Source organism: Arachis hypogaea, chromosome 6 (assembly GCF_003086295.3).
Source record: "Arachis hypogaea cultivar Tifrunner chromosome 6, arahy.Tifrunner.gnm2.J5K5, whole genome shotgun sequence".
In the NCBI taxonomy this organism is placed as follows: domain Eukaryota; kingdom Viridiplantae; phylum Streptophyta; class Magnoliopsida; order Fabales; family Fabaceae; genus Arachis; species Arachis hypogaea.
In genome coordinates, this window is record NC_092041.1 from 76,046,001 (window position 1) to 76,118,089 (window position 72,089).

At 39.5% G+C, this 72,089-nt stretch overlaps 3 protein-coding genes across 3 annotated transcripts; all 3 read right to left on the bottom strand.

Moving 5' to 3' along the window:
* Positions 1-18,707: 18,707 nt before the first annotated feature.
* Positions 18,708-21,503, bottom strand: LOC112805630 (protein FAR1-RELATED SEQUENCE 5-like). Its single transcript, XM_025847987.1, has 5 exons — positions 21,495-21,503; positions 21,220-21,385; positions 19,756-19,814; positions 18,902-19,647; positions 18,708-18,813 (listed from the first exon to the last, which is right to left on the bottom strand). Exons 1-5 carry the CDS (start codon positions 21,501-21,503, stop codon positions 18,708-18,710), a joined length of 1,086 nt encoding a protein of 361 aa, XP_025703772.1.
* An 11-nt stretch (positions 21,504-21,514) lies between these two features.
* On the bottom strand, positions 21,515-24,311 carry LOC112805631 (protein FAR1-RELATED SEQUENCE 5-like). Its single transcript, XM_025847988.1, has 5 exons — positions 24,303-24,311; positions 24,028-24,193; positions 22,563-22,621; positions 21,709-22,454; positions 21,515-21,620 (listed from the first exon to the last, which is right to left on the bottom strand). Exons 1-5 carry the CDS (start codon positions 24,309-24,311, stop codon positions 21,515-21,517), a joined length of 1,086 nt encoding a protein of 361 aa, XP_025703773.1.
* Positions 24,312-24,322: 11 nt separating this feature from the next.
* On the bottom strand, positions 24,323-25,934 carry LOC112805632 (protein FAR1-RELATED SEQUENCE 5-like). Its single transcript, XM_025847989.1, has 4 exons — positions 25,796-25,934; positions 25,371-25,429; positions 24,517-25,262; positions 24,323-24,428 (listed from the first exon to the last, which is right to left on the bottom strand). Exons 1-4 carry the CDS (start codon positions 25,932-25,934, stop codon positions 24,323-24,325), a joined length of 1,050 nt encoding a protein of 349 aa, XP_025703774.1.
* Positions 25,935-72,089: the final 46,155 nt, after the last annotated feature.

The following is a 72,089-nucleotide window of genomic DNA, read 5'->3' on the forward strand; positions in this document are numbered from 1 at the left end:
TAGGCTGAGCATTGAAGCTTTCACGTGCATAGGCTCTTCTTGGAGTTTAAACGCCATTTTTGGTGCTAGGTTGGGCATTTAACTCCAGTTTTGGTGCCAGTTCTGGCGTTTTACGCCAGAAAAGGGTCTCTCGTGGGCGTTTGGATGCCAATTTGGGCCCTCAAATATCAGGCAAAGTATAAACTATTATACATTGCAGGAAAGCCCAAGATGTCTACTTTCCAATGAAATTGAGAGCGCACCAATTGTGCCTCTGTAGCTCCAGAAAATTCACTTCAAGTGCAAGGAGGTCAGAATCCAACAACATCTTCAGTCCTTTCTCAGCCTCTGAATCAGATTTTTGCTCAGGTCCCTCAATTTCAGCCAAAAAATACCTGAAATCACAAAAAAATACACAAACTCATAGTAAAGTCCAGAAATGTGAATTTTGCATAAAAACTAATAAAAATATACTAAAAAGTAACTAAAACATACTAAAAACTATGTAAAAACAATGCCAAAAAGCGTATAAATTATCCGCTCATCAGCTACCAGGACTTGTCGGGTTGGCTATATAACCAACAGATGATAACATCAGCCACTAAGACAGGCATGCATCATATGCATCTATGTGACATTGTTTGGGTGTGTATATTGTACTTGGTTTTCTTTTGTGACTACTTCTGATTAATTGCTAATTGTTCTACTTGCAATAACTGTTTGTTTGTGCTTGAACCTTCCTATTTGTGATTGCGACTGAGACTCTGTTGGACTGTGGTGATTGGTTGTTGGTTGGATTGTTTGGGCCTAGGGCCGTGGTTAAAATGAGATGGACCGATGGTTGGTTTTGGTTTTGTGTTTTGGGTTTGGAAAAGTATGAAAGGCTAATTGGTTCAGCATAGATAAACATTTTTGAAAGGCTTTTGAGTTTTTAAGGATTGAACAGCTCCTCTTTCAGAAAAGATTTTAGACTTTACTTTTATTGTAAATCGTTGTGTTTGAAAAGAGGCACAAGACAATTATTAATCACTGATACGATTTACCTTCACGTATCCTATTAAAGTAATTTCTAAAAACCCTCTACTAAGAACCCTTTCGAGGATGATGTTCTCACCCCCTACAATTTTTCCCTTTCAGGACATGGACGCAGAAGTCACAAAGAGCTTATTTAATTGTTGATGAGATGCTCTGTATTGCTTTAGTTATTGTTTATTATTCCCTCACCTCTATCTTTGTACATTCTGTAAGAGGGATAGGAATTGTATTGGTTAATGCTTGTAATATTATTTAATATATATGTACATATGTATGTACTCCTTGTGATTTTTTGTAAGTTGTATTGTATGTATGGATGTGCGTTACATAGCAATAGCATTTTGGGAGCGGTATTGCGGTTTAAAGTTTTAAACAGGCTCATATTTTAGTATTAAGTTGTATAAGAGTCATCGTAATGTCCGAGCTATTAGAGTCGTGCAAATGAAAGCGTGAGCTTTGATAGTTAGGGTGTTACATTATGGTATCAGAGCGGTCTTTTCCTGTAGAGCCTGGGGAATGGACCGACTATGCTTCAATTGCATACTCTGAGCATTTGTCATGTATTAGGTCTTGTCAAATGACGAGAATTAGAACTTTATACACATGACGGTCTATTGATTAACGATGTTAGTCTTGTATTGCATAATTCCTGATATTAAGTTTAGTTGGCTTAGTACTAGTGAATTATGTATATACAAGCACTAATGGGTTATCATAGATGATATACGAGTTTTGGATAAAGTGAATCGCGGGTTTTGGGAACGTTGGAAGCTAATTCTCAAGGCTATTCAGTTGTGTGTCCTGAATTATGTTCGAGTCGACCCGTTCATTCATATCCTGACTTGAAAGTTAGGGTGTTACACGGCGCCCTCCAGTAGCTCTGCCTCAAGACACATTGCGGCTGGACTCTTCTGGCCTCCTAGAGACATTAGCATCCTCGCAACTCGTTTGTCATTGCATCGCCCTCCCAGTATCGATCCTTGTCTCGAGTTCAGCCCCCATTGCAGTGTCTCTTCCCTCCGACACCAGCGCAACAACAATAGGTAGGTGGGTCTTCAAGGTTTTCACTAATTGTTGTTTCTTGGGTTCATTTGTGAACATTATATTGGAGTTGAGATTTAGTCAACAATGGTGTTGTGTCTATTGCATGTTCCATTTAGAAGAATAGAAATATATCGATTAATAGGCTTATTATTGATATGGTTCCCTATGTTAATAGGGTTTACGATGTTGTGCCTAACTATATGAAAAAAATTATATTGTCATGATAGTTACGCTGATATGGGTTTTTTTTTTGGACGGATTTTGACAGTGATGTGGAATTTGGAACATATTTGTGGTCCCCTGCTATATAATATTGTTGACGTTCGTAGCCTTTTTGTTCCCCTTCTCCTATGTTTTGGTCTTAATTTTTTTTAATAATTGAGTGATTTTTTTAATTCAGTATATATGTCGATGAACTTGGTCAATAGTTTAATTTGTTGAACTTATCCTTGTTAAATTACTCACCACCCATTAAAAATAACAATTTAAATCTGTGTGGATGAGCCTTATGACAGCTCCCATGTAATATGATACATTTGATTTTTGTATATGTAACTATGTATGTACTATCTTTGATGAATTATCTTGCCATTTTGAGTCTCATTACCTTAATTTATGGGGAGTTTACCTCAGACATGTCTTTTCATTCCTCTTGACATTTACAAATTAACTTGAACTTTTGCCTCAGATGTGTCTTCTCATTTGTCTAAAGCTTAAAGTTTTGTAGTCATAAATTTGTAACTATTTAAAATTTGTTTTGAACTAGAGTGAGTTTAACTACAGATGAAAAGTATTGAAATATTTTAACAACAAAATAACATGTATAATAAAATAATGTAAAGCATCAATCACGATGTTGTATGTATTAATAGATTACTAGCTTGTATCATATGTATTGTTCTCTATTAATGGAATGGCATTTATTCTCAAAGGTGATAGCATACAATTTCATTTGCTTATTATTTTTTTTTCTTCTAGTATTGAAAGCATTTATTCATGCAAGTGTATGAACAAGTGAAAGATTGGTCAATAGTTAGTAAAGATACTTGTTGGAGATTCTGGACTCGTTCAAGCCAACCACCGATTTGATGTCTTCTATGTCTCTCTCCATGGATCTTATTGAACTCAATTTCTATCATCACGTATCTGAAAATGTTTTCAAGATGTTCCATAATTGAAGATGTTTCATTAAGAAAGTCAGAAATGGTGAATTAAGAGGTTTCTTGTTGACATGGTTCCCTGCACTAAGATTATTTGTTATGCTTTTTTCACTTGTGACTGGTTCATGGAATTTGTAACCTATTTATAATTCTGGAAATATTGATGTGTTTGCATATGTTACCGGTGTCTTTAGCGGTACAGGAATCGTCTTATTAATAAATGTGGTTACTGTGTGTCTTCTTGTCATTGTATTTGAGTCTACTTTAATCTAGATAATAAAAAACTGAAGCATTATTTTCTTTGGGGCTGAGTTGTGTTTTGTTTAATTATCTAGTGCTTATCTATATTTCATCTTGTTCTTGTACCACTTACTTAGTTGAGTTTGGGGAAGAAAACACAAGCTGGAACGTGGATAGAATTTTCAAACCGTTGCAAGAAATCAATGTCAAGACATGGGAAAGCCGGTATTATATCATTCAGAAACTTGTGTTTCCTTCTATTTTAGCATTGGTTTGTTTTTGAAAGTCTTGGTTTATGTTGACAGAAATTGTTAGAGACACGGTGTTTACTATGCTATATCGCAGATTTGTTCCACAATCTAGAAACAAACCAAGCCCAAGCAAATGAAAATGTTGGCCAAGGCTTACGACACTGAAACAAGCACCTTGAAAGTAGGTGATGGAGTCATCCGCATTGGGGCTGAGCTGTTCCAACGTCTTTTCGAAATTCCGCCCGGTGGTGAGTATACCTTTATCTGTTAAACAACATTTTATTGGTTAAAATGGTTTCGGTCTCCCTGGTTTTACCTTTATTATTCCTATTCAGCTGGTCATTTTACTCTATTTAATACACATGTATGTTGCAGTTGATGACTTCCCACTGTTTGACGCTGGTAATGCTGACCATGAAAAAGAAGATTTCACCGGTTAAAAACTATACAGCTGAGGCGTTTTGTTAACCAGTGTGCTATGGATACTAGAGATGACAGGATGGAGTTTATGAGGCATTTCATCCTGCTCATGCTGAAGATGTTTCTGTGTCCGACTGTGCAACACGTCATCTCGCCATGGCACATCGATACAATGCTTGATGTATCTGATCCCGAGAGATTTCGTTGGCCGTTGCATATTTTCAAATCATTAGAACAAGCAATTAGGAAGTACCAGTGTAAACATAACAAGTCTTGTGAGGGCTGCATGTTTGCCTTGCTGGTAACCTTTTTAATTCAAAATGCATTTTAATCTGACTAACCCTTGCATCCGAAAAAATAAGTTCTGTATGCAATATCCGCAGGTGTTGTACTTCCAGAAGCTAAAGCATGGTGACCTCGATAATTGTCAAGAACCTCAGTCGTGACTTTCTGCATAGGCTGCCAAGGAGCTTAGCGCCATGGCTGCAACTATTCAACCTGAGGTATTTACTCTTCGAAGCTCTCTTTCTCTTGTAATTAACTGCAAGTACCCTTTTGAAGACCTAACATCTATGGTTGTGCATTGAATTATTAATGACTTTGATTTGGCGATTATGGCTGTGTTTTTTCATATAACCATATTTTGATGTGTTAGTGCTGGATGTGGCTTTAGTTGTATGTGCCTTCTGACTAGTTGATGGCCCTAAACAGGCTTTTAGCAAATTCGGAGGAAACGATGGTGTGGTCCTAAAAGGTGCTACAAGGGAGGACACAATCGGCGCAGGTCTTAACAAAGAAGACGCGAACCATACAACGAGTCCTGATGGGTACAAAAAAGTGAGTTAAGATGGCTATGTAATGAATCTTTTATTCAGATTTGTAAAATAAAAATAAAGAGAATGTTATAGCTTCTTTTTTTACCTTTGGCTGCTAAGACCCTCTTTAATATTCCTTAAAGAGAAGTTCTATACATTTAATTTGTGTTATTAGTGTGAATTCTAGGCACTATGTACTTGTTGGAAATGAATAGCTTGGTGTTGTAAATTTAGGGATCTGATCGTAGAGAGAGTGATGAAGATGACGATGACGATGAGCCCATTGTGAAGAGACTACGTCGTAAACATGATTTGAAAAGGACACCTCAATCATGTATGACAAAAGGGGATACCAGCACAACGAGCAAGACAGATAGAATAAAGAACCCAAAAGTGAGTAAGATGTGGCAGTTTAAGAATTTGTCTGTTGCATGTTTCAAACTTAGCACACAAGCATGGGTCTAACATATGTTTAAACAAATAACTGTTGTTGCCATGTCTCGATAAAAGATATATGTTATGCTGTATTTAGTTTATATTGCGTTGATTGAGTGATGTGAAATCACTTTGATATTTTTTGTGTACCAGTTTTTTGATGCTGCGATTTCAGGGATCCGACATGAAGGTAGCAGTTATTAGCGCCTCAGTGATAAGAAATAATCACCCAGTTACTTTCGACGAGGATGACGATAATAACCAACCCATTAGCAAGAGAATCCGCATCAAAACTCAGAAAAGAAAAACACAACAGCAAAAAAGGACAGAAGGGGAGAACATTGCAACAAGCCTCCCGAAAACATCAAAGCAACCAACCGAGATGGATGATACTGAACCAAAAACTTCGTCAACTACATTGATTAACTATTTATGAATTCAGGAATATTCTAGTGAATTTTTTTACAGGCAAGTGAATAGTAAATAACTTTGTTTCCATCAATAGTATGTATTGTTTTTCACTTCTTCTCTTTAAAATTCATATAGGTTGACCGCTTCACACGGTTAATTTTGAAATAGGCATCCTGACATCTTATCAAAGCAAAATCCGGAGTGCAAAAGGCTATGGGCAGAAATCGAGTGATGTTACCCATTGAGAGCCATTAGCATTGACCCAATACAAACACTTCTATATGAAGAATATAAGTAGATTAAACCTTTTGAACAACCGAATATTCGTCTTTGGACAGGAAATGGTGTTGGTCCAAAAAAATGTAATGCAGTGTCAGGACGGCCCAAATCTGGTGTATGTGGGATTGGGGGAAAAAATTTTGGTGTTGATACAAGGTATTTTGACAAGGTAACAGCTTTAAAGAGAAAATGAGTAAGTCTGTTTGTCATATGAGAAATTACTATTTTCATTTGCACCCGAACAATGGATATGTGTTTTCCTTTATAAGTCCACGTAAAATGCCAATTACAGTTGCATAATGTTGCAGTGGTTTTTCCCTGTATTTATCACCCGTCACTGGTGGGCGTATGTATTCGATATATCCGGGAAAAGACTGTTTGTACTAAATAGCATACCCAAAAGACAAAATGATACATTCTGGAGCAGGCTAGATGCATATGCGGTACCACAACATCTCGTCACCCTTAGGCTTTATTTAATCCTTATTATTGTATTCTGTTTAAGTGCTTTCAATGTGGTTTAGGCGAGGTTCATTAAAGACATAACACAAGTGGCCATCCCCACTTATAAGCCCACTCAATAAGGGTTGTCTTGCACATATGTCTCTGTTCCAGTACAACCAAATAGGTGAGTCCCCCTCAAAATCTTCAAATGTTTTAATCATTAAGTTTCATTTAGATATTTTTTTATTCTCTTAATACAATCTGTTGTTTCAATTCACATAGTTTTGATTGTGGAGTGTATGCAATAAAGTTTATGGAGTATTGAATTGAAAGTGGGAATCTAAATGACTGGGATTATGTGAGATTCCAACTTCTAGCTCTAGTTAACTGATATTTTAAACACATGTCATTGTCTGTACCTAGATGCAGTTACTTAACTTTGATTTTCACATGCAAGACACTATCAAGTTATATAGATTAGAAATAATGCTTGACATCATCCTATGTCACAAAAATTCAGTCATTGGAAACGCTCTGAATGTCGTTGACAGTCGTGATCAATCTCGTGTGCGCCACACCAACCAAGGAACAAACATAAGGAGGTTAGGACAACGTTCATAGCACCTGGGACAAAGAACATTCTTCGGCGAGCTGCAGGGATGCAAAAGAAACAGACGAACAAAAGAAGATACATATGGAAAGAAAAAGGCTATATATTACATTATTGTTTACTTAGGGTAGAGTTATCCTCACATTGTGAGATATATTTTGTTGCGTCTAAATATTTTCTTTGTTTTACATAAAGAGGCATTTTATTTTGGATTCTTGTCCTCTACATGTTGGTCTGGAATAATTTTATGCACAAGCTGAACAACTGATACACTTTGGAATATTTTTGTTTCCAATTGTTAAGCATGTTCCAGTTTGAATGTCTTCTATTTTGGATGTCTCCATTTATGTTAGCAGTATATTGTTAGTCAAGTGATGTTCGTAGGTGCTGGAAAATGGAACTGTTTGCTTATAGAACGGCCTTGTGATGGACGTGCTAGTCACGTGTTGTTCGTGTTCTTTTGATAGGTGTGTCCTTTTGGCGGATGTGTCTTCTGAATGGATGTGTCTTGCTAACCATAGATGTGTCTTCCATATTTTTCTCGAATGTGTCTAGGTCTACATGGATGTGTCTTCTGCCACATGTGTCTTAAGAATGTGTCTTTTTTGTTGCATATAATTGCATATGTGTCTTCCATGTTCCTGCTGGTGGACGAAATTGTGATCTACGTTCTTTGGATTTTGAATGAAAACTTTATTATGGCACTGGTTGAATTCACAACTCCGTTCAACTAACCAGCAAGTGTACTGGGTCGTCCAAGTAATAAACCTTACGTGAGTAAGGGTCGATCCCACAGAGATTGTTGGTATGAAGCAAGCTATGGTCACCTTGTAAATCTCAGTCAGGCAGATTAAAATGGTTTATGGGTTTCGAAAATAAAGATAAAAGAATAGATTGAATAAAAGGATAGAAGACTTATGTAGATTCATTGGTGAGAATTTCAGATAAGCGAATGGAGATGCTGTATGGCTCAAGGACGCCTGCTCTCCTACTGCTTCTACTCAATCCTTCTTACTCCTTTCCATGGCAAGCTTTGTATAGGGGTTCACCATCAACTGTGGCTACTTTCATCCTCTCAGGAAAATGATCCTATGCGGTTGTCAGTCGCACGGCTAATCGTCTGGAGGCATCACCCATGGCTGATGGCTACATCCCATCCTCGCAGTGAAAACTAATGCTCACGCACTCTGTCACAGTACGGCTAATCACCGGTTGGTTCCCGCTCCTACTGGAATAGAATCCCTTGATTCTTTTGCGTCTGTCACTAACGCCCAGTAGGTTACAAGTTTGAAGCACGTCACAGTCATTCATTACCGGAATCCTACTCGGAATACCACAGACAAGGTTAGACTTTCCAGATTCCCAGGATCCTACTCGGAATACCACAGACAAGGTGAGACTTTCCGGATCCTCATAAATGCCGCCATCTATCTAGCTTATACCACGAAGATTCTGTTGGGGAATCTAAGAGATACGCATTCAAGCTCTGTTGCATGTAGAACGGAAGTGGTTGTCAATCACGCGCGTTCATAAGTGAGAATGATAATGAGGGTAATCTGACTCATAACATTCATCATGTTCTTGGGTACGAATGAATATCTTGGAATACGAATAAGAGAGATTTGAATAAAAGATAATAGAATTTCATTAATACTTGAGGTACAGCAGAGCTCCACACCCTTAATCTATGGTGTGCAGAAACTCCACCGTTGAAAATACATAAGCAAAAGAGGTTCAGGCATGGCCGAATGGCCAGCCTCCCCATGATCAAATGACCGAATGATAAAAGGCTTAAAGTGGTCAAAAGATGTCTAATACAATAGATAAATATCATATATATACCAGACTAGCTACTAGGGTTTACATGAGTAAGTAATTGATGCATAAATCCACTTCCGGGGCCCACTTGGTGTATGCTTGGGCTGAGCTTGATTAATCCACGAGCTGAGGCTTCTCTTGGAGTTGAACTCTGAGTTTTGACGTGTTTTGGGCGTTCAACTCCGGATCGTGACGTTTTTCTTGCGTTTAACTCCAGACAGCAGCGTGTACTTGGCGTTCAACGCCAAGTTACGTCGTCATTCTTCGAATAAAGTATGGACTATTATATATTGCTGGAAAGCCCTGGATGTCTACTTTCCAACGCCGTTGAGAGCGCGCCAATTGGAGTTCTGTAGCCCCAGAAAATCCATTTCGAGTGCAGGGAGGTCAGATTCCAACAGCATCAGCAGTCCTTTTGTCAGCCTTCTTCAGAGTTTTGCTCAAATCCCTCAATTTCAGTCAGAATTTACCTGAAATCACAGAAAAACACACAAACTCATAGTAAAGTCCAGAAATGTGAATTTAACATAAAAACTAATGAAAACATCCCTAAAAGTAGCTTAAACTTACTAAAAACTATATAAAAACAATGCCAAAAAGCGTATAAATTATCCGCTCATCACAACACCAAACTTAAATTGTTGCTTGTCCCCAAGCAACTGAAAATCAAATAGGATAAAAGAAGAGAATATACTATAAATTTCAGAATATCAATGAATATTAATTTAATTAGATGAGCGGGACTTGTAGCTTTTTGCTTCTGAACAGTTTTGGCATCTCACTTTTTCCTTTGAAGTTTAGAATGGTTGGCTTCTCTAGGAACTTAGAATTTCAGATAGTGTTATTGACTTTCCTAGTTAGGCATGTTGATTCTTGAACACAGCTATTTTATGAGTCTTGGCTGTGGCCCTAAGCACTTTGTCTTCCAGTATTACCACCGGATACACAAATGCCACAGACACATAACTGGGTGAACCTTTTCAGATTGTGACTCAGCTTTGCTAAAGTCCCCAGTTAGTGGTGTCCAGATCTCTTAAGCACACTCTTTTGCTTTGGATCACGACTTTAACCATTCAGTCTCAAGCTTTTCACTTGGACCTTCATGACACAAGCACATGGTTAGGGACAGCTTGATTTAGCCGCTTAGGCCTGGATTTAATTTCCTTGGGCCCTCCTATCCATTGATGCTCAAAGCCTTGGATCCTTTTTACCCTTGCCTTTTGGTTTTAAGGGCTATTGGCTTTTTCTACTGCTCCTTCTTTTTCTTTCTCTATTTTTTTTTCGCCATTTTTTTTTCAAGCTTCCTTTTTCACTGCTTTCTCTTGCTTCAAGAATCAATTCATGATTTTTCAGATCACCAATAACATTTCTCTTTGTTCATCATTCTTTCAAGAGCCAACAATTTTAACACTCATAAACAACAATATCAAAAGACATATGCACTGTTCAAGCATTCATTCAGAAAACAAAAAGTATTGTCACCACATCAATATAATTAAATTAAATTCAATAATAATTTCGAAAATTCATGTACTTCTTGTTCTTTTGAATTAAAACATTTTTCTTTTAAGAGAGGTGAAGGATTCATGGAATTATTCATAATCTTTAAGGCATGGTTACATACTAATGATCATGAAGTAAAGACACAAAACATAAATAAACATAGTATTAAAAACCAAAAACAGAAAGAAAATAGAGAACAAGGAATGAATCCACCTGAGTGAGGGTGGCGCCTTTTTGAGGGTCCAATGGTGCTTTTTGAGCTCCTCTATGTCTTTTCCTTGTTTCTGTTGAATGATTCATAATAATTTTGGTGTTTCTACCCTTAGTTGCTTCCAATATTTTGTGTGGAGGACAACTTATCCCCTGAGGTATCTCAGGGATCTCTTGATTTGCAGCCACATGTTATGCCACTGAGCTATGACGGCTTATATTTTTCCATCTCCCAAGACTCAGAGGTGGAAGCTTTTGTCTTCCCTTTGAGGTTTCTCTGGCCTTAGGTGCCATTAATGGTAATGGAAAAAGCAAAAAAGCTATGCTTTTATCACACCAAACTTAAAATATTGCTCGCCCTCGAGCAAGAAAAGAAATAAGAGAAGAAGAAGAAGAAGATGGAGGTGAGTGAGGGGAGATGGATTCGGCTATATGGGTGGGATTGGGTGGGAAAGAGAAGTTGAATTGGAAAGGTAGGCGGGGTGTATGGGGAAGAGTGGATAGATGTAGGTGGTGAATGAAAAATAGAAGGGATGATCATGAATGGAAAGAGAGAGGGCGAGGTAGGTGGGGATCCTGTGAGGTCCACAGATCCTGAGGTGAAAAGAAATACCATTCCTTCACCATATAGGCATGTAAATTGCCTTGGCACACCATTCTGGCGTTCAAACGCCCATTGGTGCATGTTCTGGGCGTTCAACGCCCATGTAATGCATGTTTCTGGCGTTGAACGCCAGTTTCATGCTTGTTACTGGCGTTCAGCGCCAGTTTGTCCTCTCTGTGCACCATCCTGGCGTTTAACGCCAGGTTGTTGCTTGTTTTGGGCGTTCAGCGCCAGAATGGTGCTCTGTTCTGGCGTTGAACGCCGGCCAGATGCACCTTCTGGGCGTTGAACGCCAGCCCGTGCGTCCTCCAGGGTGAAAATTTTTTTCTTCTGTTTTTGACTCTGTTTTTAATTTTTTTGATTTTTTCGTGACTCCTCATGATCATGTACCTAATTAAACACAAAAATAACACTAAAACAAAATAAAATAAAATTAGATAAATAAAATTGGGTTGCCTCCCAACAAGCGCTTCTTTAATGTCAATAGCTTGACAGTGGCTCTCATGGAGCCACAAGGTGATCAGGTCAATGTTGTATAATTGTCCACACCAAACTTAGAGTTTGGATATGGGATCTTAACACCAAACTTAGAGTTTGACTGTGTGGGCTCTTCTTGACTCTGAACTGAGAGAAGCTCTTCATGCTTACTCTCTTTTGTCACAGAGGGATGGCCATGTGCCTTAAACACAAGGTAGTCCCCATTCAATTGAAGGACTAACTCTCCTCTGTTGACATCTATCACAGCTTCTGCTGTGGCTAGGAAAGGTCTTCCTAGGATGATGCATTCATCATCTTCCTTCCTAGTGTCTAGGATTATGAAATCAGCAGGGATGTAAAGGCCTTCAACCTTTACTAACACGTCCTCTACTATTCCATAAGCTTGTCTCACTGACTTGTCTGCCAATTGCAATGAGAACAAGGCAGGTTGTACCTCAATGATCCCTAGCTTCTCCATTACATAGAGTGGCATCAGATTTATCCCTGACCCAAGATCACATAGAGCTTTTTCAAAGCTCATGGTGCCAATGGTGCAAGGTATTAAGAACTTGCCAGGATCTTGTTTCTTTTGAGGTAGAGTTCTCTGAATCCAAGTATCCAGTCCACTAATGAGCAAGGGAGGTTCACTTTCCCAAGTCTCATTACCAAATAGCTTGGTATTCAGCTTCATGATAGCTCCTAAATATTGAGCAACTTGCTCTCCAGTCACATCTTCATCTTCTTCAGAGGAAGAATAGTCTTCAGAGCTCATGAATGGCAGAAGGAGATTTAATGGAATCTCTATGGTCTCTGTATGAGCCTCAGATTCCTCAGGATCCTTAATGGGAAACTCCTTCTTGCTTGAAGGACGTCCCAGGAGGTCTTCCTCACTAGGATTTTCGTCCTCCTCCTCCTTAGTGCATTCGGCCACTTTGATTAAATCAATGGCCTTGCACTCTCCTTTTGGATTCTCTTCTGTATTGCTTGGGAGAATACTGGGAGGAGTTTCAATGACTTTCTTACTCAGCTGGCCCACTTGTGCCTCCAAATTTCTAATGGAGGATCGTGTTTCATTCATGAAACTGAAAGTGGCCTTTGACAGATCAGAGACTATATTGGCTAAATTAGAATTGTTTTGTTCAGAGTTCTCTGTCTGTTGCTGAGAAGATGATGGATATGGCTTACTATTGTTCAGCCTATTGCGTCCACCATTGTTAAAGCCTTGTTGAGGCTTTTGTTGATCCTTCCAGGAGAAATTTGGATGATTTCTCCATGATGGGTTATAGGTGTTTCCATAGGGTTCACCCATGTAATTAACCTCTGCCATGGCAGGGTTCTCAGGATCATAAGCTTCTTCAGAAGCTGCCTCTCTAGTACTGTTGGATGCATGTTGCAATCCATTCAGATTTTGAGAGATTATGTTGATCTGTTGAGTCAACATTTTGTTCTGAGCCAATATGGCATTCAGAGCATCAATCTCAAGAACTCCTTTCTTCTGAGGTATCCCATTATTCACGGAATTCCTCTCAGAAGTATACATGAACTGGTTGTTTGCAACCATGTCAATGAGTTCTTGAGCCTCTTCAGGCGTTTTCTTCAGGTGAATAGATCCACCTGCAGAATGATCCAGTGACATTTTCGAAAATTCAGAGAGACCATAATAGAATATATCTAACATGGTCCATTCTGAAAACATGTCAGATGGACATCTCTTGGTCAGCTGCTTGTATCTTTCCCAAGCTTCATAGAGGGATTCACCATCTTTTTGCTTGAAGGTTTGAACATCCACTCTCAGCTTGCTCAGCTTTTGAGGAGGAAAGAACTTATCCAAAAAGGCAGTGACCAGCTTATCCCAGGAGTCCAGGCTATCCTTAGGTTGTGAATCCAACCATATTCTAGCCCTGTCTCTTACAGCAAAGGGGAAAAGCATGAGTCTGTAGACTTCAGGATCAACTCCATTCGTCTTTACAGTCTCACAGATCTGCAAGAACTCAGTTAAAAACTGATAAGGATCTTCAGATGGAAGTCCATAAAACTTGCAGTTTTGTTGCATTAATGCAACTAGTTGAGGCTTAAGCTCAAAGTTATTGGCTCCAATGGCAGGAATGGAGATGCTTCTTCCATCAAACTTGGATGTTGGCTTTGTGAAGTCGCCAAGCATTCTCCTTGCATTATTATTATTATTATTTTCGGCTGCCATGTCCTTCTCTTGTTCGAAATGTTCTGAAAGGTTGTTTCTGGATTATTGTAATTTAGCTTCTCTTAATTTTCTCTTCAGAGTCCTTTCAGGTTCTGGATCAACTTCAACAAGAGTGCCTTTTTCCCTGTTCCTGCTCATATGAAAGAGAAGAAAACAAGAAAAGAAAAAGGAATCCTCTATGTCACAGTATAGAGATTCCTTTATGTTAGTAGAAGAAGAAAGGGGTATGAGAAAGAAGAAGGATGGATTCGGATTTTTGGATGAAGAGAGATGAAGAGAAGTGTTAGTAATTAATTAATTAAATAAAAGAAGAAAAGAGAAGAGAAATTTCGAAAATAATTTTTGAAAGAGGTTAGTAATTTTCGAAAATCAAAGACAAAATATAATAAAAATTAAAATTTAAAACAAAAAGAATTTTTGAAAAAGAGAGGGAAGTATTTTCGAAAATTAGAGAGGGAAAAGTAGTTAGGTGGTTTTGAAAAAGATAAGAAACAAACAAAAAGTTAGTTAGTTGATTGAAAAAGATTTGAAAAAAAATTTGAAAAAGATAAGAAGATAAGAAGTTAGATAAGATATTTTGAAATCAAATTTTGAAAAAGATAAGATAAAAAGATAAGATTTTTAAGAAAAAGATATTTTGAAAAAAAGATTTAATTTTTTAAAATTACTTAACTAACAAGAAACTACAAGATAAGATTCTAGAACTTAAAGATTGAACCTTTCTTAACAAGAAAGTAACAAACTTCAAATTTTTGAACCAATCACATTAATTGTTAGCTTAATTTTCAAAAATTTGATAAAAAGATAAGAAAAAGATTTTGAAAATATTTTGAAAAATAATTTTTGAAATTTTCGAAAATTATAAAAAAAATGAAAAAGATATGATTTTTGAAAAAGATTTTGAATAGATAAGATTTTTAAAATTGAAATTTTGACTTGACTTGTAAGAAACAACTAATTTTGAAAATTTTTGACCAAGTCAACCCAAAATTTCGAAAATTTGGAGGAAAATAAGGAAAAGATATTTTTTTGATTTTTGAATTTTTAATTATGAAAGAGAAAAACAACAAAAATACTCAATGCATGAAATTTTTAAATCAAAACAATGAATGCATGCAAGAATGCTATGAATGTCAAGATGAACACCAAGAACACTTTGAATATTATGATGAACATCAAGAACATAATTTTGAAAAATTTTTGATGCAAAGAAAACATGCAAGACACCAAACTTAGAAATCTTTAATGCATGAAAAATATGAATGCAAAAATGCACATGAAAAACAACAAAAGACACAAAACAAGAAATCATCAAGATCAAACAAGAAGACTTGTCAAGAACAACTTGAAGATCATGAAGAACACTATGAATGCATGAGATTTTCGAAAATAATGCAAGAAAAATTTTAAAAGCATGCAATTGACACCAAACTTAAAGATTAACACAAGACTCAAACAAGAAACACAAAATATTTTTGATTTTTATAATTTTCTAATTTTTTTTGTATTTTTATTGATTGATTTTTTTTTCGAAAAACATTTTTTGAAAAACGAAAAATAAAAAGAAAAAATTTTTGAAAAAGATTTTTGAAAAGAAAATTACCTAATCTGAGCAACAAGATGAACCGTCAGTTGTCCATACTCGAACAATCCCCGGCAACGGCGCCAAAAACTTGGTGGACGAAATTGTGATCTACGTTCTTTGGATTTTGAATGAAAACTTTATTATGGCACTGGTTGAATTCACAACTCCGTTCAACTAACCAGCAAGTGTACTGGGTCGTCCAAGTAATAAACCTTACGTGAGTAAGGGTCGATCCCACAGAGATTGTTGGTATGAAGCAAGCTATGGTCACCTTGTAAATCTCAGTCAGGCAGATTAAAATGGTTTATGGGTTTCGAAAATAAAGATAAAAGAATAGATTGAATAAAAGGATAGAAGACTTATGTAGATTCATTGGTGAGAATTTCAGATAAGCGAATGGAGATGCTGTATGGCTCAAGGACGCCTGCTCTCCTACTGCTTCTACTCAATCCTTCTTACTCCTTTCCATGGCAAGCTTTGTATAGGGGTTCACCATCAACTGTGGCTACTTTCATCCTCTCGGGAAAATGATCCTATGCGGTTGTCAGTCGCACGGCTAATCGTCTGGAGGCATCACCCATGGCTGATGGCTACATCCCATCCTCGCAGTGAAAACTAATGCTCACGCACTCTGTCACAGTACGGCTAATCACCGGTTGGTTCCCGCTCCTACTGGAATAGAATCCCTTGATTCTTTTGCGTCTGTCACTAACGCCCAGCAGGTTACAAGTTTGAAGCACGTCACAGTCATTCATTACCGGAATCCTACTCGGAATACCACAGACAAGGTTAGACTTTCCAGATTCCCAGGATCCTACTCGGAATACCACAGACAAGGTGAGACTTTCCGGATCCTCATAAATGCCGCCATCTATCTATCTTATACCACGAAGATTCTGTTGGGGAATCTAAGAGATACGCATTCAAGCTCTGTTGCATGTAGAACGGAAGTGGTTGTCAATCACGCGCGTTCATAAGTGAGAATGATAATGAGGGTAATCTGACTCATAACATTCATCATGTTCTTGGGTACGAATGAATATCTTGGAATAAGAATAAGAGAGATTTGAATAAAAGATAATAGAATTTCATTAATACTTGAGGTACAGCAGAGCTCCACACCCTTAATCTATGGTGTGCAGAAACTCCACCGTTGAAAATACATAAGCAAAAGAGGTTCAGGCATGGCCGAATGGCCAGCCTCCCCATGATCAAATGACCGAATGATAAAAGGCTTAAAGTGGTCAAAAGATGTCTAATACAATAGATAAATGTTCTATATATACCAGACTAGCTACTAGGGTTTACATGAGTAAGTAATTGATGCATAAATCCACTTCCGGGGCCCACTTGGTGTATGCTTGGGCTGAGCTTGATTAATCCACGAGCTGAGGCTTCTCTTGGAGTTGAACTCTGAGTTTTGACGTGTTTTGGGCGTTCAACTCCGGATCATGACGTTTTTCTGGCGTTTAACTCCAGACAGTAGCGTGTACTTGGCGTTCAACGCCAAGTTACGTCGTCATTCTTCGAATAAAGTATGGACTATTATATATTGATGGAAAGCCCTGGATGTCTACTTTCCAACGCCGTTGAGAGCGCGCCAATTGGAGTTCTGTAGCTCCAGAAAATCCATTTCGAGTGTAGGGAGGTCAGATTCCAACAGCATCAGCAGTCCTTTTGTCAGCCTTCTTCAGAGTTTTGCTCAAATCCCTCAATTTCAGTCAGAATTTACCTGAAATCACAGAAAAACACACAAACTCATAGTAAAGTCCAGAAATGTGAATTTAACATAAAAACTAATGAAAACATCCCTAAAAGTAGCTTAAACTTACTAAAAACTATATAAAAACAATGCCAAAAAGCGTATAAATTATCCGCTCATCACCTGCCTAATTTCATCGTGACATCTTCGGAATTGTCTCATCATGGATGTGTCTTACACTGGAGGTGGCTATCATAGTCATGTGATGTTAACAGGTTTTTCTTTTCACGGATGTGTCTTCTGTTTGGATGTGGCTTGTTAACCACAGATGTGTCTTCCATAGTTTCCTCGGATGTGTCTAGGTACATATGGATGTGTCTAATACCGTACGTGTATTATAAAAATGTGTTTTTTTTGTGTTTGTATGTAATCGTAGATGTATCTTCCATGTTACTGCCTAATTTCATCGTGACTTCTCCGAAGTTATCTCAATATAGATGTGTCTTATACACGTCGATATTTTTTTAAGTTACGAAAGCATGAAGGTTTCAATGAAGTCTTAATTGATTCGTTATGAGGCATAACTCACACCTTTTGGGATAGTAACCGTAATATTAAGAAATGCAGCCTAATATCAAAAGACTCATTAAGTAATGATATATTCTCAGTTTAAAAATGTCAGTTAAATAAAAAACCTGAATACTTTGTCAAAAGATAAGTGGAAAAAGTTAAAACTAGAGAAGGCTAGTGTCCATACAAATCCATAACCAAAAGTAATCTAAGTATGTCGAAATGAGTGTAACAAAGATAAGAACCCGCCATGTCCCTGTGATTCATTCGTACTCACAGCAGAAACCGCCACTATGTTTAGGTTGATTGCTCCATTATTTTCCTAAAAAGCACAAACATGCATAAACAAGAAGTGAATAACAGTTTCAACTTTATCCATCAAGGCATTTTAACATGTGGTTAGAAACTATGAACTGGTAGACACATACCGGAGGTGGATTATTCTTCTTTCTTCGCATAGATCTCTTAATGGAGGTGTCCAGTTTAGATCTAAGCCTCTTCAATCTCGGTCGACCCTTCGTTGCGAACTACAGACTTAGTGAACTAAGTATTTTCAAGACAGAGCTTCCATAAAAAACCTACTATAAAAGAAGAATATAAGAGCACAATACAGAACGAACCTGATAGCCATCTGTTTCGCTCTAAGTTAAAGTCAACAATGAATGCAAACCAATCCTTCTCGAAAGATTCCACAAACCTGGAATTCCAAACAGTGCCATGCATTCTATCATCTATTTCTCTGTACCGAGCATATCCTCCGAGCTTATGCGGTATCTTTTTCATTATCTGCCATATTCACCATCGGTGGCAAGTATTTGGAAGGACATTCCTAATAACACCAAACATGGATTTGCATTGGTCCATGATGATGGCCTGTGGAGGAGATCCCATGCACCTCAACCATTGCTTAAAGACCTACTCGAAGCTACGAATTTCCTCATTTCCCAGCAAAGTACATCTGAGTAGAGTGGACTTGCTGTGATGGTTGACACCAACAAAAGATGCAAATGGAAGTCCGTGCCTGTAATAAATCCAGCCAAAATTAACAAAAGCATGCTAAATGTGAAAATCATTAAACTTTTGAATGGAGGCAAAACACACAAGCATACTTGTTTTTACTATACGTTATATCAAACGATACCACGTCACCATAATATTCATAGGAAGCCCTGCATCCTGTATCTACCCAGAGTGCACTTTTAAACTTGTTAGCTTCGTCTACATCCACTGCATAAAACAAATTCGGGTTGATATCGTTCATTCGCATGAAATAGCTAATCATTTCCTTCACATCTGTGTTTCCGTCAGCACAGCGCAGATTGCTCGTAATGTAATTCCTCACATCCTTTTCTGAGTAACCCAAATTCGACGAGCCACCAACCTCATTTGCCAGTGCGAGATAAGTCTTGTTGGGCCGTATGACAGCCTCATCGTTGTTCTGAATCACACACTTGGCATGCATGGTCAGTTCCCTGTACTCAGTGTAATACACAGCTTGCTTGGCAGAACACGGGTGGGTGTGCTTCAGTTCTAGTTTGGAGACCATCCAATTATCATTCTGCCTATCAAGCATCACGTACATCCTTACTTCGCATCCGACTATTGTTATTCTCTTTACCCGAGTTGCTACCTTCACTCGAGACTCCCGATAACCTTCACGACTACAGTGTAATGATTGGTTAATGGGTATCTTTGAATCCTCCCTGGTATTGTCAAAGTTGGTATTCCTAATCCTAGTCACGAAGCCAACTTTATTTTTGTAATTATAATAAAACTCTTGTGCCCGCTGCAAGGAAATAAATCTCAATCCTACATACGAAATTTCATCTATTGAAATTCCAGTGTGATCGGGTAACTGCAAAGCCATTCAGAAAAAAATATCATTCAACACAAAAAGTACTCAACTAATTAAAATAAAAAATACCTCGCTTCTTTATTCAGCAAAATAAAGAATATTTCACACCTCATGATTCACTGTTATTGCATCGTCCTCTACTTGAATAACGTTTACAGACTCTTTCCCTTGAAATTGAAAACCGAGGATATATCAACAAAAGACATATCCATCCACCATTCGACACTCACAAGAACTCATCCACCAACTACTTATCCATTGATATCACCAACTAATAAACAATCGAAACTAAACTGGTATAGAACAAACATTAATTAAAGTTGGAAATATCACTTAAACATGGTGACCAAATAGAATAATAAACCATATGAAAATGTAGCACCATTCTAGCATAGTTGAAAGAAAGATTATCCACACAATTCCTAATTAAACAAATGAAATCACAATTCTTCCAACAAAGCTTATCTCTGTTAATAACTCAACAACAAACTACAAAACAAGTTACAAATAAACATAACCAAATATAAAAACAATGCCAAAAAGCGTATAAATTATCCGCTCATCACCTGCCTAATTTCATCGTGACATCTTCGGAATTGTCTCAACATGGATGTGTCTTACACTGGAGGTGGCTATCATAGTCATGTGATGTTAACAGGTTTTTCTTTTCACGGATGTGTCTTCTGTTTGGATGTGGCTTGTTAACCACAGATGTGTCTTCCATAGTTTCCTCGGATGTGTCTAGGTACATATGGATGTGTCTAATACCGTACGTGTATTATAAGAATGTGTTTTTTTGTGTTTGTATGTAATCGTAGATGTATCTTTCATGTTACTGCCTAATTTCATCGTGACTTCTCCGAAGTTATCTCAATATAGATGTGTCTTATACACGTCGATATTTTTTTAAGTTACGAAAGCATGAAGGTTTCAATGAAGTCTTAATTGATTCGTTATGAGGCATAACTCACACCTTTTGGGATAGTAACCGTAATATTAAGAAACGCAGCCTAATATCAAAAGACTCATTAAGTAATGATATATTCTCAGTTTAAAAATGTCAGTTAAATAAAAAACCTGAATACTTTGTCAAAAGATAAGTGGAAAAAGTTAAAACTAGAGAAGGCTAGTGTCCATACAAATCCATAACCAAAAGTAATCTAAGTATGTCGAAATGAGTGTAACAAAGATAAGAACCCGCCATGTCCCTGTGATTCATTCGTACTCACAGCAGAAACCGCCACTATGTTTAGGTTGATTGCTCCATTATTTTCCTAAAAAGCACAAACATGCATAAACAAGAAGTGAATAACAGTTTCAACTTTATCCATCAAGGCATTTTAACATGTGGTTAGAAACTATGAACTGGTAGACACATACCGGAGGTGGATTATTCTTCTTTCTTCGCATAGATCTCTTAATGGAGGTGTCCAGTTTAGATCTAAGCCTCTTCAATCTCGGTCGACCCTTCGTTGCGAACTACAGACTTAGTGAACTAAGTATTTTCAAGACAGAGCTTCCATAAAAAACCTACTATAAAAGAAGAATATAAGAGCACAATACAGAACGAACCTGATAGCCATCTGTTTCGCTCTAAGTTAAAGTCAACAATGAATGCAAACCAATCCTTCTCGAAAGATTCCACAAACCTGGAATTCCAAACAGTGCCATGCATTCTATCATCTATTTCTCTGTACCGAGCATATCCTCCGAGCTTATGCGGTATCTTTTTCATTATCTGCCATATTCACCATCAGTGGCAAGTATTTGGAAGGACATTCCTAATAACACCAAACATGGATTTGCATTGGTCCATGATGATGGCCTGTGGAGGAGATCCCATGCACCTCAACCATTGCTTAAAGACCTACTCGAAGCTACGAATTTCCTCATTTCCCAGCAAAGTACATCTGAGTAGAGTGGACTTGCTGTGATGGTTGACACCAACAAAAGATGCAAATGGAAGTCCGTGCCTGTAATAAATCCAGCCAAAATTAACAAAAGCATGCTAAATGTGAAAATCATTAAACTTTTGAATGGAGGCAAAACACACAAGCATACTTGTTTTTACTATACGTTATATCAAACGATACCACGTCACCATAATATTCATAGGAAGCCCTGCATCCTGTATCTACCCAGAGTGCACTTTTAAACTTGTTAGCTTCGTCTACATCCACTGCATAAAACAAATTCGGGTTGATATCGTTCATTCGCATGAAATAGCTAATCATTTCCTTCACATCTGTGTTTCCGTCAGCACAGCGCAGATTGCTCGTAATGTAATTCCTCACATCCTTTTCTGAGTAACCCAAATTCGACGAGCCACCAACCTCATTTGCCAGTGCGAGATAAGTCTTGTTGGGCCGTATGACAGCCTCATCGTTGTTCTGAATCACACACTTGGCATGCATGGTCAGTTCCCTGTACTCAGTGTAATACACAGCTTGCTTGGCAGAACACGGGTGGGTGTGCTTCAGTTCTAGTTTGGAGACCATCCAATTATCATTCTGCCTATCAAGCATCACGTACATCCTTACTTCGCATCCGACTATTGTTATTCTCTTTACCCGAGTTGCTACCTTCACTCGAGACTCCCGATAACATTCACGACTACAGTGTAATGATTGGTTAATGGGTATCTTTGAATCCTCCCTGGTATTGTCAAAGTTGGTATTCCTAATCCTAGTCACGAAGCCAACTTTATTTTTGTAATTATAATAAAACTCTTGTGCCCGCTGCAAGGAAATAAATCTCAATCCTACATACGAAATTTCATCTATTGAAATTCCAGTGTGATCGGGTAACTGCAAAGCCATTCAGAAAAAAATATCATTCAACACAAAAAGTACTCAACTAATTAAAATAAAAAATACCTCGCTTCTTTATTCAGCAAAATAAAGAATATTTCACACCTCATGATTCACTGTTATTGCATCGTCCTCTACTTGAATAACGTTTACAGACTCTTTCCCTTGAAATTGAAAACCGAGGATATATCAACAAAAGACATATCCATCCACCATTCGACACTCACAAGAACTCATCCACCAACTACTTATCCATTGATATCACCAACTAATAAACAATCGAAACTAAACTGGTATAGAACAAACATTAATCAAAGTTGGAAATATCACTTAAACATGGTGACCAAATAGAATAATAAACCATATGAAAATGTAGCACCATTCTAGCATAGTTGAAAGAAAGATTATCCACACAATTCCTAATTAAACAAATGAAATCACAATTCTTCCAACAAAGCTTATCTCTGTTAATAACTCAACAACAAACTACAAAACAAGTTACAAATAAACATAACCAAATATAAAAACAATGCCAAAAAGCGTATAAATTATCCGCTCATCACCTGCCTAATTTTATCGTGACATCTTCGGAATTGTCTCAACATGGATGTGTCTTACACTGGAGGTGGCTATCATAGTCATGTGATGTTAACAGGTTTTTCTTTTCACGGATGTGTCTTCTGTTTGGATGTGGCTTGTTAACCACAGATGTGTCTTCCATAGTTTCCTCGGATGTGTCTAGGTACATATGGATGTGTCTAATACCGTACGTGTATTATAAGAATGTGTTTTTTTTGTGTTTGTATGTAATCGTAGATGTATCTTTCATGTTACTGCCTAATTTCATCGTGACTTCTCCGAAGTTATCTCAATATAGATGTGTCTTATACACGTCGATATTTTTTTAAGTTACGAAAGCATGAAGGTTTCAATGAAGTCTTAATTGATTCGTTATGAGGCATAACTCACACCTTTTGGGATAGTAACCGTAATATTAAGAAACGCAGCCTAATATCAAAAGACTCATTAAGTAATGATATATTCTCAGTTTAAAAATGTCAGTTAAATAAAAAACCTGAATACTTTGTCAAAAGATAAGTGGAAAAAGTTAAAACTAGAGAAGGCTAGTGTCCATACAAATCCATAACCAAAAGTAATCTAAGTATGTCGAAATGAGTGTAACAAAGATAAGAACCCGCCATGTCCCTGTGATTCATTCGTACTCACAGCAGAAACCGCCACTATGTTTAGGTTGATTGCTCCATTATTTTCCTAAAAAGCACAAACATGCATAAACAAGAAGTGAATAACAGTTTCAACTTTATCCATCAAGGCATTTTAACATGTGGTTAGAAACTATGAACTGGTAGACACATACCGGAGGTGGATTATTCTTCTTTCTTCGCATAGATCTCTTAATGGAGGTGTCCAGTTTAGATCTAAGCCTCTTCAATCTCGGTCGACCCTTCGTTGCGAACTACAGACTTAGTGAACTAAGTATTTTCAAGACAGAGCTTCCATAAAAAACCTACTATAAAAGAAGAATATAAGAGCACAATACAGAACGAACCTGATAGCCATCTGTTTCGCTCTAAGTTAAAGTCAACAATGAATGCAAACCAATCCTTCTCGAAAGATTCCACAAACCTGGAATTCCAAACAGTGCCATGCATTCTATCATCTATTTCTCTGTACCGAGCATATCCTCCGAGCTTATGCGGTATCTTTTTCATTATCTGCCATATTCACCATCGGTGGCAAGTATTTGGAAGGACATTCCTAATAACACCAAACATGGATTTGCATTGGTCCATGATGATGGCCTGTGGAGGAGATCCCATGCACCTCAACCATTGCTTAAAGACCTACTCGAAGCTACGAATTTCCTCATTTCCCAGCAAAGTACATCTGAGTAGAGTGGACTTGCTGTGATGGTTGACACCAACAAAAGATGCAAATGGAAGTCCGTGCCTGTAATAAATCCAGCCAAAATTAACAAAAGCATGCTAAATGTGAAAATCATTAAACTTTTGAATGGAGGCAAAACACACAAGCATACTTGTTTTTACTATACGTTATATCAAACGATACCACGTCACCATAATATTCATAGGAAGCCCTGCATCCTGTATCTACCCAGAGTGCACTTTTAAACTTGTTAGCTTCGTCTACATCCACTGCATAAAACAAATTCGGGTTGATATCGTTCATTCGCATGAAATAGCTAATCATTTCCTTCACATCTGTGTTTCCGTCAGCACAGCGCAGATTGCTCGTAATGTAATTCCTCACATCCTTTTCTGAGTAACCCAAATTCGACGAGCCACCAACCTCATTTGCCAGTGCGAGATAAGTCTTGTTGGGCCGTATGACAGCCTCATCGTTGTTCTGAATCACACACTTGGCATGCATGGTCAGTTCCCTGTACTCAGTGTAATACACAGCTTGCTTGGCAGAACACGGGTGGGTGTGCTTCAGTTCTAGTTTGGAGACCATCCAATTATCATTCTGCCTATCAAGCATCACGTACATCCTTACTTCGCATCCGACTATTGTTATTCTCTTTACCCGAGTTGCTACCTTCACTCGAGACTCCCGATAACCTTCACGACTACAGTGTAATGATTGGTTAATGGGTATCTTTGAATCCTCCCTGGTATTGTCAAAGTTGGTATTCCTAATCCTAGTCACGAAGCCAACTTTATTTTTGTAATTATAATAAAACTCTTGTGCCCGCTGCAAGGAAATAAATCTCAATCCTACATACGAAATTTCATCTATTGAAATTCCAGTGTGATCGGGTAACTGCAAAGCCATTCAGAAAAAAATATCATTCAACACAAAAAGTACTCAACTAATTAAAATAAAAAATACCTCGCTTCTTTATTCAGCAAAATAAAGAATATTTCACACCTCATGATTCACTGTTATTGCATCGTCCTCTACTTGAATAACGTTTACAGACTCTTTCCCTTGAAATTGAAAACCGAGGATATATCAACAAAAGACATATCCATCCACCATTCGACACTCACAAGAACTCATCCACCAACTACTTATCCATTGATATCACCAACTAATAAACAATCGAAACTAAACTGGTATAGAACAAACATTAATCAAAGTTGGAAATATCACTTAAACATGGTGACCAAATAGAATAATAAACCATATGAAAATGTAGCACCATTCTAGCATAGTTGAAAGAAAGATTATCCACACAATTCCTAATTAAACAAATGAAATCACAATTCTTCCAACAAAGCTTATCTCTGTTAATAACTCAACAACAAACTACAAAACAAGTTACAAATAAACATAACCAAATATATTTCTACCACAAATTTCTTTATCCACATGTTGTGTGTCATCTTCACTAAGTGATGGAACAGTAACGTCGCAAGAATTATACTGATCATGATCATCATATGCAGTGTTGTACGATGCTTCTTCACAAATTGCTTTGTCCATCGACATTATGTGGTCCTCGAGCATTCAATAATGACACATGTACCTTACCGAAGATGGTTGAGGAAAAGAGGGTTGCATGACACCTTCAAAGACTCACGTCGCATTTCTCTTCCACGGAAATGGTCGTTGGTCCACTTGACTTCAATGGAGACACATATACCTTACCGGATATGGTTGAGGAAAAGATGGTTGCGTGACACCTTGTACCACTAACGTCACACTTCTATTCAAGGAGTCTGGTGGTGCAACAAGGTAGGATCAGAGTGACGGAACAATCACTGTATAAGGGTAATGATGGCGTGTCAGTGACCTGAACAGTTCCACGAAGGAAAAGTTGGATCTGGGTATAGGCGCAGTCACCATTGAAGGGTAATGTCGGCGTCTCAATGACTTGAAAAGTTCCATGAAGGAGAAGTGGCCTTCGGGTGAAGGCGCGGTCACCATCGATGTCCCGGTGAGATGAAAAACAACTCGACGGAGATGCAACCAACGAAAAGAATGAGGATTAGGTTTGCATGATGGTGTGCCCTGCTACGTTCGTAATTGGTGTGAAAGTCTCATGTTACATTAGTAAGTTACCACTCCTTGCTAATTCAAATTGCATTGTACTAGACCCACTAAATCCCTAATTGACATAACAAATTATATTTAATTAATTTTAATTAGTGTTGGTAATAGTTGGTAGATACAACTCTTGGTACCATATACTTTTCTTTGTGATAATAATATATGGTTTCAAGATTTCTTTTATAAAGTAGAGCTTTTTCAATTCATATACGATTATGCAAAGAATATAACATATTCATTTTGGTTGCAGCAAAGGAATGTAATTTATTTCTGGAAAGTTACATCACAATAGTTTTGGCAGCCAAATAACAATGCAACTTTCCATAAATGAATTACATTCCTTTGCTGCAACCAAATGAACACATCATACTCTCTGCATTATTGTATATGAGTTGAAAAATTTCTACTTCATTAAAGCAATTTTAAAGCCATGTATTATTTTCCCAACTGTTACCTTAGCAATTGACATCATCTCCGTTATAAAAATAACCAATGATAAATCAATTAACTATCACAATGCTAATGGAGAAAAGAAGAGAAAAAGAAGACATCTAATGCAAATTAGAGAGAAGAGATCTGGCGCATTCAAACTCTAGGTATTACATGGACAATGTTACTCAACTAGCTCAACAAACGTAACATTCTAAGAAAATAGTATCAAGTGGAATTTTGCATGAACCATTAATAATAAAAAATAAATATAGAAGAATAAGTCAATAGAGAAGACAAGTTTAATCAAGATCATGAGCATGTATTATTTTTGCAGAGCCTTTATGCCAAATCATATCTTTTATCTAAAATTCCAAATTGCTACAACCAATAAAACGCATTGGAGGACATAAACAACATGAAACGACTGTATAATCAAAATATTTTTATAGTATTCAGGGAGAGAAAAAAATGAGTAATATAACAAGGGCATATCAATCTTGGAATCTTAAACACAATTGCATCATGAGCAACTAATCTTCTCTATTAAGGTTAAGAGTTCTATTTATTATAATGGATTAATGCAATTGCTTTTCTATTCTTAATTTATGCATTGATGTTCGCTTAAAAAACAAGTTTTCCTTCTTCATTACAAGGATTTGAATATATTGAAAAATAGTTTAAATCTGAATTGAATTCTATATTCATCTTGAAAAAATTGTTTGTTAGAATTAAGTTTGAAAACTTCTTCTCGTAATTCTTTAGGTTATGAACTTGGCTTAATAAGTGACATCAAATTAACTAGGTTTAGCTTTTAAGAATTATGTGGTTTATGAATCAGTATATATACTTCACCTTTTATCATAATTAATTAATCAAGGAATTGATGGTTTATTAAATTAAGAGAAATTGAATCACCAAGAGATTGGAGTTTGATTAATTAGGGTTCGTTGTAAGACACATCTTTGCATGATCAAGGTAGATGGCAAAAGGCATTCGTCTCAAAGTTTAAATATCTCTGAAACCTTAACGTTTTAATTATATCACTTTTTCTATTCATTCAACATTTCCTTTGCTTACATTACTATTTTCATATTTAAATCATCATCACAATTCAAATTTTTTATTGTCTGACTAGAATAATCTGTTAACCATTGCTTGCTCAGTCTATTAATCCTCGTGGAAATGATAATCCACTCATCGTGGTATTACTTGATACGATTCGGTACACTTGCTAAGTTGAGGTTTTGCAAAATTCCACATCAAGTTTTTGGCGTTGTTGCTAGGGATTAATTGAGATTAACAATAAACAAGTTAATTGATTACCTAGATTACCTAGATTAACAACAAACAAATAAGAGCGCTCTCTAGTTCGATCCTAAAATTAAACTAATCCTCTGGTGATTAAGAAAATAAGCTAGAAACAAGAGGGTGGTAGAAAAAATTGAAGAAGAGCTAGAGAGCAACATGGCAGACAATAACAACAACAATCCTATTGCCAACGCTAGGAGGACTTGGTGCACGAAATTGTGATCATCAACGGTGCCATCAACATGGTACGCTCAATTGCAATCTCAACTCTTTATCACAACTTCGCACAACTAACCAGCAAGTGCATTGGGTCATCCAAGTAATAAACCTTACGTGAGTAAGGGTCGATCCCACGGAGATTGTTGGTATGAAGCAAGCTATGGTTATCTTGTAAATCTCAGTCAGGCGGATTCAAATGGTTATGGAAGAATAATAAAATATGAAGTAAAGATAGAGATACTTATGTAATTCATTGGTGAGAATTTCAGATAAGCGTATGGAGATCCTTTGTCCCTTCCGTCTCTCTGCTTTCCTACTGTCTTCATCCAATCCTTCTTACTCCTTTCCATGGCAAGATGTATGTTGGGCATCACCGTTGTCAATGGCTACAGTCCTGTCCTCTCAGTGAAAATGTTCAACGCACTCTGTCACAGCATGGTTAATCATCTGTCGGTTCTCAATCAGGTTGGAATAGAATCCAGTGATTCTTTTGCGTCTGTCACTAACGCCCAGCCTTCAGGAGTTTGAAGCTCGTCACAGTCATTCAATCCTTGAATCCTACTCAGAATACCACAGACAAGGTTTAGACCTTTCGGATTCTCCTGAATGCCGCCATCAATTCTAGCTTATACCACGAAGATTCTTATTAAGGAATCCAAGAGATAAACAATCAAGCCTTGTTTGCTTGTAGAACGGAAGTGGTTGTCAGGCACGCGTTCATAAGTGAGAATGATGATGAGCGTAACATAATCATCACATTCATCATCTTCTTGGGTGCGAATGAATATCTTAGAACAAGAATAAGCTGAATTGAATAGAAGAACAATAGTAATTACATTAATACTCGAGGTACAAGAGCTCCACACCTTAATCTATGGTGTGTAGAAACTCCACCGTTGAAAATACATAAGAACAAGGTCTAGGCATGGCCGAATGGCCAGCCTCCCAAAGAGGGTTCAATCATAAAAACATGATCAAAAGATTCCAGGATGTAAAATACAATAGTAAAAGGTCCTATTTGTAGATAACTAGTAGCTTAGGGTTTACAAAAATGAGTAAATGACATAAAAATCCACTTCCGGGCCCACTTGGTGTGTGCTTGGGCTGAGAATTGAAGCTATCATGTGTAGAGACTTTTCTTGGAGTTAAACGCCAGCTTTTGTGCCAGTTTGGGCGTTTAACTCCCATTCTTGTGCAAGTTCCGGCGTTTTACGCCAGAATTCTTGAGCTGAATTTGAACGCCTGTTTGGGCCATCAAATCTCGGGCAAAGTATGGACTATTATACATTGCTGAAAAGCCCAGGATGTTTACTTTCCAAAACGATTAAGAGCGCGCCAATTGGGTATCTGTAGCTCTAGAAAATCCACTTCGAGTGCAGGGAGGTCAGAATCCAACAGCATCTGCAGTCCTTTTCAGCCTCTGAATCAGATTTTTGCTCAAGTCCCTCAATTTCATCCAGAAAATACTTGAAATCACAGAAAAACACACAAACTCATAGTAAATTCCAGAAAAGTGAATTTTAAATAAAAATTTATAAAAATATAATAAAAACTAACTAAAACATACTAAAAGCATACTAAAAACAATGCCAAAAAGCGTATAAATTATCCGCTCATCACAACACCAAACTTAAATTGTTGCTTGTCCCCAAGCAACTGAAAATCAAATAAGATAAAAAGAATAGAATATGCAATGAATTCCAAAAATATCTATGAAGATCAGTATTAATTAGATGAGCGGGGCTTGTAGCTTTTTGCCTCTGAACAGTTTTGGCATCTCACTCTATCCTTTGAAATTCAGAATGATTGGCTCCTATAGGAACTCATAATCCAGATAGTGTTATTGATTATCCTAGTTAAGTATGATGATTCTTGAACACAGCTACTTTATGAGTCTTGGCCGTGGTCCAAAGCACTCTGTCTTCCAGTATTACCACCGGATACATACATGCCACAGACACATAACTGGGTGAACCTTTTCAGATTGTGACTCAGCTTTGCTAGAGTCCCCAATTAGAGGTGTCCAAGGTTCTTAAGCACACTCTTTTTGCCTTGGATCATGACTTTATTTTTTTTTTCTTTTTCCTCTCTTTCTCTTTTTTTTTGTATTCACTACTTTTTCTTGCTTCAAGAATCATTCTTATGGTTTTTCAGATCCTCAGTAATATGTCTCCTTTTTCATCATTCTTTCAAGAGCCAACATTCATGAACAACAAATTCAAAAGACATATGCACTGTTCAAGCATACATTCAGAAACCAAAAGTATTGCCACCACATCAAAATAATTAATCTGTTATAAAATTCAAAATTCATGCAATTCTTCTCTTTTTTAATTAAGAACATTTTTCATTTAAGAAAGGTGATGGATTCATAGGACATTCATAACTTTAAGGCATAGACACCAAGACACTAATGATCATGTAATAAGACACAAACATAGATAAACATAAGCATAAAAATTCGAAAAATAGGAAAATAAAGAACAAGGAAGTTAAAGAATGGGTCCACCTTATGGAGTGCTTGAGCTCCTCAATGTCTCTTCCTTGCCTTTGTTGCTCCTCTCTCATGATTCTTTGATCTTCTCTAATTTGATGGAGGAGAATGGAATGTTCTTGGTGCTCCACCCTTAGTTGTCCCATGTTGGAACTCAATTCTCCTAGGGAGGTGTTGATTTGCTCCCAATAGTTTTGTGGAGGAAAGTGCATCCCTTGAGGCATCTCAGGGATTTCATGATGAGTGGGATCTCTTGTTTGCTCCATCCTTTTCTTAGTGATGGGCTTGTCCTCATCAATGAGGATGTCTCCCTCTATATTAATTCCAATTGAATAACAGAGGTGACAAATGAGATGAGGGAAGGCTGATAAACCCATATTTCATGAGTTCTATTGTGCTTAATTTGAGTGATTTATTCAATCCTTCACCTACTTATTCACATTAATTGCATGATTTTACTTTCCCTTCCTTATTATGTCATATTGTGAAAAACATGTTTCCTAAGCTTTAAAATTAATTGTTTTAATTACCTTTATTTCCATTCGATGCCATGATTAGTCTGTTGAGTAGTCTCAGGTTTTCTAAGGCTGAATGACTTAAAGGATGAAAAAGGAAACATACAAAAATGGAAGGAGAAGGCAAAATGGAGCTTTAAGGAAACTGGTATCCACGCGATCGCATGGACGACGCGATCGCGTGCCAGAAGCGAAGAAGCAGCGACGCGATCGCATGACTGACGCGGCCGCGCGCCTCAAGTAGAACACCCACGACGCGGACGCGTGACCGACGCGACCGCATGGCAAGGAAAAGCTCCAGACGACGCGACCGCGTGACCCACGCGGACGCGTGACAGAGGCCCCGTATCAGAATTCACAGAATACGCCCCCAGCGATTTTTGAAGCCCTTTTTGGCCCAGATCCAAGCACAGACAGCATAGATTAGAGGTTATAAAGTGGAGGAATGCATCCATTCAGAGAGAGCTCGCCAATTTCTAGTTTTCATGATTTAGATTTAGTTTAGAGAGAGATTCTCTCTCTCCCTTTAGGATTTAGGATTTCTTCTTGTCTTGAGAGTAACTCTGGATCCAGGTTTAATGTTCTTTTATTTTCAGTTTACTTTTATTTATTTATTTGCTTTTAATATTTGAATTGATTTATGAATTATTCCATGTTACAGATCTCTATTTCGAATTAATGATATTTGAAGTATTTTCAGTTAAGATTGTTCTCTTTGATTTAAGTTACTATTGCCTTCCATCTAAGGTCACCTCTATTATTCTAGAAATTTTACTTTTTCCCCTTTTGGTTTTGGTTAAGAAATCAGTAACTCAACAGTTATTAAACTCAACATATTTGATAATCGTTATCTTGCTAATTGAGCTGAACTTAAGTAATCCCAACCTTTTCTTAGAAAATAAATAGGATTCAACGTTCAATTTAATTAGTCCCTTGACTTTCCTTTGCTTTAGTAAAGGTTGACCAAGTGGAGTTTAGATTTGACTTTCCTTATAGTTGAGAGAGAGATAACTACGTTGGACCTCCAATTTCTCATACCTTGCCAAAAAGTTTGCTTTACAGTATTTATTCATTTTTAATTGCCATTTAAATTATTTGTCATATAACATATTCCCACCTTACTTCCAAAACCCCAATTTACAAACTTAACCAATAATAAGAACATACCTTCCTCGCAGTTCCTTGAGAAGACGACCCGAGGTTTAATACTCGGTTATCAATTTTAAAAGGGGTTTGTTACTTGTGACAACCAAAACGTTTGTACGAAGGAATTTCTGTCGGTTTAGAGACTATATCTACAACGCGACTATTTTTATGAAATTCTTTACTGGCAAAAATCCTAACGTCAAAGGCTAACCTTGCTAAGGTAGAGGACTTGTCTGCCACCTTATAAAGTTCTTGGGATATAACCTCATGAACTTCTACTTCCTCTCCAATCATGATGCTATGAATCATGATAGCCCAGTCTATAGTAACTTCAGACCGGTTGCTAGTGGGAAAGATTGAGCGTTGGATAAACTCCAACCATCCCCTAGCCACGGGCTTGAGGTCATGCCTTCTCAGTTGAACCGGCTTCCCTCTTGAATCTCTCTTCCATTGAGCGCCCTCTTCACAAATGTCTATGAGGACTTGGTCCAACCTTTGATCAAAGTTGACCCTTCTAGTGTAAGGGTGTTCATCTCCTTGCATCATGGGCAAGTTGAATGCCAACCTTACATTTTCTGGACTAAAATCTAAGCATTTTCCCCAAACCATTGTAAGCCAATTCTTTGGTTCTGGGTTCACACTTTGATCATGGTTCTTGGTGATCCATGCATTGGCATAGAACTCTTGAACCATTAAGATTCTGACTTGTTGAATGGGGTTGGTAAGAACTTCCCAACCTCTCCTTTGGATCTCATGTCGGATCTCCGGATATTCACTCTTTTTGAGTTTGAAAGGGACCTCGGGGATCACCTTCTTCATGGCCACAACTTCATAGAAGTGGTCTTGATGCACCCTTGAGATGAATCTCTCCATCTCTCAGGACTCGGAGGTAGAAGCTTTTACCTTCCCTTTCCTCTTTTTAGAGGTTTCTCCGGCCTTAGATGCCATAAATGGTTATGAAAAAACAAAAAGCAATGCTTTTACCACACCAAAATTAGAAAGTTTGCTCGTCCTCGAGAAAAAGAAGAAAGAAAAGAGTAGAAGAAGAAGAAATAGAGGAGATGGAGGTGGCTTTGTGGTTCGGCCAAGGGGGAGAAGTAGTGTTTAGGTTGTGTGAAAATGAAGGAGTGAAGATGGGTTTATATAGGAGTGGAGAGGAGGTGTATGGTTCGGCTATAATGGGTGGGTTTGGGAGGGAAAGTGGTTTGAATTTGAATGGTGAGGTAGGTGGGGTTTTATGAAGGATGGATGTGAGTGGTGAAGAGAATAGTGGAATTTGATAGGTGAGGGGTTTTGGGGAAGAGGTGTTGAGGTGATTGGTGAATGGGTGAAGAAGAGAGAGAGTGGTGGGGTAGGTGGGGATCCTGTGGGGTCCAAAAACTTGGTGCACAAAATTGTGATCATCAATGGCGTCATCAACATGGTACGCTCAATTGCAATCTCAACTCTTTATCACAACTTCGCACAACTAACCAGCAAGTGCACTGGGTCGTCCAAGTAATAAACCTTACGCGAGTAAGGGTCGATCCCTTGGAGATTGTTATTATGAAGCAAGCTATGGTCATCTTGTAAATCTCAGTCAGGCAGATTCAAATGGTTATAGATGATTTATGAATAAAGCATAAAATAAAGATAGAGATACTTATGTAATTCATTGGTGAGAATTTCAGATAAGCGTATGGAGATGCTCTGTCCCTTTCGTCTCTCTGCTTTCCTACTGTCTTCATCCAATCCTTCTTACTCCTTTCCATGGCAAGCTGTATGTTGGGCATCACCGTTGTCAATGGCTACAATCCCGTCCTCTCAGTGAAAATGTTCAACGCGCTCTGTCACAGCACGGCTAATCATCTATCAGTTCTCAATCAGGTTGGAATAAAATCCAGTGATTCTTTTGCATCTGTCACTAACGCCCAGCCTTCAGGAGTTTAAAGCTCGTCACAGTCATTCAATCCTCGAATCCTACTCAGAATACCACAGACAAGGTTTAATAAAGGATGGATGTGAGTGGTGAAGAGAATAGTGGGATTTGATAGGTGAGGGGTTTTTGGGGAAGAGGTGTTGAGGTGATTGGTGAATGGGTGAAGAAGAGAGAGAGTGGTGGGGTAGGTGGGGATCCTGTGGGGTCCACAGATCCTGAGGTGTCAAGGAAAATTCATCCCTGCACCAAGTGGCAAGCAAAAATGTTGTTTCTGCCAATTCTGGCATTAAACGCCGGGCTGGTGCCCATTTCTGGTGTTTAACGCCAGCTTCTTGCTCCTTTCTGGCGTTTAATGCCAGTCTGGTGCCCCTTTCTGGCGTTAAACACCCAGAATGGTGCCAGACTGGGCGTTAAACGCCCATTTGCTGTCTTCACTGGCGTTTAAATGCCAGCAAGTTTTCCTCCAGGGTGTGCTATTTTTCTTTCTGTTTCACATTCTGTTTTGCATTTTTCGAATTCATTCATGTGTCTTCATTGATCTTCAAGTTGTTCTTGATGATTTCCTTGCTTTGATCTTTAAATTCTCTTGTCTTGAGTGTTTTGTTGTTTCTCATATGCATTCTCAATTTGTTAGTGTCAGTAGTATACAAACTTCTAAGTTTGGTGTCTTGCATGCATTGTTTAATTGATCTTAGTTTCATTTTGATTATTCCTCATTATTAAAAATCCAAAAATTTTTAATTTGTGTCTTTTCAAGTCAATAATACAGAGAATTGAAGATTCAGAACATACAGCAGAGGAATTACACAGAAAAAGCTGGGCGTTCAAAACGCCCAGTAAGGAAGGAAAACTGGCGTTTAAACGCCAGCCAGGATACCTGGCTGGGCGTTTAACGCCCAAAAGGGTAGCATTTTGGGCGTTACACGCCAGAATAGATACTGTTCCGAGGGTTACCTGAAACTGTAGGTCGATCTCGGACGAGATCTTCTGTGTTGGTCGGAGCCGACGTGTCCGGCAAGTGTACGGCGGTCGGAACTGATGTGTTCGATTTGTTGGACTTGGTGGTGGTGCTGATCCTGTGTCCCCGAAGGGTGGGGGGTACTTGCAAGGGACTCCGATGCTTAAGTTAGCAAAGATATTAAGCAGGTATTGAGTAGAATCAGAGTATGAGTTATACCTGGGTGCTCCAGTGTATTTATAATGGTGAGAAGTGACCTTTCTAGATAAGATAAGTTAGTTATCTTATCTTATCTTATCTTATCTTTGGGTGAGGTCAACTTATCTTCAACGGAACCGCCTTTATCTCTGTAGGCTGGGATTGCCTCTGGATTTGGGTCGTGTTCCTCTATTTGGGCCCTTTATTTGGGCTTTCCTGTTGATTTGGCCGGCTCTTTGAGAAGAGGTTGGATAGTCTGACCTGAAGAGGTCGGTCGCCTTGTCGCTAAACATCCCGGGTCGGTCATCTCGACCCAGGGTATGAACAGTGCCCCTGCTTGAGCTCGGTTCTTCCTTTGGAGGTCGAGTCCTTGACTTCGGTCCTTCTTAAGTGAAGTCAAACTCAAGCATTTTGTCGATTCCTTTTCTTTGTAGAGTCTTTTTTGAATGTAGAACGTTTTCTACTAAAAGACGCGCGCTTTTATACCGGCGCTTTTTTGGGAACGTGCGAGGGTTTAATGCTTTTTAATTTTGAGCATTAATTGCCCCGTTTCCTTTAGGCTCTTTTATTTTGGATTTCGAAACCCCGAAAACGGTTTCTCTTCTTTTGCTTTTTTCGTAACTTCTTTTCTTAGTTCTCTCCACTCTTTTTTTTTTCGTTTGCATTTCTGTTTTCCTTGTGGTGCGGCGTCATTTGGCGTTGGAGCTTGGGGTTTTTGTGTTTCTTCCAGCGACATTGCTCTTGTTCGTATTCCCAGATTTCATCTTCCTCCTTTGGTTTTTTGTTGAAGCTCGCTTGTTCTTTCCAGGTTGGTAATAGCTTTTCTCGTTTTCTTCGTGGCTTTGTCTTTAATTTTGGTGAAGTTCTGGTTTTGCATGTTTGAAAGTTTGGATCTTTTGCGATCTTTTACTCGTTGCTGTGATATGCTTTTCTTATCTTCCTTCTTGTGGTTTTTCTTGGAATTTCTGTTGAGGCTTTCTGGGGTTTTGCTATTGCTTTCTGGTTGTTTTTGATACTGGTAAAAGATCTGTATCTGTTTTTTTGGAGATTTCTTCCTGTCCGATCTTTTTTCAAAAAAGGTTGCGTCTTTAATGGTCCCATGCTTTGTTGCTTTGGGAATGTTTTGTTTGGTAGGCTCTGTGATGATTTGCTGTGTTTTTTCTTTGATAAAAATGCTTGTTGCTTTGAATCCAAAGGATGTGTTCTGGAAACCTTGCATTATTGCTGCCTCCAAAGGATGCCCCGGGATTTTGGTTTGAGTCTTGGGGTTTTCCTTTTCTTGCTTTTCATTGCCTCAGAAGCATTGACCGAGTTGTTTTCCCCTTTGTCCGAGATATTTGTAGTAACCTCATTTTCTTTTCTTACTTGTAGGATTTAGTTGGCCCCATGTCTTCTCGCAATAACATTGTAGAGATGTCTTCCAGAGTTCCCGAGGGGAAGTCCGATTGGCTGGACTCCCTTGTTTTGTTGTGTGTTTCCGTTGTGGACGCTGAATTTTGCACAGAGCTGAGGAAGCGTCATAGGATTTGTGGTAACAATGCTCGCGAGGGGGATTATGAGCTTGTTGCTCCTGATTCTGATGAGAGGGTTTGCTTTCCGACTTCCATTGAGAGGGAGCGTCCCTTCTTCTATGCCTATGAATACTTTTTCAGCCAGTTGAATGTTACTTTTCCTTTTACTGCTTTTGAAACCGACCTGTTGTGGTCGTGTAATATTGCTCCATCCCAGCTTCACCCCAATTCTTGGAGTTTTATTAAAATTTTTCAACTTCTCTGCCGTGAACTAGATGTAATACCTTTCCAGACTCTGTTTCTTTACTTATTTGTATCTGCCAAGCCTGGCGGTTCTTCAAAAAAGAAAGCTTCTTGGGTTTCTTTCCGGTCTGCTCAGGGCCATAAAGTGTTTGCGATGTATGATGAGTCCTTTAAGGACTTCAAGAATTACTTCTTTAGAGTTCGAGCGGTTGAAGGGGCCCACCCCTTTTTTCTTGATGAAAATGACAAGCCCTCCTTCCCTCTAGAGTGGCAGAAGGATGTAAGAGTGTCTCGCTATACCTGGGAGATGCTGGATGATGTTGAACGCGCTTTTGTAGTTGTTCTTGAGGATCTCTGGGGGAAACCACCTCATCTTGATACAAAAGATTTTTGACTAATCCGTCCTTGGTTCGGACTGCTTTGGGTATTTGTTTGTCTATTTGTCTGACTTGTTTCTGTACTTATTTCTTTTTTCTTCCTCTTTTGTAACTCTTTGTCGTGGATATTTTTGTGTTTTGTAGAGATGTCAAAGAATAATGACTCTATGAAGGCCTTCAAAAGGGCAAAGAAGGCAACTGCTGCTCTGAACATCTCGGCCAAGGTGGCCGGCAAGGGATCTTCACAGGTCCCCCTGAAGCCTCCTGTGCCGAGTACGCTTGGGCCGAGGAAAGTAATTCCTACTCCCCAGTTTCATCAGGTCGATCCTCCTCAAACTTCTGCTACTGCTTCTGGTGCCCCACCTTTGAAAAAGCAAAAAACATCCGAGCCCTTTAACTTGGATTCCCCAGACTTTGATGCCATTGAGTTTGTTGACCAGCAAATTGCCCCCTATGGTGGGCTTTCCATGGACGACGTGTCTCTTCTTCGGCATTTGGATTTTATTACTAAAAATAGTGTGAAGATTGCCGCTATGTTCCAAACAATTCAGGGGATTCCGATTCATGCCACAAAATCCTTTATGGAAGAGGCCAAGTCGGAATTTGATCGAATCAAGGGTTTGAAGGAGGAGTTGGAGGTGAAGTTAGCGAAGGTGGAGAGGGAGTTGGAGAGTGAGAAGGCCAGCTCTATTGCCCTTGCTGCTTCTTTGAAGTTGGCCAAAGACATGGCGTTGAAACATAAGGACAGCTATGTCTCGGCTTATAGGGAATTGATGCATCTTCGGGAGGATTTGGAAACAGCCCGGGTTAATTATGGTGAGCTTCAAGGTCACCTTGTGGGTAGCGTAACTGCTGCCTCCGAGAACCTGATGGAACAGTTCCGGGTTGTTGCTCCTGATGCCGACTTGACTCCCATTAGCCTGGACAATGTCGTGAGGGATGGTAAGATTGTCCCTGATGACCAGGATGATGATGAGGCTGATCCTCCCCTAGTGCCTTCTCTTAAGGTGTCGACCTCCTGTGTTCCTCCCGTTGCATCTGATCCGGATTGCCAGATTCTAAACCGGGATGATGGAACCGTAGATGCCGTGCCCCTTCAGACTCGTCTTCCTTCTCCTCATACTGATGCTGCCAGGAAAGCTCCCGATCTTTAGCTGATCTTTTTTCTGGATATTTTGTGTAAATAGCCCGGTTTGTGGGCTTTTGAACTTTGTTTTGTTTGTTCTTCTTGACGCTTCTAGTTGTCTGCCTTGCAACTCTTTTTGAAAAACAAAAGTAGCTTCCGAGGTTGGTTTTGTGGTGGCCTCTTGAAGCTTTATCGTATTATACATGATATCTGTTGAAATTTTGCTGTCTGGCCTCTTTAAGTTGTTTGCGTGCTTATCGTTTGTAGCTTGGATCCTTCTGAGGCCGTGCCTGTGGGGGGTCCGACTTGTTTCTCGGTTTCCTCGCTTTTGTTTGTATTTTTAGCACCTTATGACCGATTTATGTTGGTCCCCCTCAAAAGTTATTTTTGTGATCCCCTTTTCTGGGCCTTTACTCGGTCTCCTTTAAGTTATTTTTTGTAGTCCTTTTTCTTGGATCTTTGTCAGATCTTTTTCAGGGACTATTCGTATAACTTTTTAGTGGTAGGAGTCCGACTTGGTTATGTCAGTCTCCTTTAAGTTATTTTTCGTAGTCCTCTTTCTTGGATCTTTGTCAGATCTCTTTCAGGGACTATTCGTATAACTTTTTAGTGGTAGGAGTCCGACTTGGTTATGTCGGTCTCCTGTAAGTTATTTTTCATAGTCCTCTTTCTTGGATCTTTGTCAGATCTCTTTCAGGGACTATTCGTATAACTTTTTAGTGGTAGGAGTCCGACTTGGTTATGTCGGTCTCCTTTAAGTTATTTTTCGTAGTCCTCTTTCTTGGATCTTTGTCAGATCTCTTTCAGGGACTATTCGTATAACTTTTTTAGTTTTGGGCCGACTTTTTTATGTCAGGCCCTTCTAAGTTAAAGTAATCCTCTTTAATAGGGTTGGCCAGACCTCTTTCCAGGGTTTACTTATAACTTGGGTTGACTTGGTCCGACTTCTGAACGTCGGCCAGTCTTTTAAGTTATTATATTAGCTATCCGTAAGACCTCGTCAGGTTCTTTTTTTTGGATTGCTTTCGATAACTTCTTACATTACTCTGTGTTCATCTTTGCCGATTTGTAGAAAATGGTTGGCATCTTTAGATCGTCTTTTGGGTGAATCGCTTTTTCACCTTTATCAGACGATTGTCTTTATTGTGGTCGCGCAGTGAATTTGTTTTTCACTTTCTGCTGACCTGTTGCTTTATAATCGGACGATGAATACTTCAGATTAATGCGTCTTGGAATCTTGAGGAATATCTCAATAAACTTTATTCAAAGAAAAAATGCAAATATATACATGTGGGAATTTCCTTGTCCCTTTAAGTCGGGTATGATCTAGGTCTCGATATGGTGCCTCATGAAAAAACCTTTTCAGGAAAAAGAGCGCATCCATTTAGTGAGATCCTTTAACTTTTCTAACTGTAGTAACTTCTTAGGTTGCAGGCGTGCCATGATCGGGGAAGCTCTCGTCCATCGAGTTCGGACAGTCTGTAGTAGCCCTTCCCCAGTACTTCAATGACTCGGTAGGGTCCTTTCCAGTTTGCTGCCAGCTTTCCTTCTCCGGGTTGAGTTGTTCCAATGTCGTTTCTGATTAGGATGAGATCATTCTCTGCAAAACTTCTCGGCACTACCTTTCGATTGTATCTGGAAGCCATTCGTCGCTTTAAAGCTTCTTCCCTGATCCGAGCTCTTTCTTGGATCTCGGGTAACAAGTCGAGCTCTTCTCTCTGAAGTTTGGAGTTTACTCGTTCATTGTAGTGGACTACTCAGGGAGATCCCTCCTCAATTTCTATTGGAATCATTGCCTCCGCTCCGTATGCTAGTTGGAATGGTGATTCGTTTGTAGTAGAATGGGGGGTTGTTCGATACGCCCATAGGACTTGTGGAAGTTCCTCGGCCCAAGCTCCCTTTGCTTCTTGTAGCCTCCGCTTTAGTCTAGCCAATATGACTTTGTTGGCCGCTTCGGCTTGTCCATTGGCTTGGGGATGTTCGACGGAGGTGAACTGGTGTTTTATGTTCAAGTCGGCCACCAGTTTTCTGAAGCCTGCCTCTGTAAATTGGGTACCGTTGTCTGTGGTGATGGAGTATGGTACCTCGAACCTCGTAATAATGTTCCTATATAGGAATTTTCGACTTCTTTGAGCGGTGGCGTTGGCTAGGGGTTCTGCCTCGATCCATTTTGTGAAATAGTCTACTCCTACTATGAGGAATTTTACTTGTCCCGATCCTTGTGGGAAGGGTCCGAGAAGGTCGAGTCCCAATTTCGCAAATGGCCAGGGCGAGGTCACGCTGATGAGCTTTTCTGGTGGGGCGATGTGAAAGTTGGCATGCTTCTGGCATGGTGGGCATGTCCTCACAAATTCTGTAGCCTCCTTTTGTAGAGTTGGCCAACAGAATCCTGCCCGGAGTATCTTTTTGGTGAGGGCTTGCGCTCCGAGATGATTACCACAAATGCCGATGTGCACTTCCTCCAAGACTTCCTTTGTGTTAGAAGTCGGTACGCATTTTAGTAAAGGTGTTGATATCCCTCTTTTGTATAGTGTGTTGTTTATGATAGTGTAGTATTGTGCCTCCCTTTTATCCTTTTTGCCTCCTTTTCATCTGTAGGGAGTGCTTCTGTTTTGAGGTAATTTATTATGGGGGTCATCCATCCTTGATCCTGACCTATTATGGCTAGGATTTCTTCTTCCGATATTGACGGGTTCTGTAGTATCTCCTGGATGAGACTTCTGTTGTTGCCCCCTGGTTTGGTGCTGGCTAATTTTGAAAGTGCATCAGCTCGGGCATTTTGCTCACGGGGAATGTGGTAGATCCTGTATTCTCCGAGTTGTCCGAGCTGTTCTTTGGTTCTTTCCAAATATTTTTTCATGATCGGGTCTTTAGCTTGGTAGCTTCCTGTTATTTGTGAGGTAACGACTTGTGAGTCACTGTAGATGTTGAGTTTCCGAGCTCCAACCTCCTTAGCCAGCTTCAAACCGACTAGTAGCGCTTCGTATTCCGCTTGATTGTTTGAGGCCGGGAATCCAAATTTAAGGGAGAGCTCAAGTTGAGTTCCTTGGTTGCTTTCGATTATCACACCCGCACCGCTTCCTGTTTTATTTGAGGATCCGTCGACGTATATGTTCCACTCTATGGGGATTTCCGGGATGTCTGTGAATTCTCCGATGAAATCGGCCAGGTGTTGTGATTTGATGGCTGTCCGTGCCTCATATTGGAGGTCAAACTCGAACAACTCGATTGCCCATTGTAGGATTCTTCCTTCCAGATCTGTTTTCTGTAATATCCCTTTTATGGGCTGGTTGGTCCGAACTTTGATGGTATGTGCCTGGAAGTATGGGCGAAGTCACCGGGATGTGAGTATCAGAGCATATGCAAATTTTTCTATTTTCTGGTAGTTCAGCTCTGACCCCTGTAGTGCTTTACTAATGAAGTAGACGGGTTGTTGTCCTCTTTCGTCTTCTCGAATCAGCGCTGAGGCTATTGCCCGACTTCCTACTGCGAGGTATAGTATGAGCGATTCTCCCTCTTGTGGTCGAGATAGGATAGCTGGTTGCCCCAAGAATTCTTTGAAGTCTTTGAAGGCTTGTTCACATTTCACTGTCCATTCGAAGTTCTTTCCCTTCTTTAAGGTAGCGTAGAAAGGGAGGGATCTTATCGCTGATCCTGTTAGGAATCTGGACAAGGCTGCCAACCTTCCATTGAGCTGTTGTACCTCTTTAACGCAGGTTGGGCTCTTCATGTTGAGTATGGCCTGGCATTTATCTGGATTTGCCTCGATTCCCCTTTGTGTGAGCATAAATCCTAAAAATTTACCTGCTTCTACTGCGAAGGTGCATTTAGCCGGGTTGAGTCGCATGCCGTGCTTCCTTATGGTATCGAATACTTGAATCAAATCGGTTAGCAATGTCTCTTCGCTTTGTGTCTTTATCAACATGTCATCCATGTAGACCTCCATGATTTTTCCGATGTGATCTGAGAAGACTTTATTCGTTAGCCTTTGATAAGTGGCTCCTGCGTTTTTCAGGCCGAAAGGCATCACGATGTAGCAATAATTTGCCTTAGGTGTAAGAAACGAGGTCTTTTCTTGGTCTGGCGGATACATTGGTATCTAGTTGTACCCTGAGTATGCGTCCATGAATGAGAGATACTTGTATACTGATGAAGCATCTACTAGAGCGTCGATGCTTGGGAGTGGGTAAGGATCTTTTGGGCAGGCTTTGTTGAGGTCGGTGTAGTCGGTGCACATTCGCCACTTCCCATTTGATTTTTTCACCATACGACGTTTGCTAGCCATAGTGGGTATTTGACTTCCCTTATGAACCCTGCCTCTAGTAGTGCTTGTACTTGTTCTTCTACAGCCTAAGATCGTTCTGGCCCAAGTTTTCTTCGTCTTTGTTGTATCGGTCGGGATCCCGGGTAGACTGCCAACTTGTGGCTCATTAGTTTGGGATCTATGCCCGGCATGTCGGCAGCTTTCCATGCGAAGAGATCAACATTATCTCACAGAAACTGTATCAATGATTCTTTTGCATCTCCTTTCAGGATCGTGCCAATATTAGTTGTTTTATTCGATGTGTCTCCAATCTGGACTCTTTCTACTTCTCCCTCGGGTTGTGGTCGGATCTCTTCTCGTCTCTGAGCTCCACCGAGCTCGATTGTGTGGAACTCTCTTGCTTCGCCTCAGAGGTTTAGACTTTCGTTGTAAAAGCGACGCGCCATCTTTTGATCTGCTCTTATTGAAGCTATCCCTTCTGTAGTTGGAAATTTCATACATAGATGCGGAGTCAAAACTATTGCGCCGAGCTGATTTAACGTTGTCCGACCTATCAGGGCATTGTAGGTGGAGCTTACGTCGACCACAATGTAGTCTATCTTGAGTGTTTTAGATTGGTTTCCCTTCCCGAAGGTTGTATGCAGCGACACGTATCCCAGTGGTTGAACTGGGACATCTCCCAGTCCGAACAGACTGTTTGGGTATGCTCTTAGCTCTTTCTCTTCTAGGCCGAGTTTGTCGAAGGCAGTTTTGAATAAGATGTCGGCAGAGCTTCCCTGGTCGATTAGTGTGCGGTGGAGGTTGGCGTTTGCCAATATGATCGTGATGACCATGGGGTCGTCGTGTCCCGAGATGATTCCGGATGCATCTTCTTTGGTAAACGTGATTGCCGGGATGTCTGGCGTCTCCTTCTGTCCTTCGATATGGTATACCTCTTTGAGGTGTCGCTTGCGGGATGATTTGGAGATTCCTCCCCCAGCAAATCCGACGTGTATCACGTGGACATGTCTTTCTGGTGTGCGAGGCGATCGTTCAGATCGTCCGACGTCCTCATCCCTCCTTCTTTTCCTTGGTTCTTCGTCCCGGTTGGCCAAGAACCGATCTAACTTTCCTTCTCGTACTAATTTTTCTATGACGTTTTTCAAGTCAAAACATTCGTTGGTGGAATGCCCTCGAAGTCGGTGATATTCACAGTACTCATTCCGATTTCCCCCTCCTCTTTTGCCTTTAAGTGGCCGAGCTGGAGGGATTTTTTTCGTATGGCAGACTTCTTTGTAAACGTCTACCAAGGATACCTTAAGAGGGGTGTAGTTGTGATATTTCTTGATTTTCTCTCCGGAGCGATCTTCCTTTTTCTTGGATTCTTTATCTCGGTAGGCAGAACCGGACCTTGAGGCTTCGCCAAGTCGAGAATTTTCCTCCATGTTAATGTACTTCTGCGCTCGTTCTTGTACTTCATCTAGGGATGTCGGGTATCTTTTTGATATAGATTGGCTGAATGGTCTTTCTCGCAAGCCATTTATGAGGCCCATGATGGCAGCTTCTGTTGGTAGATTTTGTATGTCCATGCATGTTGAATCTCTCCATGTAGTTGCGAAGACTTTCTCGGTCTCCTTGCTTGATCCCGAGTAAGCTGGGTGCGTGTTTGGCTTTGTCCTTTTGTATGGAGAATCGAGCCAGGAACTTTTTGGCCAGGTCGTCGAAACTCGAGATGGATTTTGGAGGTAGGTTGTCGAACCATTTAATGGCTGTCTTGGTGAGAGTTGTTGGAAAGGCTTTGCAACGAACTGCATCTGAGGCATCGGTGAGGTACATTCTACTTCTGAAGTTGCTGAGATGATGGTTGGGGTCGGAGGTACCGTCATATAGAGTCATATCCGGAAGTTTGAAATCTTTCGAAATTTTGGTTTTCATAATTTCTCTGGTAAATGGATCTTGATCTTTCTGAAAACTATCCTCCGTGGATGGTCGAGTAGCTTTGGTTTTGAGATCAGCTTCGAGTTTTATAAGCTTATCTTCTAATTCTCGGCGCGCCTTATTTCCCGGCGTAGATCTTCTTCTTTTTCTCGTCGATGTTGGGCTTCTTTCTCAAGTTGCTCCAATCGATTTTGAAGTGTTTCTATTACTCCTGGATTTGATGAATTTTTGTCTCCGTGGGTTTCTGGAGTAGCTTTGAGTATTGTGTCCGCGTTTTTATGCGGCGTTCTGTCTTCCAAACCTGAATCGTGGTCGTTGTCATGGTCATCCGCCATGTTAATGGGATGACTTCCAGGTCCCCGGCAACGGTGCCAATGTTCCGAGGGTTACCTGAAACTGTAGGTCGATCTCGGACGAGATCTTCTGTGTTGGTTGGAGCCGACGTGTCCAGCAGGTGTATGGCGGTCGGAACTGATGTGTCCGATTTGTTGGACTTGGTGGTGGTGCTGATCCTGTGTCCCCGGAGGGTGGGGGTACCTACAAGGGACTCTGATGCTTAAGTTAGCAAGGGTATTAAGCAGGTATTGAGTAGAATCAGAGTATGAGTTATACCTGGGTGCTCCAGTGTATTTATAATGGTGAGAAGTGACCTTTCTAGATAAGATAAGTTAGTTATCTTATCTTATCTTATCTTTGCGTGAGGTCAGCTTATCTTCAACGGAACCGCCTTTATCTTTGTAGGCTAGGATTGCCTCTGGATTTGGGTCGTGTTCCTCTATTTGAGCCCTTTATTTGGGCTTTCATGTTGATTTGGCCGAGCTCTTTGAGAAGAGGTCGGATAGTCTGACCTGAAGAGGTCGGTCGCCTTGTCGCTAAACATCCCGGGTCGGTCATCTCGACCCAGGGTATGAACAGATACCATTCTGGGCGTTTAACGCCAGGATGGCACAAGAAGGAAGATTTTGTTTTTAATGCAAATTTTTTTTCAAGTTTTCAAAATTTTTCAAACTCAAATCTTTTTCAAATCATATCTTTTCAATCATATCTTTTCAAAATTAATTTCTCTTCATTTTCAAAAATACTTGCTAACAATTAATGATTTGATTCAACATTTCAAGTATGTTGCCTTATCTATTGAGAAAGGTTTAATATTTGAATCATATTTTTTCTTGTTAGCCAAGTCATTAATTTTAAAAAAAAAATCAAATCTTTTTAAATTGTTTTTCAATCATATCTTTTCAATCATATCTTTTTAAAACCATAACTTTTCAATCATATCTTCTTAATCACATCTTTTTCAAAATAGTTTTCAATCATATCTTTTTTATTTCTAAGTTCAAAATCTCTTTCAAAAATCACTTTATTTCTTTCTCAATCTTAGTTTTCAAAAATCATCAATCAAATTTTCAAAACTTCTTTTAATTATTTTAAAATCTTTTACTTTAATTCTTCCCCTCTTTTCACATCCTTCTATTTATGGACTAACACTCCTCCTCAATGCACAATTCGAACTCTATCTTTCTAAGTTCGAATTCTTCTACCTCTTCCTTCTATTTTTCTTTTCCTCTGACACCTCAAGGAATCTCTATACTGAGACATAGAGGACTCCATATTTTCTTGTTCTCTTCTCTTTCATATGAGCAGGAGCAAAGACAAAAGCATTCTTGTTGAAGCTGACCCTGAACCTGAAAGGACCTTGAAGCGAAAGCTAAGAGAAGCTAAAGCACAACTCTCTGTAGATGACCTAACAGAATTCTTCAAAGAAGAAGACATGGCAGCCGAAAACAACAACAATGCCAACAATGCAAGGAAGGTGCTGGGTGACTTTACTGCACTTACTCCCGACTTCTATGGGAGAAGCATCTCCATCCCTACCATTGGAGCAAACAACTTTGAGCTTAAGCCTCAATTAGTTTCTCTAATGCAACAGAATTGCAAGTTTCATGAACTTCCATTGGAAGATCCTCATCAGTTTTTAGCTGAATTCTTGCAAATCTGTGACACTGTCAAGACCAATGAGGTTGACCCTGAGGTCTACGGACTTATGCTATTCCCTTTTGCTGTAAGAGACAGAGCTAGGATATGGTTGGACTCACAACCTAAAGAAAGCCTGAACTCTTGGGAAAAGCTAGTCAATGCCTTCTTGGCAAAGTTCTTTCCACCTCAAAAATTGAGTAAGCTTAGAGTGGAAGTCCAAACCTTCAGAAAGAAGGAAGGTGAATCCCTCTATGAAGCTTGGGAAAGATACAAACAATTGATCAGAAAGTGTCCTTCTGACATGATTTCTGAATGGAGCATCATAGGTATCTTCTATGATGGTCTGTCTGAACTGTCCAAGATGTCATTGGACAGCTCTGCAGAAGGATCTCTTCATCTGAAGAAGACACCTGCATAAGCTCAAGAACTCATTAAAATGGTTGCAAATAACCAATTCATGTACACTTCTGAAAGGAATCCTGTGAACAATGGGACGACTCAAAAGAAAGGAGTTCTTGAGATTGATACTCTGAATGCCATATTGGCTAAGAACAAAATATTGACTCAGCAAGTCAATATGATTTATCAAAGTCTGTCTGGATGCAAGCTGCACCAGGCAGTACTATGGATGCTTCATCTGAAGAAGAAGCTTATGATCCTGAGAACACTTCAATGGAAGAGGTGAATTACATGGGAGAACCCTATGGAAACACCTATAATCTTTCATGGAGAAATCATCCAAATCTGTCATGGAAGGATCAACAGAGACCTCAACAAGGTTTCAACAACAATAATGGTGGAAGAAACAGGTTTAGCAATGGCAAGCCTTTTCCATCATCTTCTCAGCAACAGACAGAGAATTCTAAGCAGAGCCACTTTGACGTAGCAACCATGGTCTCTGATCTAATCAAAACCACTCAAAGTTTCATGACTGAAACAAGGTCCTCCATTAGAAACTGGGAGGCACAAGTGGGTTAGCTGAGTAAGAAAGTTACTGAACTCCCCCTAGTACTCTTCCAAGCAATACAGAAGAGAATCCAAAAGGAGAGTGCAAGGCCATCAACATGGCCGAACTTGGAGAGGAGAAAGAGGCAGTGAGTGCCACTGAGGAAGACCTCAATGGACGTCCACTGGCCTCCAATGAGTTCCCTAATGGGGAACCCTGGGAATCTGAGGCTCACACTGAGACCATAGAAATTCCATTGGATTTACATCTGCCATTCATGAGCTCTGATGAGTATTCTTCCTCTGAAGAGGACGAAGATGTCACTGAAGAGCAAGTTGCTAAGTACCTTGGAGCAATCATGAAGCTAAATAACAAGTTATTTGGTAATGAGACTTGGGAGGATGAACCTCCTTTGCTCACCAAAGGACTGGATGACTTGACTAGGCAGAGATTACCTCAAAAGAGACAGGACCCTGGGAAGTTCTCAATACCTTGTACAGTAGGCACCATGACCTTCAAGAAGGCTCTGTGTGACCTAGGGTCAAGCATAAACCTCATGCCTCTCTCTGTAATGGAGAAGCTAGGGATCTTTGAGGTACAAGCTGTAAGAATCTCACTAGAGATCGCAGACAATTCAAAGAAACAAGCTTATGGACTTGTAGAGGATGTTCTAGTAAAGATTGAAGACCATTACATCCCTGCTAATTTCATAGTCCTAGAGACTGGGAAGTGCATGGATGAATCCATCATCCTTGGCAGACCCTTCCTAGCCACAGCAAAGGCTGTGATTGATGTTGACAGAGGAGAATTGATCATTCAAGTGAATGAAGAATCCCTTGTGTTTAAGGCTCAAGGATATCCCTCTGTAACCATGGAGAGGAAGCATGAAGAGCTTCTCTTAAAACAGAGTCAAACAGAGCCCCCACAGTCAAACTCTAAGTTTGGTGTTGGGAGGCCACAACCAAATTCTAAGTTTAGTGTTGAACCCCCACATTCAAACTTTAAGTTTGGTGTTGGGAGGTTCCAACATTGCTCTGAGTATCTGTGAGGCTCCATGAGAGCCCACTGTCAAGCTACTGACATTAAAGAAGCGCTTGTTGGGAGGCAACCCAATGTTATATTTACCTATTTTCCTTTTGTTATTTTATGTTTTCTATAGGTTGATGATCATGGGAAGTCACAAAATCAATTGAAAAAAAGCAAAAATAGAATGAAAAATAGAAAGAAAAATAGCACACCCTGGAGGAAAACTTGCTGGCGTTTAAACGCCAGTGAAGACAGCAAATGGGCGTTTAATGCCCAGTCTGGCACCATTCTGGGCGTTTAACGCCAGAAAGGGGCACCAGGCTGGCGTTAAACGCCAGGAAGGGACAAGAAGCTGGCGTTAAACACCAGAAATGGGCACCAACCCGGCGTTTAACGCCAGAATTGGCAGAAGGAGCATTTTTGCTCGCCACTTGGTGCAGGAATGAATTTTCCTTGACACCTCAGGATCTGTGGACCCCACAACTCTCTCTCTTCTTCACCCATTCGCCAATCACCTCAACACCTCTTCCCCAAAAACCCCTCACCTATCAAATCCCATTATTCTCTTCACCACTCACATCCATCCTTCATAAAACCCCACCTACCTCACCATTCAAATTCAAACCACTTTCCCTCCCAAACCCACCCATTATGGCCGAACCATACACCCCCTCTCCACTCCTATATAAACCCATCTTCACTCCTTCATTTTCACACAACCTAAACACTACTTCTCCCCGTTGGCCGAACCACAAAGCCACCTCCATCTCCTCTATTTCTTCTTCTTCTACTCTCTTCTTTCTTCTTTTGCTCGAGGACGAGCAAACTTTCTAAGTTTGGTGTGGTAAAAGCATTGCTTTATGTTTTTCCATAACCATTTATGGCATCTAAGGCCGGAGAAACCTCTAGAAAGAGGAAAGGGAAGGCAAAAGCTTCCACCTCCGAGTCATGGGAGATGGAGAGATTCATCTCAAGGGTGCATCAAGACCACTTTTATGAAGTTGTGGCCATGAAGAAGGTGATCCCCGAGGTCCCTTTCAAACTGAAAAAGAGTGAATATCCGGAGATCCGACATGAGATCCAAAGGAGAGGTTGGGAAGTTCTTACCAACCCCATTTAACAAGTCAGAATCTTAATGGTTCAAGAGTTCTATGCCAATGCATGGATCACCAAGAACCATGATCAAAGTGTGAACCTGGACCCAAAGAATTGGCTTACAATAGTTCGGTGGAAATGCTTCGATTTTAGTCCGGAAAATGTAAGGTTGGCATTCAACTTGCCCATGATGCAAGGAGATGAACACGCTTACACTAGAAGGGTCAACTTTGATCGAAGGTTGGACCAAGTCCTCATAGACATTTGTGAAGAGGGCGCTCAATGGAAGAGAGATTCAAGAGGGAAGCTGGTTCAACTGAGAAGGCATGACCTCAAGCCCGTGGCTAGGGGATGGTTAGAGTTTATCCAACGCTCAATCATTCCCACTAGCAACCGGTCCGAAGTTACTATAAGATCGGGCTATCATGATTCATAGCATCATGATTGGAGAAGAAGTAGAAGTTCATGAGGTTATATCCCAAGAACTTTATAAGGTGGCGGACAAGTCCTCTATCTTGGCAAGGTTAGCCTTCCCTCATCTCATTTGTCACCTTTGTTATTCAGTCAGAATTGACATAGAGGGAGACATCCTCATTGATGAAGACAAGCCCATCACTAAGAAGAGGATGGAGCAAACAAGAGATCCCACTCATGGACATGAGGAGATTCCTCATCATGAAATCCCTGAGATGCCTCAAGGGATGCACTTTCCTCCACAAAACTATTGGGAGCAAATCAACACCTCCCTAGGAGAATTGAGTTCCAACATGGGACAACTAAGGGTGGAGCACCAAGAACATTCCATTCTCCTCCATCAAATTAGAGAAGATCAAAGAATCATGAGAGAGGAGCAACAAAGGCAAGGAAGAGACATTGAGGAGCTCAAGCACTCCATAAGATCTTCAAGAGGAAGAACAAGCTGCCATCACTAAGGTGGACCCGTTCTTTAACTTCTTTGTTCTTTATTTTCCTGTTTTTCAAATTTTTATGCTTATGTTTATCTATGTTTGTGTCTTATGATCATTAGTGTCTTAGTGTCTATGCCTTAAAGTTATGAATGTCCTATGAATCCATCACCTTTCTTAAATGAAAAATGTTTTTATTACAAAAGAACAAGAAGTACATGATTTCGAATTCATCCTTAAAACTAGCTTAATTATTTTGATGTGGTGAAAATACTTTTGGTTTCTGAATGTATGCTTGAACAGTGCATATGTCTTTTGAATTTGTTGTTCATGAATGTTGGCTCTTGAAAGAATGATGAAAAAGGATACATGTTACTGAGGATCTGAAAAACCATAAGAATGATTTTTGAAGCAAGAAAAAGCAGTGAATACAAAAAAAAATAGAGAAAAAAATAAAAAAATAAAAGTCATGATCCAAGGCAAAAAGAGTGTGCTTAAGAACCTTGGACAATTGGGGACTCTAGCAAAGCTGAGTCACAATCTGAAAAGGTTCACCCAGTTTTGTGTCTGTGGCATGTATGTATCCGGTGGTAATACTGGAAGACAGAATGCTTTGGGCCACAACCAAGACTCATAAAGTAGTTGTGTTCAAGAATCATCATACTTAACTAGGAGAGTCAATAACACTATCTGGATTCTAAGTTCTTATAGAAGCCAATCATTCTGAATTTCAAAGGATAGAGTGAGATGCCAAAACTGTTCAGAGGCAAAAAGCTAAAAGCCCCGCTCATCTAATTAATACTGATCTTCATAGATGTTTTTGGAATTCATTGCATATTCTCTTCTTTTTATCTTATTTGATTTTCAGTTGCTTGGGGACAAGCAACAATTTAAGTTTGGTGTTGTGATGAGCAGATAATTTATACGTGATGAGTATTTTTGTGGAAAAATGAATTTCTCCCAAAACACACAAATCTAACCGGCAAGTGCACCGGGTCGCATCAAGTAATAAAAACTCACGGGAGTGAGGTCGATCCCACAGGGATTGAAGGATTGAGCAATTTTAGTTTAGTGGTTGATTTAGTCAAGCGAATCAAGATTTGGTTGAGTAATTTGTGATTTGTGATTTGCATTGAAAGTAAAGGGAATGTGTAAATTGCATGAAATTAAAGAGAGCAAGAATTAAATTGCTGAATCTTAAAGAACAAGTAATATAAATTGCAGAAACTTAGAATGCAAGAAATGTAAATTGCGGAATCTTAAATTGCAAGAAATGTAAATGACTTGAATTGTAGAGGGAATTGGGAGTTGGATTTGCAGAAATTAAACAAGGAAAAGTAAAATTACAACAAGCAGAGAAGTAGAGAATGACTTGGATCAAACCGGATCTTAAACAGAAAAGTAAATGAGCATGGAAACAATAAACAGAGAATGGTAAATGGGAAATCTGGATCTCAGGACCTAAGAGACTAGAAAACCAAGTCTAGATCTCAATGCCTTCCTAGACCCAACAAGAACAATTGCAAGGAAATTGTAAATTGCAAAGAAAGTAGATGAAGAGCAATTAACAGAAATTTAAACTCAATTATGCAATAAAGGAACAGAGAGATCCAAGGATGAGATTGAAACAGAATTTCTTCAATTCTCCAACCCAAGATCCAAGACAAAGTAATTGAAATTGAAAGCAATAAAACTAAGAGGAAGAGAATGGAATTCTCCTTCCCCGAAACTAAGAAACTAAAATTCACTCAATATCCAAAACTAAAAGGAAAGCTCTCTGAAAACTAAGAAAAGAAAACTCCGAAAAGAAAAGCCCCCCAAATAACTTGAATTCTATCCTATTTATACACTTTCTTCAAATGATCTTCAAGCCTTAAGTTGGGCCTTTGCTCTTGGTGGAAATGGGTTGAAAGAGGCCTTGGTTCATTGCTCTTGAAGTTTGGAGAGGAACCAAAGTGAACCAATTGAACCGGATTGGATTTTTGTAAAGTTGGAGTAAAAGTTTGATGCTCCAACTTTTCATATCAGTTAGCTAAATTTACTGATGCCAACGTTGGTGCAAAAGTTAGGGGTCTAACTTTTGCTCCAATGTTGGCCCTTCCTAATGCACCAAGGGCGCCAACGTTAGCCCAAAAGTTAGGGGGCTAACGTTGGCGCAAACTTTTGCACCCTAGCCTTACATCTTCATGCGCCAACGTTAGCCCAAAAGTTAGGGGGCTAACGTTGGCGCAAACGTGAGGAGCCCAGGGATAATTTTTTTCATGCCAACGTTAGCCCAAAAGTTAGGGGGCTAACGTTGGCGCAAACGTTGAGTAGCCCAGGAGTGATTTTCAACTTCTCACGTTAGCCTCAAAGTTAGGGGTCTAACTTTGAGGCTAACTTTTCACCCAAAAGTTTGTGCAAAAGTTTGAGGGCTAACTTCAAGTCCAACTTTATGCTTCCTGGTTCAATTTCACTTATTTCATTGTCCTCTCTTTGCTTCTAGCCATTCCTTCTTGCTTCAACCTTTCTCCAAGCTTTCTTCACCTATCATTAATCAACCAAACACATCAAAGCTATGCTTAAAATCACGAGATATTCATTCTTTCACAATATGTATCAAATATAGCATAAAACCTCATGAAATTGCATTAATTCATCTATGGTTGATTCAATCAAAGGAAGCATGAAAATCTACCCAAATTGGCTTGCTTAGGCCTCAAGAAAGTGCATAATTCAAGTGAAAACAAAAGAAAGAGACTAGTGAAACTAGGCTAAGATGACTTGTCATCACAACACCAAACTTAAAGCTTGCTTGTCCTCAAGCAAGAAATGAATTATTAAGAAGAAAGAATGAAATGGAAGAGGATGTTCATGCTAGTAGAATATTATTGGTAGTTCATGAGGTTTTGTGTGGATATGCAAACACTCACTTCTTATTGACTCTTAGGTCTAGAAAGTCTCCTTCAAGCCTCAAGTAACTTACTGCTATGACCTCTCATTATTCTTTTATCCTTGGCTATTACTTTTTTTTTAAAAAAAACTTTATTTGAGTGTCATGTGTAGCAAGTTCATTTTCTTTTCTGTATACTTGACACATTATTCACCATAGACACTTGGCTCACATTCCCTTTTAAACATTGATGCCCAGCACCTCTTTGGGTTACTAAATGCCTTGTAGTTAGGTTGCTCTTGATAGTGGACTTTCAGCTGATGATCCCGGATTAGTTAATCCAAGTCACCAAGTGTTGAAGCACTCCAAAGAGCTTACTAATCCAAGCAGATCCTAATACAAAGACACCACAGGCATATATTTTAAAGTTCAAGCTATTGGTGTCCAGCTTTGTTTCTTTTTTTTTGTTTCTCTTTGTTTTCTGCCACCTTTGGGCTATTTCTTTTCTTCCTTTCTTATTGTTTTTCTTTCTAACCAAGAATTTTTATTTAATTGAAATTCATAGACAGTAGGCCACTCTATCTTTAGAAGGGGACATCCTAGCTCTTTATTCACTAAAAATGAGCATTTAACTATCACACACATACCACCACTTACTTTTATCATACTTCTATCTAACAGAGAACTATCTCACTTACTTCAAACATTTCTTTTATAAGCTAGAATTGATGGTGGCATTCAATAGAATCCGGAAGGTCTAAACCTTGTCTATGGTATTCTGAGAAGGATTCAAGGATTGAATGACTGTGACGAGCTTCAAACTCCTGAAGGCTGGGCGTTAGTGACAGACGCAAAAGAATCACTGGATTCTATTCCAACCTGACTGAGAACCGACAGATGATTAGCAGTGCTGTGACAGAGCACGTTGAACATTTTTACTGAGAGGATGGGACTGTAGCCATTGACAACGGTGATGCCCAATATACAGCTTTCCGTGGAAAGGAGTAAGAAGGATTGGATGAAGACAGTAGGAAAGCAGAGAGACGGAAGAGACAGAGCATCTCCATACGCTTATCTAAAATTCTCACCAATGAATTACATAAGTATCTCTTTCTTTATGTTATGCTTTATTCATAAATCATCTATAACCATTTGAATCTGCCTGACTGAGATTTACAAGATGACCATAGCTTGCTTCATACCAACAATCTCCGTGGGATCGACCCTTACTGGCGTAAGGTTTATTACTTGGACGACCCAGTGCACTTGCTGGTTAGTTGTGCGGAGTTTTGATAAAGAGTTGAGATTGCAATTGAGCGTACCATGTTGATGGCGCCATTGATGATCACAATTTCGTGCACTAAGTTTTTAAATGCTCAGTTGAACCGGCCAATCATCCCCTAGCCATGGGCTTGAGGTCATGCCTTCTCAGTTGAACCGGCTTCCCTCTTGAATCTCTCTTCCATTGAGCGCCCTCTTCACAAATGTCTTTGAGGACTTGGTCCAACCTTTGATCAAAGTTGACCCTTCTAGTGTAAGAGTGTTCATCTCCTTGCATCATGGGCAAGTTGAATGCCAACCTTACATTTTTCAGACTAAAATCTAAGCATTTCCCCCGAACCATTGTAAGCTAATTCTTTGGGTCCGGGTTCACACTTTGATCATGGTTCTTGGTGATCCATGCATTGGCATAGAACTCTTGAACCATTAATATTCCGACTTGTTGAATGAGATTGGTAAGAACTTCCCAACCTCTCCTTTGGATCTTATGTCGGATCTCCGGATATTCACTCTTTTTGAGTTTGAAAGGGACCTCGGGGATCACCTTCTTCATGGCCACAACTTCATAGAAGTAGTCTTGATGCACCCTTGAGATGAATCTCTCTATCTCCCATGACTCGGAGGTGGAAGCTTTTGCCTTCCCTTTCCTCTTTCTAGTGGTTTCTCCGGCCTTAGATGCTATGGAAAAACAAAAAGCAATGCTTTTACCACACCAAACTTAGAAAGTTTTCTCGTCGTCAAGCAAAAGAAGAAAGAAGAGAGTAGAAGAAGAAGAAATAGAGGAGATGGAGGTGGCTTTGTGGTTCGGCCAAGGGGGAGAAGTAGTGTTTAGGTTATGTGAAAATGAAGGAGTGAAGATGGGTTTATATAGGAGTGGAGAGGGGGTGTATGGTTCGGCCATAATGGGTGGGTTTGGGAGGGAAAATTTTTTGAATTTGAATGGTGAGGTAGGTGGGGTTTTATGAAGGATGGATGTGAGTGGTGAAGAGAATAGTGGGATTTGATAGGTGAGGGGTTTTCGGGGAAGAGGTGTTGAGGTGATTGGTGAATGGGTGAAGAAGAGAGAGAGTGGTGAGGTAAGTGGGGATCCTGTGGGGTCCATAGATCCTGAGGTGTCAAGGAAAATTCATCCCTGCACCAAGTGGCGAGCAAAAATGCTCCTTCTACCAATTCTGGCGTTAAATGCCGGGCTGGTGCCCATTTCTGGCGTTTAACGCCAGCTTCTTGCCCCTTTCTGGCGTTTAACGCCAGTCTGGTGCCCCTTTCTGGCGTTAAATGCCCAGAATGGTGCTAGACTGGGCGTTAAACGCCCATTTGCTGTCTTCACTGGCGTTTAAACGCCAGCAAGTTTTCCTCCAGGGTGTGCTGTTTTTCTTTCTGTTTTTCATTTTGTTTTTTCTTTTTTTCAATTGATTTTGTGACTTCCCATGATCATCAACCTATAGAAAATATAAAATAACAAAAGGAAAATAGATAAATATAACATTGGGTTGCCTCCCAACAAGCACTTCTTTAATGTCAGTAGCTTGACAGTGGGCTCTCATGGAGCCTCACAGATACTCAGAGCAATGTTGGAACCTCCCAACACCAAACTTAGAGTTTGAATGTGGGGGTTCAACCCCAAACTTAGAATTTGGTTGTGGCCTTCCAACACCAAACTTAGAGTTTGACTGTGAGGGCTCTGTTTGACTCTGTTTTGAGAGAAGCTCTTCATGCTTCCTCTCCATGGTTACAGAGGGATATCCTTGAGCCTTAAACACAAGGGATTCTTCATTCACTTGAATGATCAATTCTCCTCTGTCAACATCAATCACAGCCTTTGCTGTGGTTAGGAAGGGTCTGCCAAGGATGATGGATTCATCCATGCACTTCCCAGTCTCTAGGACTATGAAATCAGCAGGGATGTAATGGTCTTCAATCTTTACCAGAACATCCTCTACAAGTCCATAAGCTTTTTTCTTTGAATTGTCTACCATCTCTAGTGAGATTCTTGCAACTTGTACCTCAAAGATTCCTAGCTTCTCCATTACAGAGAGAGACATGAGGTTTATGCTTGACCCTAGGTCACACAGAGCCTTCTTGAAGGTCATGGTGCCTACTGTACAAGGTATTGAGAACTTCCCAGTGTCCTGTCTCTTTTGAGGTAATCTCTGCCTAGTCAAGTCATCAAGTTCTTTGGTGAGCAAAGGAGGTTCATCCTCCCAAGTCTCATTACCGAATAACTTGTCGTTTATCTTCATGATTGATCCAAGGTACTTAGCAACTTGCTCTTCAGTGACATCTTCATCCTCTTCAGAGGAAGAATACTCATCAGAGCTCATGAATGGCAGAAGTAAATCCAATTGAATCTCTATGGTCTCAGTGTGAGCCTCCGATTCCCATGATTTCTCATTAGGGAACTCATTGGAGGCTAGTGGATGTCCATTGAGGTCTTCCTCAGTGGCGCTCACTGCCTCTTTCTCCTCTCCAAGTTCGGCCATGTTGATGGCCTTGCACTCTCCTTTTGGATTCTCTTCTGTATTGCTTGGAAGAGTACTAGGGGGAGTTCAGTAACTTTCTTACTCAGCTGACCCACTTGTGCCTCCAAGTTTCTAATGGAGGACCTTGTTTCAGTCATGAAACTTTGAGTGGTTTTGATTAGATCAGAGACCATGGTTGCTAAGTCAGAGTGGCTCTGCTTAGAATTCTCTGTCTGTTGCTGAGAAGATGATGGAAAAGGCTTGCCATTGCTAAACCTGTTTCTTCCACCATTATTGTTGTTGAAACCTTATTGAGGTCTCTGTTGATCCTTCCATGAAAGATTTAGATGATTTCTCCATGAAGGATTATAGGTGTTTCCATAGGGTTCTCCCATGTAATTCACCTCTTCCATTGAAGGGTTCTCAGGATCATAAGCTTCTTTTTCAGATGAAGCATCCTTAGTACTGCTTGGTGCAGCTTGCATTCCAGACAGACTTTGAGAAATCATATTGACTTGCTGAGTCAATATTTTGTTCTGAGCCAATATGGCATTCAGAGTATCAATCTTAAGAACTCCTTTCTTCTGATTTGTCCCATTGTTCATAGGATTCCTTTCAGAAGTGTACATGAATTGGTTATTTGCAATCATTTCAATGAGTTCTTGAGCTTCTGCAGGCATCTTCTTCAGATGAAGAGATCCTCCAGCAGAGCTGTCCAATAACATCTTGGACAGTTCACACAGACCATCATAGAAGATACCTATGATGCTCCATTCAGAAAGTATGTCAGAAGGACACTTTCTGATCAATTGTTTGTATCTTTCCCAAGCTTTATAGAGGGATTCACCTTCCTTCTGTCTGAAGGTTTTGACTTCCACTCTAAGCTTACTCAATTTTTGAGGTGGAAAAAACTTTGCCAAGAAGGCATTGACTAGCTTTTCCCAAGAGTTCAGGCTTTCTTTAGGTTGTGAGTCCAACCATATCCTAGCTCTGTCTCTTACAGCAAAAGGGAATAGCATAAGTCCGTAGACCTCAGGGTCAACCCCATTGGTCTTGACAGTGTCACAGTTTTGCAAGAATTTAGCTAAAAACTGATGAAGATCTTCCAATGGAAGTCCATAAAACTTGCAATTCTATTGCATTAGAGAAACTAATCGAGGCTTAAGCTCAAAGTTGTTTGCTCCAATGGCAGGGATGGAGATGCTTCTCCCATAGAAGTCGGGAGTAGGTACGGTAAAGTCACCCAGCACCTTCCTTGCATTGTTGGCATTGTTGTTGTTTTCGGCTGCCATGTCTTCTTCTTTGAAGAATTCTGTTAGGTCCTCTACAGAGAGTTGTGCTTTAGCTACTCTTAGCTTTCGCTTCAAGGTCCTTTCAGGTTCAGGGTCAGCTTCAACAAGAATGCTTTTGTCTTTGCTCCTGCTCATATGAAAGAGAAGAGAACAAGAAAATATAGTGTCTTCTATGTCACAGTATGGAGATTCCTTGAGGTGTAAGAGGAAAAGAAAAATAGAAGGAAGAGGTAGAAGAATTCGAACTTAGAAAGATAGAGTTCGAATTGTGCATTGAGGAGGAGTGTTAGTCCATAAACAGAAGGATGTGAAAAGAGGGGAAGAATTAAAGTAAAAGATTTTAAAATAATTAAAAGAATTTTTGAAAATTTGACTGATGATTTTCGAAAACTAAGATTGAGAAAGAAATAAAGTGATTTTTGAAAGAGATTTTGAACTTATAAATCAAAAAGATATGATTGAAAACTATTTTGAAAAAGATGTGATTAAGAAGATATGATTGAAAAGTTATGGTTTTAAAAAGATATGATTGAAAAACAATTTAAAAAGATTTGATTTTTTTTTTAAATTAATGACTTGGCTAACGAGAAAAGATATGATTCAAATATTAAACCTTTCTCAACAGATAAGGCAACATACTTCAAATGTTGAATCAAATCATTAATTGTTAGAAATTATTTATGAAAATGAAAAGAAATTAATTTTGAAAAGATATGATTGAAAAGATATGATTTGAAAAAGATTTGATTTTGAAAAATTATGGAAACTTGAAAAAAATTTGAATTAAAAACAAAATCTTCCCTCTTGTGCCATCCTGGCGTTAAACGCCCAGAATGGTATCCATTTTGGCATTTAACGCCCAAAATGCTACCCTTTTGGGCGTTAAACGCCCAGCCAGGTACCCTGGCTAGTGTTTAAATGCCAGTTTTCCTTCCTCACTGGGCATTTTGAACGCCCAGCTTTTTCTGTGTAATTCCTTTGCTGTATGTTCTGAATCTTCAATTCTCTGTATTATTGACTTGAAAAGACACAAATTAAAAAATTTTTGGATTTTTAATGATGAGGAATAATCAAAATGCAACTAAAATCAAATAAACAATGCATGCAAGACACCAAACTTAGAAGTTTGTATACTACTGACACTAACAAATTGAGAATGCATATGAGAAACAACAAAACACACAAAACAAGAGAATTTAAAGATCAGAGCAAGTAAATCATCAAGAACAACTTGTAGATCAATGAAGACACATGAATGAATTCGAAAAATGCAAGAAGAACAGAAACATGCAGTTGACACCAAACTTAAAATGAGACACTAGACTCAAACAAGAAATATTTTTTGTTTTTATGAATTTTGTAAAATTTTTTTTGGTTTTTTCGAAAATTATATGGAAAAGAAAATAAAGAGATTCAAAATTTTTAATAAGAATTCCAAGAATCATGCAATGTTAGTCTAAAGCTTTAGTCTAAAGAAATTAGACATGGCTAGCCAAGCTTCAGCAGGACATTGCATTCAAGAGCTAAATTGATGAGAATCAATCAGCTTTGGTGATGATGAAAACATCACCTTGAAACTCTAGAATTCATTCTTAAAAATTCTGAAGAAAAATACCTACTCTAAGCAACAAGATGAACCATTAGTTGTCCAAACTCAAACAATCCCCGGCAACGGCGCCAAAAACTTGGTGCACGAAATTGTGATCATCAATGGCGCCATCAACATGGTACGCTCAATTGCAATCTCAACTCTTTATCACAACTTCGCACAACTAACCAGCATGTGCACTGGGTCATCCAAGTAATAAACCTTACGCGAGTAAGGGTCGATCCCACGGAGATTGTTGGTATGAAGCAAGCTATGGTCATCTTGTAAATCTCAGTCAGCCAGATTCAAATGGTTATGGAAGAATAATAAAATATGAAGTAAAGATAGAGATACTTATGTAATTCATTGGTGAGAATTTCAGATAAGCGTATGGAGATCCTTTGTCCCTTCCATCTCTCTGCTTTCCTACTGTCTTCATCCAATCCTTCTTACTCCTTTCCATGGCAAGCTGTATGCTGGGCATCACCGTTGTCAATGGCTATAGTCCCGTCCTCTCAGTGAAAATGTTCAACGTACTCTGTCACAGCACGGCTAATCATCTGTCGGTTCTCAATCAGGTTGGAATAGAATCCAGTGATTCTTTTGCGTCTGTCACTAACGCCCAGCCTTCAGGAGTTTGAAGCTCGTCACAGTCATTCAATCCTTGAATCCTACTCAGAATACCACAGACAAGGTTTAGACCTTCCGGATTCTCTTGAAGGTCGCCATCAATTCTAGCTTATACCACGAAGATTCTGATTAAGGAATCCAAGAGATAAACATTCAAGCCTTGTTTGCTTGTAGAACGGAAGCGGTTGTCAGGCACGCGTTCATAAGTGAGAATGATGATGAGCGTCACATAATCATCACATTCATCATGTTCTTGGGTGCGAATGAATATCTTAGAACAAGAATAAGCTGAATTGAATAGAAGAACAATAGTAATTGCATTAATACTCGAGGTACAGCAGAGCTCCACACCTTAATCTATTGTGTGTAGAAACTCCACCGTTGAAAATACATAAGAACAAGGTCTAGGCATGGCTGAATGGCCAGCCCCCATAATCTAAGAACTAGACGTCCAAAGATGATCTAAAGATCTAAAGTGATCAAAAGATTCCAGGATGTAAAATACAGTAGTAAAAGGTCCTATTTGTAGATAACTAGTAGTTAGGGTTTACAAAAATGAGTAAATGACATAAAAATCCACTTCCGGGCCCACTTGGTGTGTGCTTGGGCTGAGCATTGAAGCTTTCATGTGTAGAGACTTTTCTTGGAGTTAAATGCTAGCTTTTGTGCCAGTTTGGGCGTTTAACTCCCATTCTTGTGCCAGTTCCGGTGTTTTACGCCAGAATTCTTGAGCTGATTTGGAACGCCTGTTTGGGCCATCAAATCTCGGGAAAAGTATGGACTATTATACATTGCTGGAAAGCCCAAGATGTCTACTTTCCAACGCAATTAAGAGCGCGCCAATTGGGCTTCGGTAGCTCCAGAAAATCTACTTCGAGTGCAGGGAGGTCAGAATCCAACAGCATCTGCAGTCCTTTTCAGCCTCTGAATAAGATTTTTGCTCAGGTCCCTCAATTTTCAGCCAGAAAATACCTGAAATCACAGAAAAACACACAAACTTATAGTAAAGTCCAGAAAAGTGAATTTTAAATAAAAACTAATAAAAATATAATAAAAACTAACTAAAACATACTAAAAACATACCAAAAATAATGCCAAAAAGCGTATAAATTATCCGCTCATCAGGACTCTAGGGACTTTCACCAAGCCCACTCCGAAGAATTGTGGAAGCAGCATAGTAGCACCTGCTGTGGAGGAAAATAACTTTGAATTGAAGTCTCAACTCATTACTTTAGTGCAACAAAATTTTCAATTCAGTGGAGTCCTTAAGAAGATCCTAATTTGCACATCTCCAGCTTTTGGTAGATCTGTGACACAGTCAAACCTAATGGTGTGTCTGCTGAAGCTTATCGATTGAATTTGTTCTTATTTTCTGCAAGGGACCGAGCCAAGTAGTGGCTCAAAACTCAACCAAAAGAGAGCATAGAAACATGGGATAATTTGGTCAATAAGTTCTTAACCAAATTCTTCCCACCACAGAGGTTGGCAAAGTTTAGACATGATATCCAGACTTTCATGTAGAAAGATAAAAAAATCCATTTATGAAGCATGTGAGAAGTATCAAAGAAATCTTGAAAAGGTGCCCCTAAAAATGTTTGCTAATTTGGTGCAACTTCATATTTTTTATGATGGGTGGTGGACGAAATTGTGATCATCAATGGCGCCATCAACATGGTACGCTCAATTGCAATCTCAACTCTATCACAACTTCGCACTACTAACCAGCAAGTGTACTGGGTCGTCCAAGTAATAAACCTTACGCGAGTAAGGGTCGATCCCACAGACATTGTTGGTATGAAGCAAGTTATGGTCACCTTGTAAATCTTAGTCAGGCAAACTCAAATGGTTATGGATGATGTATGAATAAAACATAAAGATAAAGATAGAGATACTTATGCAATTCATTGGTGGGAATTTCAGATAAGCGTATGGAGATGCTGTGCTCCTTCCGTCTCTCTGCTTTCCTACTGTCTTCATCCAATCCTTCTTACTCCTTTCCATGGCAAGCTGTATGTAGGGTTTCACCGTTGTCAGTGGCTACCTCCCATCCTCTCAGTGAAAATGTTCTACGCACCCTGTCACGGCATGGCTAATCATCTGTCGGTTCTCAATCAGGTTGGAATAGAATCCAGTGATTCTTTTGCGTCTGTCACTAACGCCCAGCCTTCAGGAGTTTGAAGCTCGTCATAGTCATTCAATCATTGAATCCTACTCAGAATACCACAGACAAGGTTTAGACCTTCCAGATTCTCTTGAATGCAGCCATCAATTCTAGCTTATACCACGAAGATTTCGGTTAAAGAATCCAAGAGATATCCACCCAATCTAAGGTAGAACGGAGGTGATTGACAGTCACATGTTCATAGGTGAGAATGATGATGAGTGTCACGGATCATCACATTCATCAAGTTGAAGAACAAGTGATATCTTAGAACAAGAATAAGTTGAATTGAATAGAAGAACAATAGTAATTGCATTAATACTCGAGGTACAGCAGAGCTCCACACCTTAATCTATGGTGTGTAGAAACTCCACCGTTGAAAATACATAAGAACAAGGTCTAGGCATGGCCGTGAGGCCAGCCTCCCAATGATCTAAGATAGCATAAGAATAAAGATAGCTACCAAGATGATCCTAAGATCGAAAATGATCCAAAGATGAAAATACAATAGCAAAAGGTCCTACTTATAGAGAACTAGTAGCCTAAGGTTTACAAAGATGAGTAAATGACATAAAAATCCACTTCCGGGCCCACTTGATGTGTGCTTGGGCTGAGCATTGAAGCATTTTCGTGTAGAGACTTCTCTTGGAGTTAAACGCCAGCTTTTGAGCCAATTTGGGCGTTTAACTCCCATTCTTGTGCCAGTTCCGGCGTTTAACGCCGGGCAGTTTTGAGCTGATTTGGAACGCCAGTTTGGGCTATCAAATCTTGGCAAAGTATGGACTATTATATATTGCTGGAAAGCCCAGGATGTCTACTTTCCAACGCCATTTAGAGCGCGCCAATTTGGCTTCTGTAGCTCCAGAAAATTTACTTCGAGTGCAGGGAGGTCAGAATCCAACAGCATCTGCAGTCCTTTTTAGTCTTTGAATCAGATTTTTGCTCAGGTCCCTCAATTTCGGCCAGAAAATACCTGAAATCACAGAAAAACACACAAACTCATAGTAAAGTCCAGAAAAGTGAATTTTAACTAAAAACTAATAAAAATATACTAAAAACTAACTAAAGCATACTAAAAACATACTAAAAACAATGCCAAAAAGCGTATAAATTATCCGCTCATCACAACACTAAACTTAAATTGTTGCTTGTCCTCAAGCAACTGGAAATAAAATAAGATAAAAAGAAGAGAATATACAATGAATTCCAAAAACATCCATGAAGATCAGAATTAATTAGATGAGCGGGGCTTTTAGCTTTTTGCTTCTGAACAGTTTTGGCATCTCACTCTATCCTTTGAAATTCAGAATGATTGACTTCTTTAGGAACTCAAAATCCAGATAGTGTCATTGATTCTCCTAGTTAAGTATGATGATTCTTGAACACAGCTATTTTATGAGTCTTGGCCGTAGCCCAAAGCACTCTGTCTTCCAGTATTACCACCGGATACATACATGCCACAGACACATAATTGGGTGAACCTTTTCAGATTGTGACTCAGCTTTGCTAGAGTCCCCAATTAGAGGTGTCCAGGGTTCTTAAGCATACTCTTTTTGCCTTGGATCACAACTTTATTTCTTTCTTTTTCTCTCTTTTTTTTCTTTTTTTTCGTTTTCTTTTCTCCCCCTTTTTTTCGTTTTTCTCCTTCTCTTTTTTTTGTATTCACTGCTTTTTCTTGCTTCAAGAATCATTTTTATGATTTTTCAGATTCTCAGTAACATGTCTCCTTTTTTATCATTCTTTCAAGAGCCAACATTCATGAACAACAAATTCAAAAGACATATGCACTGTTTAAGCATACATTCAGAAAACAAAAGTATTGCCACCACATCAAAATAATTAATCCATTATAAAATTCAAAATTCATGCAATTCTTCTCTTTTTCAATTAAGAACATTTTTCATTCAAGAAAGGTGATGGATTCATAGGACATTCATAACTTTAAGGCATAGACACTAAGACACTAATGATCACAAGACACAAACATAGATAAACATAAGCATGATTTTTTCGAAAAACAGAAAAATAAAGAACAAAGAAATTAAAGAACGGGTCCACCTTAGTGATGGCGGCTTGTTCTTCCTCTTGAAGATCTTATGGAGTGCTTGAGCTCCTCAATGTTTCTTCCTTGTTTTTGTTGCTCCTCTCTCATGATTCTTTGATCTTCTCTAATTTCATGGAGGAGAATGGAATGTTCTTGGTGCTCCACCCTTAGTTGTCCCATGTTGGAACTCAATTCTCCTAGGGAGGTGTTCAGTTGCTCCTAATAGTTTCGTGGAGGAAAGTGCATCCCTTAAGGTATCTCGGGGATTTGATGATGAGAAGGGTCTCTTGTTTGCTCCATCCTCTTCTTAGTGATGGACTTGTCCTCATCAATGGGGATGTCTCCCTCTATGTCAACTCCAACAGAATAATAGAGGTGACAAATAAGATGGGGAAAGGCTAACCTTGCCAAGGTAGAGGACTTGTCCGCCACCTTATAAAGTTCTTGAGCTATAACCTCATGAACTTCTACCTCTTCTCCAATCATGATGCTATGAATCATGATGGCCCGGTCTATAGTAACTTCGGACCGGTTGCTAGTGGGAATGATTTAGCGTTGGATAAACTCCAACCATCCCTTAACCACAGGCTTGAGGTCATGCCTTCTCAGTTGAACCGGCTTCCCTCTTGAATCTCTCTTCCATTGGGCGCCCTCTTCACAAATGACTGTGAGGACTTGGTCCAACCTTTGATCAAAGTTGACCCTTCTAGTGTAAGGATGTTCATCTCCTTGCATCATGGGCAAGTTGAATGCCAACCTTACATTTTCCGGACTAAAATCCAAGTATTTCCCCCGAACCATTGTAAGCCAATTCTTTGGGTCCGGGTTCACACTTTGATCATGGTTCTTGGTGATCCATGCATTGGCATAGAACTCTTGAACCATTAAGATTCCGACTTGTTGAATGGGGTTGGTAAGAACTTCCCAACCTCTTCTTCGGATCTCATGTCGGATCTCCGGATATTCACTCTTTTTCAGTTTGAAAGGGACCTCGAGGATCACCATCTTCAAGGCCACAACTTCATAGAAGTGGTCTTGATGCACCCTTGAGATGAATCTCTCCATCTCCCATGACTCGGAGGTGAAAGCTTTTGCCTTCCCTTTCCTCTTTCTAGAGGTTTCTCCGGCCTTGGATGCCATAAATGGTTATGGAAAAACAAAAAGCAATGCTTTTACCACACCAAACTTAAAAGGTTTGCTCGTCCTCGAGCAAAAGAGAAAAGAAGAGAGTAGAAGAAGAAGAAATAAAGGAGATGGAAATGGCTTTGTGGTTCGGCCAAAGGGGAAGAAGTAGTGTTTAGGTTGTGTGAAAATGAAGGAGTGAAGATGGGTTTATATAGGGGTGGGGAGAGGGGTAGGGTTCGGCTATGGGAGGGTGGGTTTGGGTGGGAAAGTGGTTTGAATTTGAATGGTGAGGTAGGTGGGGTTTTATGAAGGATGGATGTGAGTGGTGAAGAAAAAGATGGGATTTGATAGGTGAGGGTTTTTTTTTTTGGGGAAGAGGTGTTGAGGTGATTGGTGAATGGGTGAAGAAGAAGAGAGGGGGTGGTGGGGTAGGTGGGGATCCTATGGGGTCCACAGATCCTGAGGTGTCAAGGAAAAGTCATCCCTGCACCAAGTGGCGAGCAAAATTGCTCTATGTGCCAATTCTGGCGTTAAACGCCGAGCTAGTGCCCATTTCTGGCGTTTAACGCCAAGTTCTTCCCCTTTTCTGGCGTTCAACGCCAGTCTGGTGCCCCTTTCTGGCGTTAAACACCCAGAATGGTGCCAGACTGGGCGTTAAATGCCCATCTGCTAGCCTTACTGGCGTTTAAACGCCAGCAAGCTCTCCTCCAGGGTGTGCTATTTTTCTTTCTGTTTTTCTTTTTATTTTTGCTTTTTCAATTGATTTTGTGACTTCTCATGATCATCAACCTACAGAAAACATAAAATAACAAAGGAAAATAGATAAAATATAACATTGAGTTGCCTCCCAACAAGCGCTTTTTTAATGTCAATAGCTTGACAGTGGGCTCTCATGGAGCCTCAAATATGCTCAGAGCAATGTTGGAACCTCCCAACACCAAACTTAGAGTTTGAATGTGGGGGTTCAACACCAAACTTAGAATTTAGTTGTGGCCTCCCAATACCAAACTTAGAGTTTGACTGTGGGGGCTCTATTTGACTCTGTTTTGAGAGAAGCTCTTCATGCTTCCTCTCCATGGTTACAGAGGAATATCCTTGAGCCTTAAACACAAAGGATTCTTCATTCACTTGAATGATCAATTCTCTTCTGTCCACATCAATCACAGCCTTTGCTGTGGCTAGGAAGGGTCTGCCAAGGATGATGGATTCATCCAGGCACTTCCCAGTCTCTAGGACTATGAAATCAGCAGGGATGTAATGGTCTTCAACTTTTACCAGAACATCCTCTACAAGTCCATAAGCTTGTTTTCTTGAATTGTCTGCCATCTTTAGTGAGATTTTTGTAGCTTGCACCTCAAAGATCCCTAGCTTCTCCATTATAGAGAGAGGCATGAGGTTTACACTTGACCCTAGGTCACACAAGGCCTTCTTGAAGGTCATGGTGCCTATGGCACAAGGTATTGAGAACTTCCCAGGATCCTGTCTCTTTTGAGGTAATCTCTGCCTAGACAAGTCATCCAATTCTTTGGTGAGCAAAGGGGGTTCATCCTCCCAAGTCTCATTACCAAATAACTTGTCATTTAGCTTCATGATTGCTCCAAGGTATTTAGCAACTTGCTCTTCAGTGACATACTCATCCTCTTCAGAGGAAGAATACTCATCAGAGCTCATGAATGGCAGAAGTAAATCCAATGGAATCTCTATGGTCTCAGTGGGAGCCTCAGATTCCCATGGTTCCTCATTAGGGAACTCATTGGAGGCCAGTGGACGTCCATTGAGGTCTCCCTCAGTGGCATTCACTGCCACTCCATCCTCTCCAAATTCGGCCATGTTGATGGCTTTGCACTCTCCTTTTGGATTTTCTTCTGTATTGCTTGGAAGAGTACTAGGAGGGAGTTCAGTAATTTTCTTGCTTAGCTGACCCACTTGTGCCTCCAGGTTTCTAATGGAGGACCTTGTTTCAGTCATGAAACTTTGAGTGGTTTTGATTAGATCAGAGACCATGGTTGCTAAGTCAGAAGTGTTTTGCTTAGAACTCTCTGTCTGTTGCTGAGAAGATGATGGAAAAGGCTTGCCATTGCTAAACCTGTTTCTTCCACCATTATTGTTGTTGAAACCTTTTTGAGGTCTCTGTTGATCCTTCCATGAGAGATTTGGATGAATTTTCCATGAAGGATTATAGGTGTTTCCATAGGGTTCTCCCATGTAATTCACCTCTTCCATTGAAGGGTTCTCAGGATCATAAGCTTCTTCTTCAGATGAAGTTTCCTTAGTACTGCCTGGTGCATTTTGCATTCCAGACAGACTTTGAGAAATTATATTGACTTGCTGGGTCAATATTTTGTTCTGAGCCAATATGGCATTCAGAGTATCAATCTCAAGAACTCCTTTCTTCTGATTCGTCCCATTGTTCACAGGATTCCTTTCAGAAGTGTACATGAATTGGTTATTTGCAACCATTTCAATCAGCTCTTGAGCTTCTGTAGGCATCTTCTTCAGATGAAGAGATCCTCCAGCAGAGCTATCCAAAGACATCTTGGACAGTTCAGACAGACCATCATAGAAAATACCTATGATGCTCCATTCAGAAAGCATGTCAGAGGGACACTTTCTAATTAATTGTTTGTATCTTTCCCAAGCTTCATAGAGGGATTCTCCTTCCTTCTGTCTGAAGGTTTGGACTTCCACTCTAAGCTTACTCAATTTTTGAGGTGGGAAGAACTTTGCCAAGAAGGCATTGACTAGCTTTTCCCAAGAGTTCAGGCTTTCTTTAGGTTGTGAGTCCAACCATGTCCTAGCTCTGTCTCTTACAGCAAAAGGGAATAGCATAAGTCTGTAGACCTCAGGGTCAACCCCATTAGTCTTAACAGTATCACAGATTTGCAAGAATTCAGCTAAAAACTGATGGGGATCTTCCAATGGAAGTCCATGGAACGTGCAATTTTGTTGCATTAGAGAAACTAATTGAGGCTTAAGCTCAAAGTTGTTTGCTCCAATGGCAGGGATAGAGATGCTTCTCCCATAGAAGTCGGGAGTAGGTGTAGTAAAGTCACCCAGCATCTTTCTTGCATTGTTGGCATTGTTGTTATTTTTGGCTACCATGGGTTCTTCTTCTTTGAAGATTTCTGTAAGGTCCTCTACAGAGAATTGTGCCTTAGCTTCTCTTAGCTTTCACTTCAAGGTCCTTTCAGGTTCAGGGTCAGCCTCAATAAGAATGCTTTTGTCTTTGCTCCTGCTCATATGAAAGAAAAGAAAACAAGGAAATATGGAATCCTCTACGTCACAGTATAGAGATTCCTTGAGGTGTCAGAAGAAAAGAAAAATAGAAGGAAGAGGTAGAAAATTCGAACTTATCAAGAAAGATGGAGTTCGAATTGTGCATTACGGAATAGTGTTAGTCCATAAATAGAAGGATGTGAGAAGAGGGGAAGAAATTTTCGAAAACATTAAAAAGATTTTAAAAACATTTTGAAAAAAAACTTTAATTGATTTTTGAAAACCAAGAATGGAAAAGAAATCAAGTGATTTTTTAAAAAGATTTTGAAATTAGAAAATAAAAAAGATATGATTGAAAACTATTTTGAAAAATATGTGATTAAAAATATATGATTGGTTTTTTATAAAAAATGTGATTGAGAAGATATGATTTGAAAAACATTTAAAAAAAAATATTTGATTTTGAAAATTAATAACTTGGCTAACAAGAAAAGATATGATTCAAACATTAAACCTTTCTCAACAGAAAAGGCAACAAACTTGAAATGTTGAATCAAATCATTAATTGATAGCAAGTATTTTTGAAAATGGAAAGAAATTGATTTTGAAAAAGATTTGATTGAAAAGATTTGATTTGAAAAAGATTTGATTTTGAAAAGATTTTGAAAACTTGAAAAAAATTTGATTTGAAAACAAAATCTTCCCTCTTGTACCATCCTGGCGTTAAACGCCCAGAATGGTGCACATTCTGGCGTTTAACGCCCAAACCACTACCCTTTTGGGCGTTAAACACCCAGCCAGGCACCCTGGCTGGCGTTTAAACGCAAGTTTGCCTTCCTTACTGGGCGTTTTGAACGCCCAGCTTTTTCTGTGTAATTCCTCTGCTGTATGTTCTGAATCTTCAATTCTCTGCATTATTGACTTGAAAAGACACAAATTAAAAATATTTTTGGATTTTTGATAATGAGGAATAATCAAAATACAACTAAGATCAAATAGACAATGCATGTAAGACACCAAACTTAGCAGTTTGTATATTACTGACACTTAACAAAATGAAAATGCATATGAGAAACACAAAACACTCAAGTCAAGAGAATTTAAAGATCAGAGCAATGAAATCATCAAGAACATCCTGAAGATCACTTAAGACACATGAATGAATGCAAGAAGAACAGAAACATGCAATTGACACCAAACTTAAAATGAGACTCTAGACTCAAACAAGAAATATTTTTGGATTTTTTTTTTTGGATTTTTCGAAAATTAAGTGGAAAAAGAAAATAAAGGTATCAAAATTCTTAATGAGAATTCCAGGAATCATGCAATGTTAGTCTAAAGCTTCAGTCTAAAGAAATTAGACATGGCTGAACAAGCTTCAGCAGGACATTGCATTCAAGAGCTAAATTGATGAAGATCAATCAGCTTTGGTGATGATAAGAACATCACCTTGAAACACTAGAATTCATTCTTAAGAACTCTGAAGAAAAATACCTAATCTAAGCAACAAGATGAACCGTCAGTTGTCCATACTCAAACAATCCCCGGCAACGGCGCCAAAAACTTGGTGCAGTTGCCGGATCAAAAATTTGGCACTAATGTTACCGAACCAAAAGCTTGCCAAAAACTCGAACAATCCCCGGCAACGGCACCAAAAACTTGGTGGATGAAATTGTGATCATCAATGGCGCCATCAACATGGTACGCTCAATTGCAATCTCAACTCTCTATCATAACTTTGCACTACTAACCAGCAAGTGTACTGGGTCGTCCAAGTAATAAACCTTACGCGAGTAAGGGTCGATCCCACAGACATTGTTGGTATGAAACAAGCTATTGTCACCTTGTAAATCTTAGTCAGGCAAACTCAAATGGTTATGGATGATGTATGAATAAAACATAAAGATAAAGATAGAGATACTTATGCAATTCATTGGTGGGAATTTCAGATAAGCGTATGGAGATGCTGTGCTCCTTCCGTCTCTCTGCTTTCCTACTGTCTTCATCCAATCCTTCTTACTCCTTTCCATGGCAAGCTGTATGTAGGGTTTCACCGTTGTCAGTGGCTACCTCCCATCCTCTCAGTGAAAATGTTCTACGCACCCTGTCACGGCACGGCTAATCATCTGTCGGTTCTCAATCAGGTTGGAATAGAATCCAGTGATTCTTTTGCGTCTGTCACTAACGCCCAGCCTTCAGGAGTTTGAAGCTCGTCACAATCATTCAATCATTGAATCCTACTCAGAATACCACAGACAAGGTTTAGACTTTCCGGATTCTCTTGAATGCAGCCATCAATTCTAGCTTATACCACGAAGATTCCGGTTAAAGAATCCAAGAGATATCCACCC

Coding starts and splice junctions, on each gene's coding strand:
- LOC112805630 (XM_025847987.1), bottom strand. Junction 19,648..19,755: donor CAATAACAGTGAATCATGAG/GTGTGAAATATT, acceptor ATGGCTTTGCAG/TTACCCGATCACACTGGAAT. Junction 18,814..18,901: donor ATAACGTATAGTAAAAACAA/GTATGCTTGTGT, acceptor GATTTATTACAG/GCACGGACTTCCATTTGCAT.
- LOC112805631 (XM_025847988.1), bottom strand. Junction 22,622..24,027: donor GCGAAACAGATGGCTATCAG/GTTCGTTCTGTA, acceptor TTCAATTTCAAG/GGAAAGAGTCTGTAAACGTT. Junction 22,455..22,562: donor CAATAACAGTGAATCATGAG/GTGTGAAATATT, acceptor ATGGCTTTGCAG/TTACCCGATCACACTGGAAT.
- LOC112805632 (XM_025847989.1), bottom strand. CDS start 25,934: ATGTCGATGGACAAAGCAATTTGTGAAGAAGCATCGTACAACACTGCA. Junction 25,430..25,795: donor TGTGGATAAAGAAATTTGTG/GTAGAAATATAT, acceptor TTCAATTTCAAG/GGAAAGAGTCTGTAAACGTT. Junction 24,429..24,516: donor ATAACGTATAGTAAAAACAA/GTATGCTTGTGT, acceptor GATTTATTACAG/GCACGGACTTCCATTTGCAT.